This window comes from Aquarana catesbeiana, linkage group LG09 (assembly GCF_042186555.1).
Source record: "Aquarana catesbeiana isolate 2022-GZ linkage group LG09, ASM4218655v1, whole genome shotgun sequence".
Taxonomy (NCBI): Eukaryota; Metazoa; Chordata; class Amphibia; order Anura; family Ranidae; genus Aquarana; species Aquarana catesbeiana.
The window spans coordinates 225,105,935-225,162,886 of record NC_133332.1 but is presented as its reverse complement, the minus strand read 5'-3'; the positions used below and the strand labels follow the sequence as shown (position 1 = coordinate 225,162,886).

The window sequence follows — 56,952 nt, the reverse complement described above, 5'->3', positions numbered from 1 at the left end:
AGTCTTCAGAGACAGGGCAGTGCCAGTGGTTCTGGATCTAAAAAAGTACTCCACAGCTAACTTTTACCAGAGCAGTGTCTTGAAGGCACCCTGTGCAGAACCCAGTGTCCAAGGGTCACTTCCAAGACATCCCGGTAACTTTTCAGTCCAGTTGGGGCCTGAGCACTGTACTCCAAAAGCCAGGCTTAGTAAGACCGTATGGAGGAGCTGCAGTTGAAGAGATAAAGCTCCAGTAGCGTGATATAGAAGAGTCTTATTTGAAGAAATAATTTGAAGTACAAAAAAGGTGCTAGCAATAGTATACAATAATCCTAAAGCTGAACTCTTCCCATGCAGGGGGGATGAGCCTACACTGCACAGGATAACTGCTCTTTTTTTTCTGGAGAGAGGAGAGCGGAGATATACTCACCTAATTCTCCTATCCTCCCCGCAAAAGACTGGTCTGGTATCTCTGTGCTCCAGCCATAATGCACAGTGGACTGTTCCTGATGTCATCACGCACAGAGCAGGCTCCATAGGCAAGGAACTGTGGGGGAACGCCGTTTTCCAGAGGATTGAAGAATTTGGTGAGTATAAGCTTACTGCTCACCCCTAAACAAAATGGCCAGTTGACCCATGCAGTGCGGACATATCTCCATTGAATGGGAAATTTCTTTTTTGCCTTGAGTTGGACTTTTACACAACATAGCTGAAGAGAAGACGTCCATCTTATTAGATCAATAGCAAAAACTAAGCCATGCTGACATGGGCGTCCGCAGAACTTTTTTCAGGGGGGGCATCATTTCAAGATCACACATGCTCTGACTCTTTTTGACAAAGTCATTATTACATTATCATGGTCAGAGACTGCGGACATAGTACAGGAGATGGTCAGAAACTGCAGACATGGTACAGGAGATGGTCAGAGACTGCAGACATGGTACAGGAGTTGGTCAGAGACAGCATACATGGCCCAAGAGACTGTAGGAGACTGCGGACATGGCACAAGAGATGATCAGAGACTGCATACATGGCTTAAGAGACTTAAGAGACTGAGGACATGGCACAATAGACTGTAAGAGCGTACATACATGTGGGGGATGACAGAGAGAGACGTGACAGAGAGAAAGTGGGGGTGACAGAGAGAGACGGGGGGGGTGACAGAGAGAGACAGAGGGGGTGACAGAGAGAGAGGGAGTGATAGAGAGATAGAGGGAGTGACAGAGAGGAGTGATGGGGGGTGAAAGAGGGAGGGTCAGAGCAAGACCCCTAGCCCTGTCTGCATTCCCTTTAGTGCCCCTATGTCCCAGTGGTGTGTGTAATACTCAGTACATGATGGGCAGCAGCTGGCAAGACCCGTTTTCATTTTGGGTGCCTTCTTTTTCATTACCATTGGATCTATGATGTGACATGGAGTGGTCCCTGGCTGCTTGCATTTCCTGCCCGTCCTTGTTCTCTGAACCCCGGTCAGTCTGTCCTCCAAGCCTGGGAGTGGTGAGGTGGTTTAAGGAGTCCAGGGGTTCCAGGCTCTGGGAGACGCTGTGCCCGCTGTTTCTGGTGTCTTGCTGCTCTCCTTTCCTGCAGCCTCTATCTCCTGGGCCGCTTGCTTGCTCCATGTAGACCGGGTGATGTCATCCTGCCCACCCCTTGAGGCCTTCGCCGTCTCGCTCCTTGCACCAGCTGTCACTGGCCCTGTTAAACTGTGTACAGGTGTGAGCAGGGCTGGCCCCCGGCGCTAGGATAAGGACCGAGTGGGGAACCCCGATCCGATCCCTGATTCTGAGAGGTGGGGGCACTTCCCCCCCTTGCCCCTACCCGCGGACACCCATGCATATACTGAAAGTTTTAGGGGTTATCCTGGGCTGGCCAACAGTTTTTTCTTTTCTTTTTCCAATTGGGTAGCGCAGGAATATTCTTATTACATTTGTCTTGCATACACACAGTCACACAAATTTTGTCGGAAATTCCGAACGTCAAGAACGCGGTGACATACAACACGTACGACGAGCCGAGAAAAATTAAGTTCAATAGCCAATGCGGCTCTTCTGCTTGATTCTGAGCATGCGTGGAACTTTGTGCATCAGAATTGTGTACACACGATCGGAATTTACGTCAACGGATTTTGTTGTCGGAAAATTTGAGATCCAGATCTCAAATTTGGTTTGTCGGAAATTCCGACGGAAAATGTCCGAGGGAGCCTACACACGGTTGGAATTTCCGACAACAAGCTCCTATCGAACATTTCCCGTCAAAAAATCTGATCGTGTGTAAAACGTGGCATTCAGGCTCATTTACGCTTCGGCTTCAACGAGGCTTCAACAAGGCTTCGGACAGGCTTTGTTAAAGCTCTCTGAATGCTAGTCAAAGCTCCTGTCACTAAATAAAATGGTTAGCTTACTGTCCTGTTCACACCTGCTTTTGCTTTGCTTCAGCTTCGCTTCAAAAGTTATACCCCATGTAGCTTCAGTGGTGCTTCAAAGCGTCTTCAAAGTCTCCATAGAAGTCTATAACAAAGCTCGCTTGAAACCCCACCAAAGACTGATCGAAGCCCCACTAAAGCCCCACCGAAGCCTCATCGAAGCACCAAGCGAAAGCAGGTGTAAACAGGACCGTAAGCTAACCATTTTTTTAGGGACAGGCTTTGACTTGCGTTAAGAGAGCTTTTAACAAAGCATGTCCGAAGCCATGTTTTGAAGCAAGTGTAAACTAGCCCTAATTACGATCATGCGCACTACAAATCCCTTACTCCATAGTCCATCTTGGGAACGAGAAAGAGAGGATGGCTATGTTTTAGGGCTCATTTACACTTGGTTCGGCTTCAATTAGGCTTCAGACCGGCTTTGTTAAAGCTCTCTGAACACTAGTCAAAGCCCCTGTCACTAAATAAAATGGTTAGCTTACTGTCCTGTTCACACCTGCTGTCAGAGAGCTTACCTGATTGGGCGTCGTCGCGCGCCGGGGCGAGTTGGTGCGCGCTTTCCTGCGGGTGCTCGGGCGCCTGCTTCTGTGGGCACTGGTGTTGGCATGGCGGCTGGACGTGGGGGACACGGTGGTGCACGGGCACGTATGCCTATGGGCGCTGCTATGCGTTCGCCTGGTGGCGCTGGTGTGCATGCCGCTGTCCGGGGGCGCGCTCGGGCGCGTGCGGGTGCGCGGGTGCCTGTGCGTAACAGTGCGTGCACGAACGCGGCGTTTGGCGCTAATCAGCCTATTTAGGCTTGCTTCTCCCTCTGATCAGTGCTGCCTGATCAACAGCTCCGTGCCTAGTTCCTGTTTCCTGTTCCTAGTTCCTGTGATTCCTGTGTTCCTGATCTGTTGACGACCCGGCTTGCCTTTTGGACTCTCCTGACCTCCGCCTGCATTTGACCCCGGCCTGTTTGACTTCGCTTCTGCCCGCTCCTTCTGTACCTCTGCTGCCCGCCTGTTGCCAAAACCCAGCTTGTGCACTAACCTGTCTCCAGCTCCTGTTCAGCATCTGTTGTCTGTGCCGCTGACTATCATCTGCTGTTTGAAGACTGCTAACCTCCGGAACACGGACTCCTGCACAGGCTCTCATACCACTCCGCACTCGTTGGCCTCCTGTCTGCTCTACCAGGGGCCGCGAGTCGGATACGTAAGGGAGCCTACCCTCTGCCCAAGTGGACTCACTGGTCTGGTAAGTGAGAGACTTGACAGTATCAGGCAGCCATGACCGAGTCCGGGCAGGGGGCCTCCCCCATGGATGAACTTTGTAGGCACCTTGCGGGCCTTACCCAAGCAGTCAAGAGCCTACAAGAAGGCTACACCAGATTAGAGGGTCAGGTCCAAGCCCTCTCAGCTGCTCCTCCCCCCCAAGGGGCACCATCTGCCGGACTCTCCTCAGCACCCTCCGTAGCAATGCTTCCTCCGGAACCCAGGGTACCCACACCTGAGAAATTTACTGGAGATCGTCGCAAATACCGGGCCTTCCGTAACGCCTGCGAGCTTTACTTTGCGCTACAGCCTCGCACGTTCTCTCTGGACGCCACTAAGGTGGGATTTGTCATTGCACTGCTGTCCGGCGAGCCCCAGACTTGGGCTCATCATTTACTGGAGCAGAAGTCCAGATCCTTAGATACCCTGGACACTTTCTTTCTGGCAATGTCCCAATTGTACGAGGACCCTCAACTTACTACTACTGCTGAGGCAGCCCTGCATTCCCTGCAGCAAGGCCGCAGAGCGGCCGAAGACTACGCAGTTGAGTTTCGTCGTTGGAGCTCTGATACAGAGTGGAACGATGCTGCCTTGCGTCATCAATTTCAGGTGGGGTTATCTGATCCCCTTAAGGATGAACTGGCACGTGTTGGAATACCCCAGACTCTGGATGAACTTATTAACCTATCTATTCAAATTGACCGACGTCTGAGAGAAAGACGCTCTGAGAGGTCCTCTGTTCACCCTCGTCCTATTTGGATGCTCCCTAGAGTTCCCAGTTCCCCCAACCAATTGCCTCTCTCCTCTACTTCAACCACGGAAGCACCCGAACCCATGCAGCTTGGTCTGCTCCGGCCATCCCTTACCCCGGAAGAGAAGATGCGCAGACGTACGCACAACCTATGCCTGTATTGCGGGGAACAAGGACATTTTGTGAGGACCTGCCCTAACAAGATACGTAAGTGTCTGACGTCTTCTTCCGCTTGTGCATCTGTTTTGCCCAAACCTGGTAACCATTTGACTATCTCTGTTGTATTACAGCTCCCCGGAAAGAACATCCCGGTGTCGGTCATTATTGACTCTGGAGCATGCAGTGGCTTCATCGATCAAACCTTTGTCAATAATCATGGCATTCCTCTTCAACCTAAGACCCAGGATCTTGCAGTATTCCTAGCTGATGGCTCTACCCTTAGTTCAGGTCCAGTCACCTGTGAGACTGTTCCGCTACTGGCCACTATAGGCCCGGAACATCAGGAACTCTTACGTTTGGATGTCATCTCCTCCCCTCTCTTCCCAATCATTCTCGGAATGCCCTGGCTACAGGCACATAACCCCAGCATTGACTGGTCCACAGGAAGAATCCAATTCTCATCTGACTACTGCAGGCAACATTGCTTAGGTGGGACCCCCGTCTCACCGACTCAATGTCTTTGTTTGGATTCGGATACCAAACTTTGCCCATCTCTTCCCGAGGCCTATCGGGACTTCCAGGATGTCTTCAGTAAGAAGGGGGCAGAGACTCTTCCAGTTCACAGGCCTTATGACTGCCCAATAGAACTTTTACCTGGAACCAAAGTTCCCTTTGGAAGGATTTTTCCACTAACTGAGCAGGAGCTGGGCACCTTAAAAAACTACATTGACGAGAACTTAAAGAAAGGGTTTATCCGCCCTTCCACGTCTCCAGCCGGTGCAGGCATTTTCTTTGTGGAGAAGAAGGACCACACCTTACGTCCCTGTATCGACTACCGGGAATTAAACAAAATTACTGTAAAGAACAGATACCCGTTACCCTTAGTACCCGAGTTATTCCAGAGACTGGGAACCGCAAGAGTTTTCACCAAGCTGGATCTCCGCGGGGCATACAACTTAATTCGCATAAGAGAAGGGGATGAGTGGAAAACAGCTTTTCGTACTCGATTCGGGCACTATGAGTACCTTGTCATGCCCTTTGGCTTGTGCAACGCACCAGCCACCTTCCAGCACTTTGTCAACGATGTATTCCGTGACTTCCTAGACCTCTATGTCATAGTCTATCTGGACGATATTTTGATTTTCTCCGCCTCTCTGACCGACCACCGCAGGCATGTGCGAAATGTTCTCACCCGACTTAGGCAACATGGGCTCTATGCAAAACTTGAGAAATGTGAGTTTGAGCTTCAATGCATTCAGTTTCTGGGCCTGATCATCTCCCCTGAGGGCATCAAGATGGATCCCCAAAAGGTATCTGCTATCCTGGACTGGCCTGCACCTATTGATAAGAAAGGGGTACAACGTTTTATTGGCTTTGCCAACTTCTATAGAAAATTCATAAAAGGGTTCTCTTTGATAATCGCTCCTATTACTGAACTTACCAAACAAGGAAGTCGGTTTTGCTGGACTCCTAAGGCGCAGTCGGCCTTCGAGGAACTCAAGGCTCTATTTACCTCAGCCACTATTTTAAAACACCCCAACCCAGCTCTACCATTTGTGTTGGAAGTTGACGCTTCCGAAATTGCAGTAGGGGCCGTACTCTCACAACGACAAGGCACCAAAGCTCTTCTGTACCCTGTGGGGTTTTTCTCACGAAAACTCTCACCTTCCGAGAGAAACTACGATGTTGGTGACCGTGAACTCCTAGCTATTAAGGCGGCCTTGGAGGAATGGCGTTACCTTCTGGAGGGTGCTGCTTATCCCATACTGGTCTACACGGACCATAAAAACCTGGAATACCTGAGAACGGCTAAGAGGTTAAGACCCCGGCAGGCCAGATGGGCACTTTTTTTTTCTCGATTCCAGTTCCATGTCACCTTCAGACCCGGATCCAAAAATATTAAATCTGACGCACTCTCACGAATGTTCCATGATTCGGAAGAAACCGCACCTCCAGATACCATCCTTCCCCCTGAGAATTTCTTGCTTCTTCAGGAAGATCTAATCTCTCGAATCAGACGGGCTTCTATGGGGGCGACGCCGCCCGCTGGGACCTCTACCAAGGATGGCCTATTTTGGCATGAAGACAAGATTGTGGGGTACAGGTATTGGAACTGTGTCACGATCACAAATTAGCTGGACATTTCGGCTCACGAAAAACAAGTGATCTGGTACTACGTACCTTCTGGTGGCCTTATCTCATCAGGGATTGTAGAAGGTTCATTGATTCCTGCAATACTTGCGCTAGAAGCAAAACCAGCCGGGCCAGAGCTTGGGGACTGTTAAAACCTCTCCCAGTCCCAGAGAGACCATGGAGCATGATCTCAATGGATTTTGTCGTTGAACTCCCCCCATCAGAAGGCTTCTCCGCTATCTTTGTCGTGGTAGACAGATTGTCTAAAATGGCTCATTTTCTCCCAATGAAGGGTACCCCATCGGCCACGGAGACGGCTGATATGTTTATTAAAGAAATTGTCAGGCTGCATGGAGTTCCGAAGAATATAGTTTCTGACCGTGGTGTCCAATTCACCTCCAGATTCTGGAAGGCCCTCTGTGGCTCCTTGGAAATTGAGTTGGCATTCTCCTCGGCCTACCATCCCCAGTCCAATGGGCAAACTGAGAGGACGAATCAGACGCTGGAGCAGTATCTCCGCTGCTTCTCCGCATTCTCCCAGGAGGATTGGGCCCCCCTACTTCCTATTGCGGAGTTCTCTTATAATAATTCCTTGCATTCAGCCACCAACCAGACTCCATTCTATGCCAACTATGGCTTTCATCCGACCTTTTTACCTGGATCAATACCTGAATGTTCTGTTCCTGCAGTATCTGAGACCTTGAATTTCTTCTCGGTGAACAATAAGCTGTTACAAGATACCATGGCCAAGGCCCAAGAAGGTTATAAGAAGGTGTTTGACAAAAAGAGGCGTGGAGAACTCGTGTTGGAACCTGGTAACCCAGTATGGTTATCTACCGCCAATCTAAAACTGGCATGTCCATCCAAAAAACTAGGCCCTAAGTTCCTGGGTCCCTTCCTGGTAAGGAGGAAAATTAATGATGTTGCCTACGAGCTTGATCTGCCGAATTCCCTGAAGGTGCACCCGGTCTTCCATGTATCTCTCTTAAAGCCGGTTATCCCCAATTCTTTTGTTGGCCGTACTGTCGGTCCACCCAAACCCATCCTTGTAGACAACGAGGAGGAATTTGAAGTAGAGGCAATATTAGACTGCAGAAAAAGACGAAATCAAACCCAATACCTCATAAAGTGGAAAGGATATGGCCCTGAAGACAATTCATGGGAACCAGAAGATAATTTGCATGCCGGGGAACTCCTGCAAGCTTTCAAGGACTCACATGCCTCCAAGTTGGCCCAAGTGGGCATCCGGTGTCTGCCCTTGAGGAGGGGGCACTGTCAGAGAGCTTACCTGATTGGGCGTCGTCGCTCGCCGGGGCGCGTTGGTGCGCGCTTTCCTGCGGGTGCTCGGGCGCCTGCTTCTGTGGGCACTGGTGTTGGCATGCCGGCTGGCCGTGGGGGACGCGGTGGTGCACGGGCACGTATGCCTATGGGCGCTGCTATGCGTTCGCCTGGTGGCGCTGGTGTGCATGCCGCTGTCCGGGGGCGCGCTCGGGCGCGTGCAGGTGCGCGGGTGCCTGTGCGTAACAGTGCGTGCACGAACGCGGCGTTTGGCGCCAATCAGCCTATTTAGGCTTGCTTCTCCCTCTGATCAGTGCTGCCTGATCAACAGCTCCGTGCCTAGTTCCTGTTTCCCGTTTCCTGTTCCTAGTTCCTGTGATTCCTGTGTTCCTGATCTGTTGACGACCCGGCTTGCCTTTTGGACTCTCCTGACCTCCGCCCGCTCCTTCTGTACCTCTGCTGCCCGCCTGTTGCCAAAACCCAGCTTGTGCACTAACCTGTCTCCAGCTCCTGTTCAGCATCTGTTGTCTGTGCCGCTGACTATCATCTGCTGTTTGAAGACTGCTAACCTCCGGAACACGGACTCCTGCACAGGCTCTCATACCACTCCGCACCCGTGGGCCTCCTGTCTGCTCTACCAGGGGCCGCGAGTCGGATACGTAAGGGAGCCTACCCTCTGCCCAAGTGGACTCACCGGTCTGGTAAGTGAGAGACTTGACACCTGCTTTTGCTTTGCTTGGCTTCGCTTCAAAAATTATACCCCATGTAGCTTCATTGGTGCTTGAAAGCGTCTTCCAAGCCTCCATAGAAGTCTATGGCAAAGCTCGCTTGAAGCCCCACCGAAGCCTCATCGAAGCCTCACAGAAGCCTCATCGAAGCCCCACCAAAGCCTGATCGAAGCCCCACTGAAACCTCATCGAAGAACCAAGCAAAAGCAGGTAAACAGAACTGTAAGCTAACCATTTTATTTAGTGATGGGCTTTGACTGGCGTTCAGAGAGCTTTAACAAAGCGTGTCCAAAGCCATGTTTTGAAGCAAGTGTAAACTAGCCCTAAAGGAAAAGCCATTGGTCCCTGAATGGGATAAAAAGAACCTATAGGCAAAAATACAAACAGTGCCTAAAATTCGAAACCATCCCCACAGAACAAGCAAATGTCATACAGTTTTTGGCTGGAGCTGGGATTTAACTAAAAGCAGGAGTTAAGCACAGGAGGTGGCGGGGTAGCTATTGACTCAATATAGGGCATACTAGGTCAATAGACACTCTGCCGACTCCAGTGCCTAAGGGGGCAACACCTCGTATCTGGAAAGATGAGTAGTGTCACATGAAACAAAACTTCTTACGTCACAAGCACTGTTATTGCCCAACCTGTCAGTCTCGATTATGAAAGGAACTGGCTTTTTTTCTTAGGAAAACAGGTTTAACATGTTGTACTTGAATCAGGAAGAGTCACAATATTCAAATGACTCAATGCCACACGTGCTGACAATAGTCAGGTATAGCAGCAATGTAAATTATAGATGGAGGGATAATTATCTAACTAACCGCTAAATACACTAATGTAGAGGAACTGCAGCAGCTGCCATCAGATTTGTAAAGGGATGTACTCACTGGTGATTCATTCATTCTGGCTGAGCTAAAGAAAATTGGTACTAAAAATGTAGTGCATGGTTGTGATTTTACATATTCCAAAACTGGGCTGGTGGACGGAGTCAATTTCTGGCTTCCTATAGGTCTTGGATAGGTCTTGGATAGGTCTTGGATACCCCAACAGCCAACATTTTCAGGGGGTTTATACCTCTGGCATCTACAAAAAAAATGATTATATCTATTTTAGATAAACTGATCCTTAAAGGCATAGTTCGCCTTTAGCAATAAAACAAAACGGCCTGTGCAGATAAGGAACATCTGTAGATAAAAACTAGCTGTTCAGCTTTGACCAAAGTTGAATTATGCCCTTGCTATAGGTATAGGCCATTTACATACCTGGTGACTGGAAAACCTATAGGATGTTGCTAAGCGAAGCCAAGCTGTTCCTGCTCACCTCCACCATCACAGTAGCAAGCTCTTTCTCTGATTGAAACCCCCTCACATGCACTTTCTCTCCCCTGATCTAGTAGCTTTGAGCTCAGCAAGCTCAGCATTTGAAAGCTCGCTATGATGGTGAAGGTGAACAGTAACAGCAGGCATGTCTAAGAAACATCTTGGGAGTTTTTCAGTTAGGCGTTATGAGCTACGTAAATGGCCTACACCTATAGCAAGGGCATTACTTAACTTTGGTCAAAGTTGCACAGTTTGTTTTTATCTACAGATACCCCTTACCAGCACAGGCAGTTTATTGGTAAAAGTGAACTAAGCCTTTAAGGCCTCATTCACATGGGTGTATCTATCCATACACCTGTGCAAAGGGCCATTAGGACACTCCATCTGCCTGACTTTGTCATTGGTGCCAACGTGCACCATGACAGCCGGGTCTTCCCCAGCCCCTCCCAGTAATCTGTCCACCAGATCCGTGATGTGCCGAACCCGAGTGCCCGGTAGACAGCATACAGTTTGGCCCTTCAGGTCTTTGTTACAGATTGCTCTCTCTGTCCTTCTAAGAATTGAGTCCCCAACCACCAGAATCTGTCTATCCTTTCCCTTTGCTTCCCCGCCACTCTCACTGGAGGAGTTCTTCCCCTGGCAGCTAGGAGAGTCCCTCAGCTCCAACAGTGCTGGTCCCTGACTGGTTTCACCAATGTCACTCAATGGAGTGTACTTATTGGGATGCTCCAGCCCTGGATTGGCCTCCCTGGCACTTACCCCTCTACCCTTCCTAAATGTCACCCATCTACACTTTTCTGGTGCCTTCACCTCTTTGTCTCCACCCGCCTCTGTGCTGGCCCCTGCCGGCACCTGCCATGTACATTCCCGGTTCTCCTTTAGTATGGAGGGTCTTCTCAGTGCTGACAGTTGCTTCCCTAGATTCAGAACCTGGGCTTCCAGGGAAACAATGTGCTTACATTTTGCACAACAGTATTCGTCCTCGATCAGATAATCAAGGAACGCATAAATGCTGCAAGATGTACACAGAGTCGCATCTCCACATCCGCTGGGCATCGTACCTACCAATTTAATGAGGATTGGGGGTTATACCCTGTCCAAATTACCTAACAATTAGCTTCCTGACACTAATACTCAACAATACAATACACAGGTACTCAACAAGACAATACACAGGTACTTGAAGACCACATGCACTCGCAGACACGCATGCATTCGAGACCCACGTGCACCTGCAGACCCACGTGCACTCGCAGACCCACGTGCACTCACGACCCACGTGCACTCGCAGACCCACGTGCACTCGCCGACCCACGTGCACTCGCAGACCACGTGCACTCGCCGACCCACGTGCACTCGCCGACCCACGTGCACTCGCAGACCACGTGCACTCGCCGACCCACGTGCACTCGCAGACCCACGTGCACTCACAAACCACGTGCACTCGCCGACCCACGTGCACTCGCAGACCACGTGCACTCGCAGACCCACGTGCACTCGCAGACCCACGTGCACTCGCAGACCCACGTGCACTCGCAGACCACGTGCACTCGCAGACCCACGTGCACTTGCCAACCCACGTGCACTCGCAGAACCACGTTTCAGGTAAAAAAAAAACAAAACCCTTCAGCTCTTTACTACCGCTTTAAGAACAAAGCAGTTTGCCTTATGTCCTATGTTATGTCCTATGGCTTCCGTTTATACCAAAGCACTGTGTTGGTGTGCACTGAAAAAAATAAGATGTTCTATTTTTGCACAGAACATCATTGCAACAAACAACAAAGCAATAAATTACATAGTTGAAATAAAAATAAAAAAAACTGAAAAAAGCGAGCGCTGCAATGTGTTATAACTATGCATTTCAGAACATGGCAATGCATGTTCAGTTAATTTTTCTTCTCACTTCCGGCTTTGGCTATGGGACAGGAAGTGAAGAGAAATCTCCCCAATAGGACAGAGATGGCAAAAAAAATCTGCTAGGGGTTATTACCCCCCCCCCCCCCCCCAGGTCTCTGTTGAGGATAGTGGAAAATGGAGCCATTCCAAGTGAAGGTAAAATAACATTTCTGGATAAGAAAACATAACCAAGTAACTAATGTGGGAAAAGTACAATTCTTCATATTTGCAATAATTTTATGTAAGAATTGAACTTTATAATACAAAAATTATTGAAGGATAAAACGATAAATGAAGCAAAATAAATAAATAAATAAATGAACCCTTGTTTCCTGGTATGCTGGTATATATGGCACATAAATCGCCTATTGAGAGATACACATTGTCTAGTCTTTCTCTGCTGAGATATGTAGTTCTACAGTACCCGGAGAAGAAGTTAAACTTTTTTAGACTGGGCTGCTGAGATATGTAGTTCTACAGCAACAGAAAAGGGAAAGAATGCCAATGATAGATCTACATTGAGTAGCCTGGCTATGCTGGGATATGTACTTCTACAACAGTAGGGAATCCAGAAGCTGCAAAGTAAGAAATGTTTGTTGTCTATAAAGGTTGTTCTGGGATATGTAGTTCTTCAACAGATGGAAAGCTGGATGGAAAAAAAAGTTGCTTGTTCTGGACATGCTGGGATATGTAGTTCTACAGCACTTGGAGGCTAGACCTCTCCAGTGGGAGAAAAGTGAAACTTATTTAGACTGGGATGCTGGGATGCGTAGTTCTACGGCACCAGGAAAGGCAAAGATTGTTAATTAGACATGTATGTTGCTTAGTTGAAGACATACAGGGAGATGATACAAACTTTGCTTAGTTTCTACATTCTGGATATGTAGTTCTAGAACAACCCAATGCCTAATAAAAGGCATACATTGCCTGGATGTGCTGGGATATGTAGTTCTACTACAGCACCAGGAAAGGCATAGTCTGACTACTAAGAGAAATACGTGGCTTGTAAAGGCTGTTCTTCTGGGATATGTAGTTCTGGAACAGCATGCCTATTAAAAGATAGAAATATCCTAGCCTGTATGGGCTGATATATGTAGTTATACAGCAAAAGACAAGGAATAGGCTGACTACTATAAAATACATGGCTCATAAAGGCCGTTCTTCTGGGATATGTAGTTCTTTTAGAATCTGCAGAAGTTACGTTTTCCAAGGAGACCTATTTTTTGTTTGTTTGTTTTTTAAACCGCAGTGGGTGCACAAAAACTAAACACCAGTAAGTGAACCGAAAAAGTCTCTGGAAAGTTTCCTAGTCTGATCATGCTGGGCTATGCAGTTACATCGCTTGCCTGGTCTGGATGTGCTGGGATATGTAGTTCTGCAGTTCAAGCTTTGACAATAAAACCTAGAAGCTGATTGGCTACCATGCACAGCTGCACCAGATTTTGAACCCGCCAGTTTTAGTAAATCTCCTCCCCAGGGCAACTATTAAACCCATGGCTTGTATAGGCTGTTCTTTTAGAACCTAGAGAAGTTTAATTAATCTAGTGAGACCCAGTGGCATCACTGGGGTTGGTGTCACCCGGTGCGGAAAAAATTGGCGTCACCCCACCACCAACTAGAGTCCCCCCTCACTACAGACCCCCCCCGCCACTAACTATAGACCCCCCCATTAAGTATAGATCCCCCTCCCGCAGTATAAATCCCCCTCCCTTAGTACAGACCCCCCCACTAAGTACAGACTCCCCTCCCTCAGTATAGACCACCTCACTAAGTACAGACTCCCTTTCCTCAGTATAGATCCCCCACTAAGTACAGACCCCCTTTCCTCAATATAGACCCCCCCACTAAGTACTGACCCCCCTCCCTCAATGCAGACCCCCGCCATCAGTATAGACGCCCCCTCAGTATAGACACCTCTCCTCCCCCCAGTGCAGACCCCCCTCAGTGCAGACCACCCCATCAGTATAGACCCCCCCTCAGTGCAGACCCTCCCCCCCACAGTGCAGACCCCCATCAGTATAGACACCCCCTCAGTGCAGACACCCCCATCAGTATAGACACCCCCTCAGTGCAGACACCCCCATCAGTATAGACACCCCCTCATTTGCAGACCCCCCCACAGTATAGACACCCCCTCAGTGCAGACACCCCCATCAGTATAGATTCCCCCCCCCTTTCCTAGTCTATTCATGCTGGGTTATGCAGTTACATCGATTGTCTAGCCTGGATAAGCTGGGACATGTAGTTCTGCAGGACCAGGAAGGGCGTAGGCTGACTATTAAAAGAAACCCATGGCTTGTATAGGCTGTTCTTCTGGGATATGTAGTTTTTTTTTAGAACCTACATTTCCTAGTCTGATCATGTTGGGTTATTTAGTCACATAATTTGCCTAGCCTGGGTATGCTGGGATATGTAGTTCTACAGCATCAGGGAAGGCAAAGGCTGGCTAATAAGATAAATACATGGCTTGTATAGGCTGTTCTTCTGGGATATGTAGTTCTTTTAGAACCTGGAGAAGTTTGATGTATCTAGTGAGACCTCAGTTTCCTAGTCTGATCCTGCTGGGTTATGCAGGTACATCGATTGCCTAGCCTGGATGTGCTGGGATGTGTAGTTCTACAGAACCAGGAAGGGCATAGGCTGACTATTAAGATAAACCCATGGCTTGTAAAATTGTTCATCTGGAATATGTAGTTCTTTTAGATATCGGGGAGGTTTGCTTTCCCCAGAGACCTTCCTAGTCTGATCCTGCTGGGCTCTGTAGTCCCTCAATTCTGTGGGCTGGGCCATGCCTATCTCTATACAATGACTGGTTGCCTGGCTGCGATCTGCATTCATTATACAATCAGTCAATGGGCAGTGAGGACCTGTCCCCATCCTCAGGGAGGGACCGCCCCCTGCCATTCCTCTGCTAACTTTGAAGCGACCTCTGGCTGTGACAGCTCCTCGGGGCTCCTCCCAGGGGGCGGGCTCCTACCTGAGGACAGGTGCAGAGAGCAGACAGGAGGAAATCCCATCCAGATCTTCTTCTTCCAGCAGCTGCCTCCTCCTGCCATGTCCCAGCCGGACTCAGTGCCCCAACTCTGGGTGATAACAGGCTCACACTCCTGGACTGGCACAGGGCAGATGGGCAGCCTGTACCCTGCAGACAAGGACCCCAAGTCCCCCTTTGCTGAGGAGTGGATCCCTGATGAGCAGGTGGCAACCTTATCCTTGGACTCCTTTGGGACAGAAGAGACCATTGATCTAGGGGAGAACGCCTTTGGAGAGCCACCACCACCCTACAAGCTGCAGGTGCCAAGAGAAAAGTCCACCTGTGCCCAGTCCTCCATGCCAGGCACCTGCAGGGACCATGGGGACCAGCTGAGCCTCTTCTGCTACCAGGAACACAAGCTGATCTGCCAGGAGTGCAAGTCCCATGGCAGCTGCCAATCACACAAGACCAAGCCAGTGGAGGAGAGGGCAGCACAGCTCAGGGTGAGTGCAGATCTGCATTGCATAGGTGTCCATCAGCATAGTGGGGTTACCCTGGCCTTTAAAGGGTTAAAGCATGGCACCCCCCTGGACTGGAGGGAGGGTGCTGGAGCAGTGCAGCAAAGATCAGACTGCAGGGAAATCTCTCTGACTCACTGCAGCAGAGAGGGAGAAATACTGTAAATATATCTCCTATGCATCATCATTCAAGTGTGCCAGGTTTCATTTTATTCTAAGAGGCGAGGGGAGGGGTGCCAGGTGGGGAGGGGGTGTTGATGAACTGTGGGTGTGTTTTTTTACAAACACTTTTTACCTTGTTCCGCAGATAATTGCCTTACCAGAAATGTCACATGCCTGAATGCAAACCCTAAGCATGTCACTTCACCAGGAAATGGTGGCTTTGCTGTTGTCATTGGCAAATACCCGTGGTAACAGCACTTGCCAATTTCCCTGCGTTACTACTTGTCAATCGCTTTGAGCACCAAGGTGTTGGCACGGTGTGGGTAAGGATTTCGCACTGCGCTGAACCACAGGATAATGATAAGAGTACTACGAGAAGGGTTGATAAGTGTTTGTGGTTAAAAGCTAAAGTGGAACTCCAGCCAATTGTTTCTTTCTGGTCTGGGGTACACACTATGAGAAAATCGGAAGAAAAATTCTGTGCAAGGAGCGATTGTTCGATTCAGACTTTCCAAATGAAAATTTCCAAAGGGATAAACTCTCGTACGTAAACAGAACGAACAATTTTCGTTTAACCACTTGCCTACTGCGCACTTTCACCCCCTTCCTGCCCAGACCAATTTTCAGCTTTCAGCGCTGTCACACTTTGAATGACAATTGCGCGGTCATACAACACTGTACCCTAACAAAAATGTTATTTTTTTCACACAAATAGAGCTTTCTTTTGGTGGTATTTAATCACCACTGGGTTTTTTATTTTTTGCAAAATACATGAATAAACACTGAAATATATATAAAAAACAAAAAAAAAAAAAAACCCAGCAAACTTTTTGTTATAAAATTGTGCAAATGGGTAATTTTTCTTCTTCACTGATGAAGCTGCACTGATGGGCACTGATAGGCTGCACTGATGGGCATTGATGAGGTGGCAGTGGTGGGCACTGATGAGGAGGCACTTATAGGTGGTACTGATGGGCACTGATAGGCAGCACTGATGTGGCCTGATAGGCGGTACTGATGGGCACTGATAGGTGGCAATGGTAGGCAGCACTGACTGGCAGCACTGGTGGGCACTGTTGGGACTGCACTGATAATCAGTGCCGTGATTATGAGTGTACATGTCCCTTTTAGGGATGCCGGTTATCAGCTTTCTTCTCCTCTCCTCATGCTGTCAGCGTGAGGAAAGGTGTGCTGATAACTGGCTTCTGTTTAGACTTGCTCTGAAACGATCGTTCGTCCGATTTTCTTATAGTGTGTACTGGGCTTTGATCATCTGTTGGCTTTTGGGAGATTTGCCTCTGTCCGAGAGACACAGAAGGAAGTGAGACAAAGTCCCACCTTTGACGGCTGTCACAGGAACAAGTGCAACATCTCCCTCTAATCTCTACTCTAATGCCCCGTACACACGATCAAATTTTCCGACAACAAATGTTGGATGTGAGCTTGTTGGTGGAGAGTTCGACCGCGTGTATGCTCCATCGAACATTTGTTGTGAGACTTTCCGCCAACAAATGTTGGCTAGCAGGTTCTCAAATTTTCCGCCAACAAATGCTTCTTGTCTGACTTTTCGATCGTGTGTACACAAGTCTGTCGGACAAAAGTCCACGTATGCTCGGAATCAAGTACGAGCCAGAGATATAACTAGAATTCGTAATGGAGATATCACGTACGTCTTGTATGTCACTACGTTCGTAATTGTTGGCAAATATTTGTGTGACCGTGTGTATGCAAGACAAGTTGGAGCCAACAACCTTCGAACAAAAATGCACGGTTTTGTTGTCGAAAAGTCCGATCGTGTGTACGGGGCGTTACAGTGGCGACTCTAAGGCCCCTTTCACATGGGCAGACTGTTAAGGTCCGCCTGTCAGTTTTTTAGGTGGACCGGAAAAAGCGAACGGCGCTTTTCCGCTAACGCTCGGGCGGCCCCAGTGTGGAAGGGGTCTTAGTGATCACGCTAATGTACTGCCAACTGTAGAAATAATTATCTTTTCTTGAAAAACGTTTCAAAAGTTCCTCTGGGGTAAAATGATTAGAAAAGGCCTACTTTGGGGAACCATTTTAGGTTTGGGGAAAGGGGGAGGGCTCAGTGTTTTATGGGTTGCCTTAGTATTAGGGACATAATGACAGGTAGGGAAACTTTTTAACTTGTTTTCAACTCTAACCACTTGGCGTCCGCGCTATAGTCGAATGACGGCCACATCGTGGACCTGAATTTCCGGGAGGCCGTCATATGACGGCCTCCCCTTTGCACGCTCCCTGCGCGCGCCCTGTGATCACCGAGTAACTGAGACTCAGGTGATCACAGATCCGAGTAAGGGTCCGATCCCGGCCCCTTACCACGTGATCAGCCATCAGCCAATGACAGCTGATCACATGATGTAAACAAAAGCTCGGTAATCTTTTTTTTTTTCTCCTCACGCTGACAGCAAGGGACATCGGTCCAGAAGAGGAAGAGGCAATTCTGCCTCATCTGTGCCCACCAGTACCCCCTGCTAGTGCCACCTGTCATTGCCTCTGGCCAATGCCTGCAGTGCCACCCATCAATGCCCATGAGTGCCACCTATCAATGCCCACAAGTGCCACCTATCAATGCCCACCAGTGGTGCCAATCAGTGCTGCCTATCAGTGTAACCAACCAGTGCCGATCAGTGCCCATTATTGCCACCCATCAGTGCCCATCACTGCCACCCATCAGTGCCCATCAATGCCACCTATTGGTGCCCATCAGTGCCGCCTCATCAGCATACATCAATGAAGGAGAAAAATTACCTGTTTGCAAAATTTTATAACAAAATATAAAAATATATAAAAAATGATTTAAAAAATTTGGTCTTTTTAAACAAAAAATAAAAACCGCAGAGGTGATCATAACCCAATAACCCAAAAGAAAGCTCTATTTGTGGGAAAAAAATGATAAAAATTCCATTTGGGTACAGTGTTGTATGACCGCGCAATTGTCATTCAAAGTGCATCAGCGCTGAAAGCTGAAAATTGGTCTGGACAGGAGGGGGGTTTATGTGCCCTGTAAGAAAGTGGCTAAAAGCCTAAAAACTAACAGTAGCGGGTGTCACTTAATGTCTTAAAGTGTTGTTACCCCAACGCTTCATATTCCTGATATGTGCCTGCTGTACCATGTACTTGTATGAGAAAGTCTCCTGTTCTGTTGTATTGCTTCCTTTATGTGAAATGTCTGGTGTTCCTGACAGTCACTCCGTTTTCCTATGAAAAACTGACCGCACTAAGCGGGAGAACACAGCCACAGCTATGCTGGAAACTCAACCTGCTCTCCTCCAATGATCAAACTTGTTCTGACACGCCCATCCTTGCACTGGGAGGCTCAGTGTACTGCTGTTTCTCCTCCAGCTCTTATGCAGCTGAAATCAGAGGGAATGTGATCACATAAAAAAAAGAGAAAAAAAGAGTATAATGTTTTTTTATATCTATACAAAAAAGTTTTGCCTATCATTTCTATTTTAAATTGAATGGCTTGTTTTACAAGGTGATGGTTTACAATCACTTAAATGTTCACAGTCCCTTTTCCTCCAGTATATGACTCCAGTTTGTTCTTCCTCTCCCCGCTCTCACTATGTATGGAGGAATAGCGTGCTGGGAATAGATCACATCTGTCCACGTGTAGTAAAGCAGGTGTTGTGTTTTCTGGGTGTCCACGTGCAATGACATGCATGTAACTGACACATATTGATTTGTATTTCCTTTCTGTTCTTTGAAAAGTTCCTGCACATCTTCCTTCATCATGTAGTAATCACACTATAACATCATGTCATTACATTTATATGGATGTAATGTACTGAATGTAAATCTAGTCTGCAGAGCTGATCAGTGTATTCTGATAGCTGGGAAGTCTCCCCACTGTCAGAATACAAAGACACAGCAGGGAGGATTCCCCCATCCACATCGAATGTGGGGATAGGTGATTCGGGGTCAGTTTTTGTGTTAAACCGCTTGGTTGAATGAAAAAAAAAAAAGCTACTCATTTATTAGCTGCCTAAGCCCTGGTTCACACCAGTGCGATTTGTCATGCGATTTGACAGTTCAAAATCGCATGACAAGTTGCATCCCATTGCTGGCAATGGAACCATTTAAATTGCCATGACTCATGTTGCAGCGACTTCAGAAAAGGTTAAAATTTAGGTGCCGCTCAGGTACAAAGGTTAAGTCAAGGTAAAGGTAAAGCAGGAACATGGATCAATGCCTTCCCACACAGTACACAAACACAGGCTAGGCACGCAGTTAACCCTTTAATCGCCCCTGATGTTAGCCTCTTCCCAGCCAGTGTTATTAGTACAGTGACAGTGCATATTTTTTAGCACGGATCACTGTATTAGTGTCACTGGTCCCCAAAAAGTGTCAGTTAGTTTCCGAATGCCTGCCCAATATCGCAGTCCTGCTATAAGTTACTGATGGCCACCATTACTAGTGAAAAAAAAAAATTCCATAAATATATCTCATAGTTTGTAGACGCTATAACTTTTGCGCAATCCAATCAATAAACGCTTATTGCACTTTTTTTTTTTTTTTTACCAAAAATATGTAGCAGAATACATATTGGCCTAAATTGATTAAGAAATTCGATTTTTTACATTTTTTTTTTATTGGATATGTTTGATAGCAGAAAGTAAAAATTGTTTATTTCAAAATTGTTGGCCTTTTTTTTGTTTACAGCCAAAAAACCCCCCAAAAAACGCAGATGTGATTAAAAACCGCCAAAAGAAAGCTCTGTTTGTGGGAAAAAAGGACATACATTTTATTTGGGTACATCATCACATGATCGCGCAATTGTCAGTTAAATTAACGCAGTGCCATAGCGCAAAAAATGGCCTGTTTATGAAGAGGGGGGTAAATCCTCCAGAGGTTAAGTTGTTAAGGTACACACTACAAGGCCTCGTTCACAAACAGGCATACTATAGTGTACACCCATGCAAGGGCCATGTATACCCGCACGGGGATGCACAAGTGTCCTGTCCATCCCCGTGCAGGCAGTCCCATTAAGGTCTATTGGGACACAGTGAGTGCACGGACACAGTTGCTGCTCCCAATGTGACATCTGTGGAGGTGCAGGTGCACGACCCCAAATGCAGACAATGTACGTTCGGTTTCATTCACTTCCACCCACACCGATGTCACATTGGGAGCAGCGGCTGTGTCCATGCAGTCACTGTGTCCCAATAGACATCAGTGGGACTTTCTGCACAGGGATGCACAGAACAACCTGTACATACCCATGCAGGTAAACATGGCCCTCACATTGGGTGTATACTGCATACCTCCCAACATTTTGGGATGGGAACGAGGGACACCTACTAGCAAATGTATGTAGGCATAGGACACGCCTCCTGCCACACACCCTTAAAGGAGAATTAACCACTTGCCGACCAGCCGCTGCAGTTTTACTGCGGCAGAATGACACGGCTGGGTGAAAGGATGTTATGGTACGTTGCTTCGCCCTGTGGCCACTAGGGGCGCACTCGCGTGCCTACTGCTCGCTGCCGATGCGAGTGCCCCAGCAGGCGCGATAACCGACGGGCTCCCGCGATCGCTCGTGAAACACCGCCAAACAGGATCTGTGTGTGTAAACACACAGATCCCCGTTCTCTGAGGGGAGAAGAGACTGATCTGTCATCTCTCCTACACAGTCCCCTCCCCCTTCAGTTAGAACACAGAGAGAGAACCAAGTTAACCCTTGATCGCCCCCTAGTGTTAACCCCTTCCTGCCAGTGACATTTTTACAGTAATCCATTCATTTTATAGCGCTGATCGCTGTATAAATGCCAATGGTCCCAAAAATGTGTCAAAATTGTCCGACATGTCCGCCATAATGTTGCAGTCCCGATAAAAAAATCGCAGATTGCCGCCATTACTAGTAAAAAAAAAAAAAAATAATAAAAATGCTTTAAATCTATCCCCTATTTTGTAGATGCTATAAATTTTGCGCAAACCAATCAATATACGCTTATTTCGATTTTTATTACCAAAAATATGTAGAAGAATATATATCGGCCTAAACTGAGTAAAAATTAGCTTTTTTTAAAAAAAAATGGGGATATTTATTATAGCAAAAAGTACAAAATATTGTGTTTTTTTTTTCAAAATTGTTGCTCTTTTTTTGTTTATAGTGCAAAAAAAAACCAAAAAAACGCAGAGATGATCAAATACCACCAAAAGAAAGCTCTATTTGTGGGAAAAAAATGACGTCAATTTTGTTTGGGTACAGCGCCGCACGACCGCGCATTTGTCAGTTAAAGCAACGCAGTGCCGAATCGCAAAAAATGGCCTGGTCATTCAGCAGCCAAATCTTCCGGGGCTGAATTGGTTAACAAAAAAAAAACAAACAAACAAATTAATTAAATCCACCAGTACTATTCCTTTATATTGGCTTTTAAAAATGTACATATGCAGCAATTTAGAAATCAGATGAAAGGTTTAGCCTTGGGAAACACTTTTTGAAAGATAAAAAGTGCATTTTATATACAACTATATAGATCAGACCAAAATGAGGGACAAATGAGGAGGAGAAAGGGACAGAGGGACATTGCTCCAAATCAGGGACAGTCCCTCGAAATCGGGGTCATTTGGGATCTATGTACACTGTAGTACGCCTGTGTGAACAAGGCCTAATCAGAACACAGACTAGGTGTTTGGTGAGAATACACTCTAATTTCCCATTATTGCCTGTTGCATACATGGAGCAGCAGAGATTTTGGTTTCGCCCATGAATGGTGTGCATGTCTCAGATGAGACTTGATATTTCATTTTGGAATGTTGAAATGATCCTGTCCAACCCGATAAACACTCAGCATGGAGGGAAAAGATTCTGGATTGTAGAGGAAGATCACAATACAGCATTCTCTACCTCTGCACCGCGCACAATGCTCTCTTTATAACCTCCCGAAAATTCTTGGCTCCCATTGTCCATACCAAGGAGCACTTAGGGAGTTGGGTTACTGTAGACGTCTCCCCTTGGTGGTTTGGTTGGGTATCTATTTCATGTAATAAGCTACAAAAAAAAAAGAACATTTCTGTCATTTCAAAGTTCAAAGGTTGATGTTAATAAGAATCCAAAGTGATTATTTGGTTGACCAGTTCCACAAATAACGATTTACTGACAATCTTGTTATAACTTGTAAATATTCAACTGAGAGCAAATGAAAAGCTCATGATAAGGATGCAACAAAACATATATTGGTTGTTTCTATGTTTCTATGCCCAGCTTAAAGCGGTAGTGAACCACCGTTGTGTTTTTTTTTTTTAAACCTGCAAGGCAAAGTTGTAATGAGCTAGTATGCATCGCATATGTAAAACTTACCTTAAAACAAAGCCCTCCAGTGGCGTGCTGTTACTGCTGACAGGGCTTCCATCTTCACCTGGTCTCCCTTCCTGGTTAGTGGGCTCGGGTCCTTGGCATGTGCGCGGGAGCCACTGTTTACGGCACTGAAGGAATGGCACGGGCATGCAGTTCCTTCAGGGCACATGCGCCAGTGACGTCACAGGCAACTTCAGGGATAAGGCAATCCAAGTGGAAGTGGAAGCAAATGCCTGTCAAAACCAGGTAACCGATCCCCCCCCCCCCCAAAAAATGTGCCATTTGTTAAAGAGAAGCAGGGGAGGAGGCCTTAAATCGGGACTTCCCCTCCACTTTACCAAGGAGTTCCACCCCCCACCAAAAAATTAAAAGTCAGCAGCAAATACTGTAGCTGCTGATTTTTAATATTAGAGCACTTACCTGTCTATCAATCCCGCAATGTCAGCACCCCAGCTGATTTTCCAATTGGCTCTCGAGTGTTGCCGCCGCCATTCGTGGTAAGGGAAACTGGCCTTTCGGCTTCAGATCTGGTTCCCTACTGCGCATGCAAAGCGCGCTGAGCTTTCTAACTGGCCCGGTGGCGGAGGAAGGAAGAGGGGGGCCAAGGTCGCCCTGGCGCAGTCTCCCGGAAGTGGGTGATGGGTACCTGTCAAAAACGGGTACCCGCTCCCCCCGAATATTGCCAAATGTGGCACCGGAGTAGAGGAGGAGGCAGATAGGTAGAGTTTCCACTTTTGGGTGGAAATCCGCTTTAAGTCACTCCTGACAAAAAGGCTTCTGCCTTACCAGCAATTTACTTCTGAGTGTTCAATGAGTTGCACATGCCCAGCCCAGTGTACAGTCTTAGCAATGCTTTGAGTGCATGGATATAATACGTCATCCTGGGTCAGCCAATCAAGATACCCAAAGAAGTTGAAACCAGAGGAAGACTGGGCAAATATGCCAGCAGTGGCAATGCAGCAATGAGGGAGATCGCAAACGTCATATCCCTGCAAGAGGGCACTTTGGGGGGTAAATCTGTCATAATTTGCATGTATGCTGTGCATATGTGTACATTATCTCAAAAGGCCACCAGGCATAATGCTCCACTTTAACAGAGTAGTATGGGTTTCCTTTTTTTTGCTTACAACTATTCTATGTGAGCTGCTGATATCTATAAATCCTTCCAGCCCTCTCAGAAGTAAAATTGAGCTATATACCTGTGGGAGGATCTACAGACTTTCATACAGTGTAATACCGACAATTATCTGGCTCTGGAGTCTGGATCCACCCACTTTCATGTCATTTTGCTTGATTGATGTCGGCTCTCTGCTCCCCAGACTTCACAAAGTGTAGCTGCTCTCTCCTCCCCCCTCCCTTCTCCCTCCTCCCACCTCCCTTCTCTCTCCTCCCCCCTCCCTTCTCCCTCCTCCCACCTCCCTTCTCTCTCCTCCCCCCTCCCTTCTCTCTCCTCCCACCTCCCTTCTCCCTTCTCTCTCCTCCCACCTCCCACCTCCCTCCTCCCCCCTCCCTTCTCTCTCCTCCCCCCTCCCTTCTCTCTCCTCCCCCAACCTTCTCCCTCCTCCCACCTCCCTTCTCCCTCCTCCCCCCTCCCTTCTCTCTCCTCCCCCCTCCTCTGCAGCATGTTCTGATAGTCAGACAAATCCAACAGAGATAAGAGCACTTCAGTGACTAAGGTAGGAGAAGTCACTAATAGTAATATGTAGAGGAAATTTACATACACAGCACTAACAATATATTTGTAAAGCAGAATACATATGGATGTGACAGCACACAGGCATTCCATGCATTACTGGTATAATAAAATGAAATAAAATCAGAGCTAACATTGTGAATGAATCCTTTTATTGACTATCTGGATTTTTATATGAGACAATGAAACTTTCCATTCACATCTATTTGTATTTTCATACTGAAGCCCAGAGCTCCTCAGACATGGACAGAGCTTTGCTCCCCCATAATTGGTGTATTTCCTAGTACCCCTATACCAATAATGTTCCCTTCATTGTAAATAGAGTATTACAGGATCACATACCGTACAGTGCCATCGCATGTTGTACAGTGCCATCACATGCCTACAGAGTCATCACATGTACAGTGCCATCACATGCCTACAGTGCCATCACATGTTGTACAGTGCCATCACATGCCATACATAGTCATCACATGTTGTACAGTGTCATCACATGTTGTACAGTGTCATCACATGCCGTACAGTGTCATCACATGTTGTACAGTGTCATCACATGTTGTACAGTGTCATCACATGCCTACAGAGTCATCACATGCCGTACAGTGTCATCACATGTTGTACAGTGTCATCACATGCCGTACAGTGTCATCACATGTTGTACAGTGTCATCACATGCCGTACAGTGTCATCACATGCCGTACAGTGTCATCACATGTTGTACAGTGTCATCACATGCCGTACAGTGTCATCACATGTTGTACAGTGTCATCACATGCCGTATAGTGTCATCACATGTTGTACAGTGTCATCACATGCTGTATAGTGTCATCACATGCTGTATAGTGTCATCACATGTTGTACAGTGTCATCACATGCCTACAGAGTCATCACATGCTGTACAGTGTCATCACATGCTGTATAGTGTCATCACATGTTGTACAGTGTCATCACATGTTGTACAGTGTCATCACATGCCTACAGAGTCATCACATGCTGTACAGTGTCATCACATGCCTACAGTGCCATCACATGTTGTACAGTGTCATCACATGCCTACAGAGTCATCACATGCTGTACAGTGTCATCACATGTTGTACAGTGTCATCACATGTTGTACAGTGTCATCACATGCCTACAGAGTCATCACATGCTGTACAGTGTCATCACATGCCTACAGTGCCATCACATGTTGTACAGAGTCATCACATGCCTACAGAGTCATCACATGCTGTACAGTGTCATCACATGCCTACAGTGCCATCACATGTTGTACAGAGTCATCACATGCCTACAGAGTCATCACATGCTGTACAGTGTCATCACATGTTGTACAGTGTCATCACATGTTGTACAGTGTCATCACATGCCTACAGAGTCATCACATGCCTACAGAGTCATTTAGAGAGTCTTTATTTAGACATGTGACTGTAATTCTCATTGGATTCAGCTGGAAATAATTGTTGTGCTCTTTTGAAAATAAGATCCTTATTCACAGTATTGTTACATGCTGTGCAAACATACGATGTAAACAATTATACCTGTAGGTTTTAAAGCAGGGCTAAAGGGAGGATATCTACCTTCCCAACGCTCCAGTCTACAGTCCGAGGCAGGTAGGTATGTTTTTTTGCATGTCTCTTCTGCAATACAATGCCTACCTGCTCACAGTGTATCATAGAGGAACTTTAGTCCCGATTTAAGTTGGCCATACACGTTAAGATTTCTCTTGTTCAGCCCCCAGGCTAATCAGTGCGTATAACAGAATCTCCCCTGACAGCTGTAGTATTATGACAGCCAGTGCAATTGGCTCTCAGAATACCTGATTGGGTGCAAGTGCTATTTGGTTGACAATTTACCACCCAGCTCCTTCGGCAAAAGTTGATTGAAAAAGAGTAAAGAAAATGATCTGCACAAAGTTATATCTTGTTCCATTAATGGCAAACATGGATAACACGGTGGAATTATCACAATTTACAAATTGACCCCATCTAACACATCATACAAGTTTTGTATGAATAGAAAGGATTTCCAAAAAAACAAAGGAGAAAAAAGCAGAGTGGCCGGAATAACCAGCCTGGTGAGAATATAGAGAAGACCTGAGTTTATATGAACCAGAGGGATGAGATAAACCGGAGGCGAGGCAATGAGTGATAAGTTAACGGATAAGTTTATGTCAAAGAAATTCCTTTCCTCTTTCTTTCCATTTTATTTCCTTTCCTCTTTCCATTCCTCTTTACTTTCTGTTTTTCTTTCCTTTTCCCTTCCTCTTTCCATTCCTCTTTTTTTTTTTGTAAATTTCTTTTTATCGTTTTTTACCTTTCCTCTTTTTTTCCTTTTCTCCTTTCCTTTTAATTTCCTCTGTCCCTCATTTTGTTTCCCTCTTTCTCTTCCTTTCCTTTCCCTTTCTTGATTTCATCCTCTTTCCATCGTTCTTTACTTTCCTCTTTCCCCTCCTCCTTCCATTCCTCTTTACTTTCCTTTTTTCTTTACTTTTCTCTTCCTCTTTCCATTCCTCTATCTCTTCCTCTTTTCTTTCCTCTTTTTTTGTTCTCTATCTCTTCCTCTTTTCTTTCCACTTTCTTGTTCTCTATCCCTTCCTCTTTTCTTTCCTCTTTTTTGTTCTCTATCTCTTCCTCTTTTCTTTCCACTTTCTTGTTCTCTATCTCTTCCTCTTTTCTTTCCTCTTTTTTGTTCTCTATCTCTTCCTCTTTTCTTTCCACTTTCTTGTTCTCTATCTCTTCCTCTTTTCTTTCCTCTTTCTTGTTCTCTATCTCTTCCTCTTTTCTTTCCTCTTTCTTGTTCTCTATCTCTTCCTCTTTTCTTTCCTCTTTCTTGTTCTCTATCTCTTTATTTTTCCTTTCTCTTCCTTTCCTCTTTCCATTACTCTATCTCCTTCTCTTTTCTTTCCTCTTTCCTTTTCTCAATTTCATCCTCTTTGCTTTCCTCGTTCCTTTTTTTTCCTTGTTTTCTTTCCTCTTTACTTTATACTTTCCTTTTTTTTCCTCTTCCCTTTTTTTTCTTTCGGCCATTCCTTTCTTTTTCCATTGTTATTTCTGTTCCTTATTCCTCCTGCAATTAAAATTCAAGAATAATACCATCTTTGGTCTCTCAAACAGCTAAAGAATTCTATCCAACACATTTTCTGATATATTGAATGTCCTTCTCCCCTGCTGTTCCCTGGATATCTCTCGCCACGACTACTACAACTCCCTCCTCTTTGGATCACCTTAACATAGGCTATCTCCCTTCAGTCCATCATGAATGCTGCTGCCAGACCCATCCACCTTACCAACTGTTCAGTGTTTGCTACTCCTCTCTGCCAATCCCTTCACTGACTTCCGCTCACCAACTTACAAAGCCATCCACAACTCGGCCCCCAGCTACATCACTAACATGGTCTCATAGAACCAAACGGCTCTCTTTGGTCCTCCCAGGACCTCCTGCTCTTTAGCTACCTTGTCACCTCCTCCCATGCTCGCCTCCAGGACTTCTCCCGAGCTTCTCCCATCCTTTGGAACTCCCTACCTCTATCTCCTAATCTATCTTTTTCTGAAAACCCTTCTCTTTAAAGAAGCCTATCCTGCTTCTAACTAATACACTGTGTTTTTTCTTTCTCCATCAGCTCATCCCCCACAGTTATTACCTTTTGTATCACTTGACCCTCCCTCTTAGATTGCAAGCTCAAACGAGGCCCTCTGATTCCTTTTGTTTGTATTTTAATTGTAATGTCTGCCTACATTTTGCAAAGTGTTGTGTAAACTGTTGGCGGTATATAAATCCTGTATAATAATAATAATAATATTCATGTGGTTCATCTTGCACGTGTGCCATACAACATTGTACCCTTTTGATGGTAAAACCCCCCCCCCCGGAGATCTCAGTTGAAGGTTTTTTATTTATTTCATAAATTTATTTATAACACATGCATGTAATGTTGTACAGTGCATGCGTGAGATGAAGCACATGATGTCATGCTCTTCATCTTGCGCATGCATATGACAGAATTGTAAAGCAAATTTTCAAAACGTCAGTGCAGGAGCTGGGGCATGGGCAGCCGAGAGGAAGAACAAAAATTATTAAAAATGAAGAATAAGTTCACATGGACATAGAGGGGGTGTAATAAACAAGAATTCTTGTTCATTTACCCTCTTTACAAATGATTGGTAGTTTTATGGGATTGGTAAACTGCAATATATTACATTTTTATTTTTGTCCTTTGGTGTTTGATACCGCTCTAACTTTCTAATGCCCCGTACACACGATATTCCGACAACAAAATCCATGGATTTTTTCCGACGGATGTTGGCTCAAACTTGTCTTGCATACACACGATCACACAAATCTTGTTGGAAATTCCAAAACGTCAAGAACGCGGTGACGTACAACACGTACGACGAGCCGAGAAAAAGGAAGTTCAATAGCCAGTGCGGCTCTTCTGCTTGATTCCGAGCATGCGTGGAACTTTGTGCGTCAGAATTGTGTACACACGATCGGAATTTACGACAACGGATTTTGTTGTCGGAAAATATGAGATCCAGATCTCAAAATTGTGTGTGATGGAAATTCCGATGGAAAATGTCCGATGGAGCCTACACACGGCCGGAATTTCCGACAACAAGGTCCCATCGAACATTTTCCATCGGAAAATCCGACCGTGTGTACGGGGCATAAGAGTGAAAAAATGAATCACCTCTGAAAAGCTTAGTAGTCTTGATTTTTCGTTGCAGGGGGCATTTTAGAGAAGAAAAAATTGTAGTGACAGAGTGATTTTAAACCGTACAAATTGTGATAACTTTTGCCTTCTTTTTTTCTTTTTTTTTTACAGTTTTCTGGCAATCTCTGGATATTTTTGACTTAATTCAGAAAAAAAAAACTGTAGAGAGCAGAGGATGTTAGAATGCTGAGAAGAGTCAAGGCTCTTTACAGTTCAGAAAAAACATATCCATATACCATATATCCATAAACCATATATCTTTTTTTTTTTGGTTTAGTGGTCTGTATAGGCTGGCAATTAATTCTTCATAAAAAGCAGACCATACACTGCCTCCAGTAGATAGAAATTAATTACTAAAAAAAAAAAATTAAATCACAAAATAGGGGTGTGACTTGTACAAAAGGGTGTGTCTTTATTAAACTGGCTTTATTGACTAGGGAAGCATGATGACTAAATGTCATTAATAAAGACGTTTTTTCTTTTTAGAACAAGATTGTCGATCAGTGTGAGAAGCTGCAGCTGCAGACAGCTGGGATTGAGAAGTATCTTGCAGATGCCTTGCCATCAAAGATCCCACATGCGGCGGTAATAATGGATTATTTGCAGAATGAGTCCCTGTTTATATGTTTATATACAAAATTTAAATCCATTTTGACTGCTTGGATAGACTGGGGAAGGGTTAGACCTCTGTCAGGTTTTTATTGCTGTCTGGGTATCACTTTGGGAGATCTATCCTCCCTGTTTGTCCTGATGACCACTGAAATCGTAATACTGTCACCAGAATAGAGAGTAAAATCTCCCAATAGAGACACTCCAATAACACCAATCTAATGTGGAAAGTCTCACTTTGGCTGCATTCACACTTGAGTGTAATGTCTTTGAGCGTTCTTCCAGCATTTGTTTGCACGTTTTTATGCGTAAATTTGGCATGTTTTTATGCACGATTTGCGCAGTTTTCTACAGTATTTTTAGGCTTTGGTGTTTTTTAATTAACCAGTAGAAAAAACTATCATCTGTTGCATCATTTGTTGCTAGGTTTTTTAGCTTTTATTTCTTTTTTTATTATTAAAAATTCATTATTTGTATTTTTTTTGTTTTGTTAGGGTAAGGGGTTAGAGATAAGGTTAGGATTAGGGTTTGGGGTTGATTATTTATTTGTTAGGGTTAGGGTGGTAATACTACTACTACTACTAATAATAATAATAATAATAATAATAAATGAATACACAAATAAATGATGATTTTTAGTCATTTGTGTATTTATTTTACATTTATTTATTGATATATTATTACAATTTTTTTTTTACATTTTTCTTTTTACATTTTTGCATTTGAGCAGAAAAACACGCCAAAGCGCGTGAATGTGCACAAAAACATGCAGATGGCGCATTTCTATTTATTTAAATGGGTATAACAAAGTGCCAAAACCACGCAAATCTGACCAATTTGAGCTACAAAAAAAGCTCCAGAACTTTTTTGAGCTTCGGGCATTTGGCTTCAGGTGACTTGTAGTGGAGATGTGAACCATCTCCATATAGAATAATTGTTTTTTCCTCCTTCAGCATTTCAGGGCTTCAAGCTTCAAGCTACAAAACGCTGAGGTGTAAATGGGGCCTTTAGAATGGTTTCCTTTCACTTCCTGCTGTGTCTCTGGAACAGGAAGTGAGAAAAACAATCTCAGTGAGGACACTGGCAGAGAATCTAACCACCTCCCGCTCTTTCCTGAACTAGAGAAAAGTTTTAACTGGACTTCCATCTTCCTTGATACTGTACATGTACACATTTTCAAAGGAATTCTTCCATGCTTCTCTTTGCATTCTTTATAAAATAACATAAACGCTAAATCAAAATGGAGCATAGGAATCCTATGTAACGGTTTGGATCAAGTTTGCAAACCTGAGGCCTCAAAACCTAACTCCAGCCAAAACATTATTTTTTCAATTTTCAAATGAAATCAGGAAGGGTTAGAACCTCTGGCAAGTTTTTGTTGTTGTGTTCATTGAGATGTTTTGCCTGACTTCCTGTCCCAATGAAAATGTGTCACAGGTTCAGGACATATCAGAAAATCTTTCTAATACTGTAATTAAAAAGCGGCACAAAAACTTTCTTAGGCTGGAGAAAGATTAAAACCTCTGTTGGGTTTTTATTTCCATGTCTTCCTGTGAAACCCTATCCCTCAATGCATGTCCTTGTTTATTAGGGGCAGGAAGTAAGAGGAAATCTCTCCAATGGGGACCCAGACGGCAGTAAAAAGCCTTCAGAGGCTTTTTCCATTTGTACTGAAAAAGTTTTATGGGATATACGCTCGTCGGGGTCCTTGGGTGAAGGGAGCTACACAGCTAGACTCCCTCAAGAACTAGTTCTGTCCAGCTCAGTAGATTACTTTGAAAAAGGCCTGAATTCTTTCCTAAATGTACATAATATAACTGGATACTAACATTTATAAGTAAAGTTGATCCAGGGAATATCCGATTGGCTCTTGGGGAAGGAATTTTTTCCCTTGCTTGAGCACATAGGATCATGCTTTACTGTTTTTTTTGCCCAAACTGTGGGTATGGGATTGTGTATATAGGATTGTAAATGTTTTTTTTTTCCCCTTTTTTTGGTTGAACTAGATTGACTTGTGTCTATTTTCAACCAGACTAACTATGTAACCGCCCTAGCTTTATACCTCGTCCAATCATTCTTTGCATTTTTTGAAAAAGTGCAAGGCAAACTCTGAAGGGCTCCCATACCAAGAGGCCGACCTCCTGTGGTCAGAATGCAGCAGGGCAGGCAATAGGCATCGGACTCGGAAGCTAGTGGAGATTACTGGTGTAGAGGTGGCTAGTTTAGTTATTTACAGATTCCAGGGGGATCTCAAGGGTATGGTATATACAGTTATATCGGTCCAAGCTAGACCAATGTAATTATGTAAAAATATCCATACCGGGAATTCTTCTTTAAGTTCAGAATTCTCAGAGGCATAAAAGGCAATTTTTTTTTTAGATTTTGATAAAGTGGAGAGGGATTAGAACACCTGTCAGATTTTTATTGCTGGGCCTGTTGGGGAGAATCACCCTCTCTATCTGCCCGGTTGACCATTATCACTGAAAGTGAGAAAAACCCCAAAGTTTGGGTTGTCACCATAACAAGAATAGAGGAAGAATATTTCAATGGGGACCCTAGTCACAACCAAGGATTTCATCCTTTTATGCCGCGTACACACGATCGGACTTCTCGTTGGAAAAAGATATAACGGCTTTTCCGACGGATTCCGCTCAAGTTTGCCCTGCATACACACGGTCACGCAAAAGTTTGCTGAAATTACAACCGTCCAGAACGCGGTGACGTACAACACTACGACGAGCTGAGAAAATGAAGTTCAATGCTTCCGAGCATGCGTCGAATTGTTTCCGAGCACGCGTAGGAATTTTGCACGTCGGAATTGCCACAGACGAACGCATTTTCAGATAGAAACTTTCCCCGACCAAAAAATTTAGAGAATGCTCTCAATGTTTTGCTGGCTGGAATTCCGCCAGCAAAAGACCGATGGAGCATACACACGGTTGCATTATCTGACGAAAAACTCTCATCGGTCTTTTGCCGGCTGAAATTCCGATCGTGTGTACGCGGCATTAGGGGGATTTCCTCTCGAATTGTGTTTTGGTTATGGTTTAAGTGAAAGAAAATCTCCCAAATGGGGCACAGTTTGCAATAAAAAACAACCTGAAAGGGGTTATAACCCTCCCTTACTCTATCCAAAATGTTAAAAAAAAAATTTTTTTGCTGTTAGTTCTACTTTATGATAACTTACATTCTGTCTTCCTCTTCTATAGAGCAAAGCCCGGGCCTCCCGTGAAATGATCATCCAGCGTCTGATGTTCATCCGCACTGTGTGTGAGAACGAGGAGCAGCGCCTGCTGGAGGAGGTCCATGCGGAGGAGGAGCGAGTACAGCAGGGTATTCTCACCCAGAAAGCCCACTGGACCGAGTCTTCAAAAAAACTGTCCAGCATCAGGAACTATCTGGTGGATATTTTGACCAAGATGGATGACCTCAGCCTGATTGTGAGTGGAGGTGTTTTTTTACGGTGGGAAAGCCCCATGCCTTCTTTCTTATACTGAGAACTTAGGTTGGGTGTTAAAACGAGAAGCTCCTGGGAGCTTTCCCAACGCCTGCTCATGACTCGCAGAAGCCCCGGGCAGTGAGAATGTATCATGTTTGTAAGCGGGTTACAATTATGCCAGTTAGATGCTCTCTGGACCACCGTCCCTCTTTTATAACACATGATCAGTGGGTCGGACCCAGAGAAAACCCCTGAAAGCCACAAGAAGAACTAGTAAAGGCATCAACCCTTACCCTCCTGTTTCATTGCAGCACCTAACTGGCATCATTTCACCCACTTACATGTTGAATGGTTCAATTACATGAATCTATAGCCAAGTTTTTACTTTGTTGCTCTGCACTGAAGTGGATTGTTCTCCTCTCTCTAACTTTATAAGAAGGCTATACATTTCTTACTGATCAATAGAGGGCATGTTGGTTCCTTTAAAGTGTATGTATAGCCAAAACATATTTCTAAATTTTGAACAGGGTAGGAAAGGTTTTTTTTTTTGGGGGGGGGGGGGGGGGGGGGTCTGTGTACCATTAAGAAATTACTCTATACTTCCTGTCTCAGAGACACAACAGGAAGTTTTAGGAAATCTCCCAAATTAAGAGAAATTTCCCTTTTAGACATGTGTCCCCATTAGGCTTTCCCCTTACCACTCTTTCTAGGACAACTCGAAATGTTTGGCTTTCACCCCATTTTCTGTTTTGGTGACAATGGTTTTCAGTACAGAGTGGTGACTCTCCCCAATGAGGACTGAGGGTCTATCCTTTCCTCCGCCTATCCAAATCTAAAAAAAAAAAAAGAAAAAAAAAAGGTTTTACCTAGAGATATAGTTTAAGCCAGGTGCACACGTACCGAAAATTGGCGGGTTCAGCAGGAACCGGCCAACTTTTGGTCTGTGTGGTGTACTCCTCTGACGACCGGCTTATGTTGAACAATCATGCTGGCAAATCAGCCTTTGATCAGTGCTTGCAGCTGATGGCTGCAGAGCTGATCTGTGTATTCTGACAGGGAGAGAGCACCCGCTGTCAGAATGCAAAAGCATGGTGGGGGTGATCCCTGCATCCACATCACTTGTGTGGATGCAGGGATCTGAGAGCTTTTTTTTTTGTTTTTTTGTTCAGACCGCTTGTTGAACGAAAAAAAAAAAAAAAAGTCTGGGGGAATCTCTTCAGGAGAGCCCTCACCAAGTATTTGGAGGACCAGATTTTTTTATTCACCGGGGATCAATATAGCACCGCACCACAGACTTCCATATAAGAAGAAACAAAAAAATGAAGTCCACCTCACCATAACCTTTTCAAAGAGAAAAAAAAATGGTCACATTAAAGATCAGTTCAGCCAATCAAATGTGAGCTAATGATCAGATTGTTGATGTTAAAATGGGATTTCCGACTTATATCACCAGGACATGATTTACATACCAATGAGCCATTAATGTTATCCGAATGTTCTAAACTGCGATGTGATAAAGCTATGAAGGCACTTGTGACCAAAATATTGATTTATTGCTTGTGTATGAGAGATCAGCAGGTTGCTGCTACATTGCAACATGACAAGGCAATTGACCCACAATGCTAAATAATGAGGAGGTGTGATTTAAGTACATATTTTTGTGTATTTGCACAAACGTGTAAAACACTGACCGGTAATGCAGTTTTTTTTTTGTTTTTTTTTACTGATCCAAACATGGCACTAGTTGAACACAATGAGTTGCATTCAGATCAGTAAAAAAATAAATAAAATCTAGTCCCTGAACATCAAGAAATATAGAAATCCCCAGATCTAGCCATACAAGTATAAAGTCAATTTTGAATGATCTGGTTATCCAACGCTTTCTAGACCACAGATTGGTCACGGAAAAGACGTAATACCTATATAGACATAGTCAGATTATGGAGATAAGATTTCCCAGCTCATTTAAATATTATCCATAGTAAAAGAGCCAGTGGAGAAATCGTGAACTTTCCATACACGTGCTGATTATTAGCAACATGATTGTTAGAAAAAACAGCTTTCCTATGGTAGCCACACACGTATTGATATGATCATATGTTGTGCAATCAATTATTCATTACGCATACATTCATCTAATTGAATACAAACTGCAAACCAAAGATCATTCAGTCAATTTGATGGGCTCTTGATCAAGTTAGAATCTGCTTGGCTCATTGGCTATTATGTTGCTTGCCTCCGACTGATAAAACAAATATCTACGTGTAAAGCCCCGTACACACGGTCGGAATTTCCAACAGAAAAAGTCTGATGGGAGCTTTTCATCGTATAATCCGACCGTGTGTATGCCCCATCGGACTTTTTTACGTCGAAAATTCAGACGGACTTATAGAGATAGAGAACATGTTCTATATTTTTCCGACGGAACTAATTGCTATCGGGAAAAAACTGAAGCAAGTACGAGACGGAAGCGCTCGGTCTGGCAAAACTAGCATTCATAATGGAGATAGCACATTCGTCACGCTGCAAATTCCGTGATCTTTTAATGCAGCGCATTCTTTTGTTCTTTATAATGCTAGACTAATGAAGTTGTTTTGCTGCTGATATTCACACCCGGTTCTGACAAACTTCTTTCTTTATTATTTCTCGTGATCTCATGAATAATCTTTTTTTTTTAAAAGCCAGATCTCCATAATAATGTTTAGAATTATTTTTTATAGTCATCATTTTTTGTTATTTCATCAAGATCTCCTTTTTTTTTTAATTATTGAAAAATTATTTTCTAGTGATCTCCATATAGAATTGTTTTTTTTTTGTGTGTCAAGTTACCACAACAACATTATTATTTTGTATTTTTTAACCTCAAGGAGGCTGGTTGGTTTTCCTTGTTAATTTGACATTGTCTTCTTGAAATTTACCTGCCTACTCACAAACAAACTGTCCTTTTTGTAGAAAAACACATAGGCAAGTATTTTCAGAAAATAAAATATCTATTTATTCTGGGTAACAAAATAAAGAGGAAGGCAACGCTGGAGAAACTTTTGGAATTTGCGAAGCCTTTTGGCCCCCAGGCCAACAGATACGAACTGACAACGCCCACTGAAGAACAGATACGAACCCACAAGCACAAACTGAACAGCAGTTAAAACGATCTGATAAGCACGAGTCTGAAAAGCGCGAATCATCTCTCACCAAACTTTTACTAACACGAGACAAACACGAGATTAGCAGAAGGAGCCCAAAGACTGAGTACTGAACTTCCGTTTTTTAGTCCCATCGTACGTGTTGTACGTCACCGCGTTCTTGACGGTCGGAATTTTATGTGACCGTGTGTATGCAAGACAGCTTGAGCGAAATTCCGTTGGGAAAAACCTTCAGAGTTTATTCCGACGGCAAAACCGCTCATGTGTACAGGGCATTAGTAAACCAGTTGTTATTTAGGCTGAATAAATTATCGTTTTGAATAGGGCGTTTAAATTTATAATTGATCAATCATATTTCCGGGCATTAGCTAATGGTAAAGTGCAGCAATAAAACAGGCCCTTTCACATAGGCATCAATGCCTATTGCCCTCTGAAAAGTCATCCATGGTTTCACACTTTTCAGAGGGCAGTATAGCAGGGGTTGTCAGGCATTCAGGAAGCGATCCTGTCTCCTTCTGAATGTCTACTGTTTTATTTTCTTTGTTTATTTTTTTAATTAATGATGAATAGCTTGTTTGAGATTGCTGGCACCTAAATCTTTAGGCCATCTGGGTACTGGCACTTTGAGATGCATTGTCTTATGTCCCACATTCCCATCACTTTTATTTCGTCTGTATGCTGACTCTTCTCTTTCCTCTCTTTTCCCCAGAACTCTGAAACTGAGATGGATGAAAGGTGAGTTTTCTGTATAGTAGCTTATAATGCATCAGGAGTATGGATATAGATATAACCAGTTCCGGGACAAGGTCATCCAGCGCCCAGGGCAAAGATGCCAAACTGTGCCCTCCCGCCCCTTTACCCTTTAGGGTTAGGGTCAGGGTGCCCCCATCCCTGCAGTAAGCCATTGCGCCCAGGGCAGCCCTCCCTCCTGCCCACCCCTTGTCCCGGACCTGGGTATAACTAATACATTGTAAGACACACCATTTTAACTTGTATTTAGAGAATAGTGAAGTCACTTCTGTGAAGTACAACTTATATAGACAGCAATGATTTCACAACTGTGAAATTTGTTATATTTATAGAGTAATGATAGAATTAATTCTACTTACATGTACCAGTCATTCCAGGTATGAGGAGCACAGGGCTACAGCTGACCATAGATGGATCAAAATGTGGCCAGTTCAGCAGCATCCGGCTGATTTTTGATCCATCTGTGGTCATTCATGTTTGATCTAACCATTGACCTCTCACAAAAAAGCTTGTTAGAAAAGCTTTGTTTGATTAGAGCTGCAGCCGATTAACTTCAGCGCTGATCAGTGTATTCTGATAGTGGAGGATGGGAGGACGTGTGGATGGGGAAATCAATTCAGTTTTTTTTTTAAATCAGCCCACTGGGTGATTGAAATAAAACATAGCCATAATTCCCCAGCTTCACTCTCAAAGCTGTGGGGTAGTGAAGAAATAGTATTTATGGAGAGTGCAGCAATTAAGTGAACATGTTGTTGTGCCCTGCATGGGAAACATGTAAGGGAGAAAAAAGGCTGCCATTAGCACCCTTTACTTCTGAAAATGATAGTTCCCCGGCTTTCATTCAGATCCTTCTGAGCCAGAGGCAGCCAGGAAGTTAGCATTTTCAAGAAGAGGTCAACAATGGTATTCTAAATACCTCTTTCAGTACAGTTTCCCTTTAAGCAGATCCTGGGTCTGAATATAATATGAGGATGATAACACTGTTATTTTATTCCTTTTAGAACAGAAGAAGCTGAAGGCATTCTGGAGCCTGAAGAGTCAGAGAAGTTAAAGTTTAACATTGACCGTGTACAGAGTCCGCTACTGAACAAATTATGGGCTTCCTCGGTCCTCTGCTCCACCACTGGTTAGTACTGTTTAGATGGAGATCAGTAAATGCAGGACGATCTACCTTACAAGAAAAACACCCTAATCCAAAGGGTAGAGCCCCAGGATTGGGTGAAAAAAGCGGTTACTTAAATAATACGTGATTTACTGTTTTCACCCAATCCTGGGGCTCTTCCCATTGTATTAGGGTGTTTTTTTCTAATAGGATGTGTCTGTTTGGTTGCTATGGCAACACTTAACAAGTGAGTAGGCCTAGATATTAAATAACATTGCTGATACCCATTGTTTTTTTCTCATGGTTAAAGACTCCTGATCTGTGTATTTGTTCTGGGTTAACATCTCTGAAAGTACTGAACTAGGAAAGGGAAAAGCAAACCGCCACACACTGATGACGTGACATACTGTAAGCTCCTTCTGTAACTGTAAGCCTTGCCAGGTGAAACGCGTCAGTGGGAGGTCTCATGGGTGGGGACTGTTACAGTGGTTGACAGCTGCAATAAATCTGAATTTATTTGATGTATTCAGTGTGCGGTGGATGTTTTTTTCCTTTCCATGTGTTGAAGCACAGACGGCTCCATATATACTGTAATCTGCACCCAGCGCTGAAGGTAGAGAAGGGATTTGGGTTAAAGTGATACTAAAGGCTTACATAAAAAACAAAAAAAACAAAAAACAAACATGTCTTACTTACCTGCTCTGTGCAGCCCTGATCCTCCCCCTGCCGAGTTCCCTCATAGCAGGCTGCTTGCTATAGGGGCACTCTTGCGTGCTCACTCCTGAGCCCTGCTCTGTGTGTTCATAAGACACACAGAGCGGGACCCGGCTCTGCCCCTGCTCCCTCCTTACTGGCTGTGATTGACAGCAGTGAGAGCCAATGGAATGCTGTATCTGAACCAATGAGGAGGCAGATTCTTGGGAGAGCAGCAACTCTAGGGGACATTGCAGGATCTAGATCGGGCTAAGGTAAGTGTTAGGGAAGCTGCGGGGGGAGTTGCACACTGAAGTTTTGCAAAGAAAGCATGAAAGTAAAAAACCTTCAGTCATTACAACTACTTTAATAGCAGAGGAGGTTCCAGTATACTTATTTGTTATGTGAATCAGGAAACTAGATTTTAGAAGTCGAGGTCAGCAATTACAGTGCCTTGAAGAAGTATTCATACCCTTTGAAAAAATGTTTTTATTCTATTGGGATTTTTTTGTGATAGACCAACACAAAGGGGGAGATTTACTAAAGTTGGAGAGTGCAAAATCTGGTGCGGCTCTGCAAAGAAACCAATCAGCTTCCAGGTTTTATTGAAGTTAGAAGATGATTGGCTACCATGTACAGCTACACCAGATTCTGAGTGCTCCAGTTTTAGTAAATCTGCCCCAAAGTGGCACATAATTGTGAAGCGTAAGGAAAACGATAAATGGTTTTCAAAATCTGTTACAAAAAAATGTGTGAAAAGTGTGGTGTGCATTTGTATTCAGCCCCCTTTACTCTGATACCCCTAACTAAAATCTAGTAGAACGAATTGCCTTCAGAAGTCATCTAATTAGTAAATAGAGTCCACCTGTGTGTAATTTAATTTCAGTATTAATACAGCACTTTCTTTTGGGGGTATTTGATCACCTCTGTAGTTTTAATTGTTTGCACTATAAACAAAAAAAACCCAACAATTTTGAAAAAAAAAACGACATTTTTTACTTTATGCTTTAAATCACATCAAATAAAAAAATGTAAAAAAATCTAAATTTCTTCATCAGTTTAGGCCAATTTGTATTCTGCTACAAATTTTTTGGTAAAACAAATCTCAAAAAATGTATATTGATTGGTTTACGCAAGAGTTATAGTGTCTACAAACTATGGGATAGATTTATGGACTTTTTATTGTTTTTACTAGTAATGGCAGCGATTAGCTTTTGCACCGCCTTTCGGCTGCTAGTGGGGCGCTTTTAACCCCTAAAAAAAGGGTTAAAAACACCCGTTTTGCGGCACTTCCAAATCGCTTTTCAGGTGCTTTGAAAGCACTGCCCATTCATTCCAATGGGCAGGGTGTTTTGGGAGCGCTAAATACAGCGCTCTCAACCCACCCCAAACATGCTGCTTGCAGAACTTTTCATAACGTTCCGCAAGCACACTGCCCCAGTGTGAAAAGTCACACTGCAATGAATGGGAGGCAGTATTCAGATGCTTAGCAGAGGCTATTTCCAGCACTAAAGCGCCTGAAAAGCACCCCAGTGTGAAAGAGGTCTTAGTGAGACTGTGACATTGCGGCGGACAAATCTGACACTAAGTGACACTTTTTGGAGACCAGTGACACCAATACAGTGATCAGTGCTAAAAATATTCACTGTCACTGTATAAATGACACTGGCAGGAAAGGGGTTAACATCAGGGTCGATCAAAGAGTTAAGTGTGCTCCTAGGGAATGCTTTCTAACTGTGTGGGGTATGGACTGACTAGAGGAAGAGAGACATCTGTATTCCTGATTAGCAGAAACACAAGATCTCTCTCTTTCTCTCTGACAGAACGACGGTCTGCCTTCTTTACATTTTGCCTCTCCAAGGAACGACCGCAGGGCTCCGGCAGCGCGCCCGAGAGCCGAGAAGAGAAATCACGTATAGGTACGTGATTTTGCTCTTAAGGGCCGCCCTGCCGCAGTGTACATATGTATAGGTATATGTACAGTGTACATACGTGGGGCAGTCCTTAAGTGGTTCAAGTGTGTTTTTTCCCAAAAAGGCTGCACTTATACCATGTTCTATAAAAAAAATTGCAAACCCACCATTTTATTCTCTAGGGCCTCTGCAAAAAGAAATGTATAATGTGTGGGAGTTGTAAGTAATTTTCTAGCCAAAATAATGCTTTTTTAAAATGTAACCAAAAAGTGTCAGAAAAGGCCTGGGTCTTTAACCGGTTGCTGACCATCTGCCGTCATTATAATGCGGCAGGTTGGCATGGCTGCGCAAATCGCCCTAGGTGTACATCGGCCGCTTTAAGAGCAATAGAAGGTGCAACGCCGGAGTCGATGCGCGTGACCGGCGGCCGCGATGTCATCCGGCCACCCGCGATCGCTCCACAGAGAGCCAGAACGGGGTTCTGTCAATGTAAACAAATAGATCCCCGTTCTGGGGGAGTAGAGGGAGGTCGTCTATTCCTAGTGATCAGGAACATTGATCTCTCTCTACTCCCTGTCAGTCCCCTCCCCCCACAGTTAGAAACACCTCCCTAGGGAATACTTAACCCCTTGATTGCGTCTAATGTTAACCCTTTCCCTGCCAGTGTCATTTATACAGTAATCAGTGGCTATCTTTAGCACTGATCACTGTATACATGTCGGTGGTGTCAAAAGTGTCCGATCTGTCCACCGCAATGTCGCAGTCCAGCTTAAAAATCGCTGATCACCGCCATTACTAGTAAAAAAAAAAATAATATTAATAAAAATGCCATAAATCTATGCTCTATTTTGTAGATGCTATAACTTTTGCACAACCCAATCAATATATGCTTTTAATACTATTTATTTTTACCAAAAATATGTAGAAGAATACATATTGGCCTAAACTGATGAAGATTTTTTTTTTGGTATTTATTATAGCAAAAAGTAAAAAATATTGTTTTTTTTTTTTTCAAAATTGTCCCTACTTTTTTTTTATAGCACAAAAAATAGAAACTGCAGTGGTGATCAAATACCACCAAAAGTCAGCTCTATTAGTGGGGAAAAAAGGGCATAAATGTTGTTTGTGTACAACGTCGCACGACCGCGCAATTGTAGTTAAAGTGGCGCAGTGCCGTATCGCAAAAAATGGCCTGGGGGTAAATCCTTCCGGAGCTGAAATGGTTAAGTGGTAAGCTCTTCCCACACAACACATTGAATAATGAAGTCCACTCAGTATTAGTAATTCAATGATATCTTTTATTTTTAGCGTGTGAAGACCTGACTTTTGATGAGAAGTCCATAAGCCCCTTGTTGGCCTTATCAGAAAACAACACTCTGAAGTTCCTCCAGAAGAAAGCCAAGACCTATCCAGATGGGCCTGAGCGCTTTGACCACTGGCCTAACTGTCTGGCTAATGAGTCGTTCCAGAAGGGCATCCATTGTTGGAAGGTCAATGTGGAGAAGAGCTGTGCCTACAAGCTCGGCATTACCTACAGAAGCATTGCACGCAGGGGCTCAGGCAATGATGCCAGGCTAGGATTTAACCCCGTGTCTTGGATTTTTTCACGCTATGACAAAGACTTCCGCTTTTCCCATGACTCTCAGCATGAAGTTGTAGAACTGCTAAAAAGCCCCAAACATATTGGTGTTTTGGTGGATATCGATGGAGGAGAACTGGTCTTTTTTGACCCTGGTTCTTTCGTCATTCTTCACAGCCACCAGACCAAGTTCACGGCCCCCATCAGTCCCGTGTTTGCAGTCGCTGATGAGGGCATCAGCCTTGAGAAGTGAACTACTGAAGTAGAAATACAGATGTTTATATTTATAAAGACTCATTTATATATAAGAGGTTATATTTTTTCCTTGAATATAACAAAATATTAAGCTTGTGGCATGTTACAAGTGCATACTGTATCTGGATAAACAACTCAATGGAGTTAACAGAAAGAAAGAACTATTTTAAGAGGTTATTTAAAGAGGACCTGCTACCGAGGACCCTAGTTTTTTATATGAAGAAATGTTCTCAAAAATGTGGCTTTCGTTGACCTTCAGTAAATATGATACTGTTTTGGTTCATACCTGTCAATGGCAATCATTGCAATACTATAAATCTACATTTCAGGTTTGGGTCAAATTTGGCTGAGGAACACACAAAGGTGGGTGGGAACACCCAAAACTCCCAGGTAGGAGGTATACATCTGAGATTATGCCAGGGAGTTATTACTGTGTGTTAATGTGTCTCCAAGGGGTGTATTTATAAAAAAAATGCATAGTTTGTTCTAGGGAAGCTGCTGGTACATTCATTCTCTGCGAAAAGGGCAAAATTTTATGTTCTTCTATTTCCTCTACAAGTTGAATTTTATTCAGTCATAAAATCAAGCGTTTCATAAGAAACTGAATGTAGCTGAAGATCATAGGAAACAAATAATTATTTCCCATGATCTTTAGCTCCATCTAGTGGTCATAATGCTGTATTTTCCCAAACCACCTATTTTTTTTTATGAATGACTAACATTCAACCTGTAGAGGGAGAACATTAAACTTTGCCTCCTTCACACAGAATGAATGCACCAGCAGCTTCCCTGGATGAAGAGCTATGGATTTTTTTTTTTACGCAAGACACCCCCAAGTGTCATAGCACCAAGTTTCAGGGTGCTGTTGCTCTGGGACTCGCATAGTTAGTGTTCCATTGTACTGAGACCCAAGTTCCAGCTAGTCAAAAACAGGATTATTCAATAAAGAGCTCTTTATTTTTAAAGATGAATTGAAGCCTCGTGTTTTTCTTTTTTTTTTTTACTTGATATGCAATTAGACTACATAACAAGTAAAGGATATGGCATTTTTTTAATTAAAGTGGTTGACAAAGTCATATCTATTAAATGACGGGGACGCTGAATGACGGAGGGACGTAATATGACCACGCTATCGGGGATCAGCAAAAGCGTGGTCAGTACACACAGTCGAAGACAGCACCAGGCAAGATCTATCAGGTATTGTACAACATAGAAAGGGACAATTGACATGGCAAAAGCATGTGCTTGCACATGCATAGGATGCATTAAGGTGAAAAAACACGAAGGTTTACAACCCCTTTAATTATTATTACATTAAAAAAAACACCTAGTGGACTAACATCCTTCTTAAATACGTTGTAGCTGTTTGATGCGCTTGCATATGCACACTTGGGAGCTGGGAGAATGTATGCGTTATCAGCAAAACGCCATGTAGTTCATGGCCCAGCAGCCTCTCTGTACCGACTCTCAGCTCCAAAGTCCTTAAAAGGGTTGTAAACCCTTGTGTTTTTTCATAGGATGCATTAAGGTGAAAAAACACCTGGCAGTGACCGGCCCCCCAGTTTTACTTACCTGAGCCCTGGAACTTCACCCGGTGGGGACGCGCTGTCTCTCTGCCCGGGGTCCTCGGCTCTTGATTGGATAGATTGTTAGCAGCGCAGCCATTGGCTCCCGCTGCTGTCAATCAAATCCAATTACGTGGGCACCAGGGGAGGGGGGGGGGGCGGCGAGTCATACATTCGACGGCTAAGAACGCTGAATGCTGGACTCGGGAGTGCGCCCGCAAGGTTACCCCCTCAGGGAAGCACTTCTCCAAGGGGGTTATCTGATGCAGGGAGGAGCCGCGAGAGCCACCGGGGGACCCCAGAAGAGGATGATTGGGGCCACTCTGTGCACAACGAGCTGCACAGTGGAGGTAAGTATGACATGTTTGTTATTTTTTTCTTTAAATAATTGAAGCTTTACAATCACTTTAAAGCTGTATTAAATCCTAAACCAAACATGTAATATATTGCAGCTTACCAATCATTGGATGTGGTTGCTGCTTTATTTTTCTTTTCTGGGCTTTACCCCTCTGTTTTCACCTGCTGGTCTGGCCAGTAACATACCTCCTGTATTAGAGTGCCTCCACTGTGGATGAAGGCGCACAGGGGACACCTTTGGACACCAGAATTGTCAGTCTGGGGGGAGGGGAGTCTTAGGCTCCATTCACACTAGCGCGTTTTTTGATGCATTTTGCATTTTGCAGAAATGCACGGGAATTTTTTAACATGGGTTCCTATGGAACATGTTCACATCAATGCCTTTTTGTTTCTCTGCATTTTTGGAAAGGGTCGGGGACTTTTTTTCATGCAAAAAGCAGCGTTTTGCATGTAATGGATTTCAACGGACAAGCATCAAAAACGCAAGTGCACCGTTTTTGCAGCGTTTTTGCCGTTTTTTTTTTTTTTTTTTTTTTTTTTAGACTGTAAAAAAAAAACTGTAAAAAAAAAAAAACGCAAAACGCAAATCGCGGCAAAAACGCTGCAAAAACGCTGCTCAAAAACGTGGCAAGCATGAAAAAAAAAACCTCCAAAAACGCTCAAAAGCAACATGCATAGGTGTGAATCGAGCCTTAGATGGACTAGCAGATTTAGATACACTACCACATTGAAGCCAAACTCCAGCTAACACTTTATAAGTAGTTACAGCAAACTGTTGTGTTTCCTTTTGGGATAAAAAAAAAGTCAAAGAAATAAAAGCTGGTCTTTTTAATCATCCCTGTTGGTGTTAAATGGCTTGTCAGAACTCTCTAACTGCTACATCTGCAGGGCAGCTTCCCCTAAAAAAAAAAAAAAAAAATAGACTTGCTAGCTGACTCACCAGGTGAAAATAAAAGAAAGAAAGAACTTAAAAAAAGAAAACAAATACAGCCACCACATTTAAGAACACACATTGTAAGCTGGAATAAAATCAGTGTTTGTGTTTTGAATTTAATACTGCTTTAACCACTTCCGAACCGATCGCCGTCGTTTGTACGTCGGTACTTTGACGTTGAATACCATTGTTATGGCAGCAGATAGCTGCCATAACCCCGGTATTTTTAAAAATGGTGGGCAGTCGGTTTTCAGATAAAAGTGGTCTCTTTGCCGCAAGATGACTTTTATCAGCCGCGTGAGAGGTGCCCACCCCCCTCCCGCCACGTCCCGGTCATCTCCGCTGCTTACCGGAAGCCGTCAGTAGCGGCGGAGGCGATATGGTCCTGCCCCCACTCGACTCCATACCATTGAATGACGGAAGCAACGTCAAACGCCACTTCCGCCCAATGGTCTAGAAGGGGATTTTTTTTTTTAATTGAAAAAAAAACATTTTTTTTTATTTATTTTTTTGTTTTTTTATTGCATTTTAGTGTAAATGTGAGATCTGAGGTCTTTTTGACCCCAGATCTCACATTAAAGAGGTCTTGTCATGCTTTTTTGTATTACAAAGGATGTTTACATTCCTTGTAATAGGAATAAAAGTGATCCAATTTTTTTTTTTTAAAGGGACAGTGTAAAAAGAAAAAAGTAAAATAAGTTGTTTTTTTTTTTTTTAAAGCCTCCGAACTCGCACGCAGAAGCGAACACATATGTAAGTCGCGCCCGCATATGTAAACGGTGTTCAAACCACACATGTGAGGTATCGCTGCAATTATTAAAGCGAGAGCAATAATTCTAGCCCTAGACCTCCTCTGTAACTCAAAACTGGTAACCTGTACCAGTAACCTGTTAAACTTTGCCTATGGAGATTTTTAAGTGTCAAATCTTGTCGCCATTCCACGAGCGGGCGCAATTTTGAAGCTTGACATGTTGGGTATCAATTTACTCAGCGTAACATTATCTTTCACAAGATAAAAAAAAACAAACTGGGCTATCTTTACTGTTTTTTTATTTTTTAATTTAAAAAAGTGTATTGTTTCCAAAATTGCGTTTGTAAGGCCGCTGCGCAAATAAGGTGTGACATAAAGTATTGCAACGACCGCCATTTTATTCTCTAGGGTGTCTGAAAAAAATATATATAATGTTTGGGGGTGCTAAGTAATCTTCTAGCAAAAAAAAATGATTTTATTTTGTAAACACCAAGTGTAAAAAATAGGTCTTAAGTGGGTAAAGTGCTTAAAACTAAATACGTGGGCAAATATTAATTTCTCATAAGTTAGCCTGTACAGTTTTAATATTAACGCTGAATATTGAGTCCAGTCATGGCGGGTCCCCTTTAACATTCCTCAGAGTGTATGTAGGTGTGAAGAAAGGACACATATTTGGCACTGCCTGTTACGGTCATAAGCCAAATCTTTATTTACCTTTCCTGTGCGCTGAACAACAACCTCCTCCCAATGACTGCAATGCAGCATCATCTGTCAGCCGACGGCTGATAAGCAATCCACAGCCTTGATTTTTTTTTTTCTATTACTTATTATCTTGTACATAATTATGTTTCACACTGAGAATGCCGCTGCTGGACTTTGACCACAAGGAAACTGTCTCATTTTTTTTCCCCCCAAGGACGACTATGTTAAAGTTGGAACATGAAGTTTGCATATACAGGTCGGTTACAGCTTTGTAAAAGGATTCATTGTGAACCTCAGCCAAAGGCTAAATATACACTTGAAATTTACATTGATGGACCTTTAATCCCACATATTTCATCTGGGTTTTAGAATCTTTTTTCAGAGAAAAATATATATTTTTTAACAATAGTAAAAGAAAAATACTTTTTTGAACACGATCAAGGAGGCATAGTATAACCATTAACTGTTTTACAAATTACCTTAGAAAGAATGTAGTGGCCCCCCAACCTTTTTGGCACCAGGGATTAGTTTCATGGCAGCCAATTATCCCAGGGACTGGGGGGGGGGGTTGTGGGTGGGATTGTGGTGGACGGGTTTGGGGATGGGATATTCACAGAGTCTGCCCTCAGCCTCCTTCACACCACAACCCCCCTTTACAGCACAGTCCTCCCTTTATATCAGTGTCCACAGTTCCCCTTTAAAGCAGCCCAGCAGTGTCTTCAGTTCCCCTTTACATTACAGTGCCACTTTATATCACAGTGCCCCCTTTACATTACAGTGCCTCTTTATATCACAGTGCCCCCTTTACATTACAGTGCCACTTTATATTACAATCCCCCTTTTAAAGCAGTCCCGCAGTGTCCTCAGTTCCCCTTCACATCACAGTGCCCCCTTTACATTACAGTGCCTCTTTATATCACAGTGCCCCCTTACAGTGCAGTCCCCTTTATATCACAGTGCCCCCTTTACACTACAGTGCCCTTTTATATCACAGTGCCCCTTTTACATTACAGTGCCCCTTTATATCACAGTGCCCTTTTATATCACAGTGCCCCTTTATATAACAGTGCCCCCTTTACATCACAGTGCCCCCTTTACAGTGCAGTCCCCTTTATATCACAGTGCCCCCTTTACACTACAGTGCCCTTTTATATCACAGTGCCCCTTTTACATTACAGTGCCCCTTTATATCACAGTGCCCTTTTATATCACAGTGCCCCTTTATATAACAGTGCCCCCTTTACATTACAGTGCCCCTTTACAGTGCAGTCCCCTTTATATCACAGTGCCCCCTTTACATTAATGTAACAGGGACTGCTCTGTAAAGGGGGGCTGTGATGTAAACGGGGCACTGTGATATTAGATGGACTGCATTGTAAAGGGGGCACTGTAATGATTACAGTGCAGTCCCCTTTATATTACAGTGCCCCTGCAGTCTGCCTCCCCTCCTTTCCTCTCTAACATCACATTTCCCCATTCCAGGCTCTGCATTTCCTGCATAGGACTCCTACCTATTATCAGTCAGTGTGTCCTCTCCCAGCTCCTCTGTGCTCCCGCTGCCCGTCCAGCCGATGATGTCATCCAATCAGCAGGGTAGGGGGTGGGAGGAGCTCTCCCTTTCAATCTGCAGCTCCTCCCGCCCCCTGCCTTGCTGTTTGGATGACATCATCAGCTGGGCAGGTGGAGGAGCTGGGAGAAGACACACAGACATGGCCGCACAGCAGGAGGTGAGCAGCGGCCGCCGTCTATGATTGCCCTGTGCTGACCATAATCGCCTCCTGCTGTGCGGCTCAGTCATCAACAGGCTGCGGACCGGCCGGGGGGTTGGGGACCCCTTTCTTAAAGGATAACTCCTCTAATATGATATTAAATCTTTACTGATGAATTGGTCTCCTTTAAGACGGGCGGAATCCGTCTGCTCAGTGGGGAATGTGTCCACTGATCCCCACTGAGCAGGCGAGTGACAGGTCCGTGTCTGTCCTGCTTATGAAGAGCGAACACAGACACAGCCAGATTTCCTCTATGGGCAGTTGGATGGAAATGGACCGCCTGTCCGTTTCCATCCAACTGTCATTTGATCTGATCTGCCCGATGGATGGGGACTGGATCCAACATCCATCTGTTTTTAGCAGACAGGATTGGATCGGATGTCGGCAGGTGTCAACAAACACATGTCCATTGATATCCAGCGCTCTATAGAGGGCAATGGGAGGTCTGATCGGGTTCACCTAAAACACTGACAGGTGGACACGATCGGTCTGCCCGTGTGAAAGGGGTCTTAACAGTCAAACGGTTAAACACACAGATGAGATTCATAAGAGAGCCATTTTAACTGCCAAAAGATTTGTTATTCTGTCCATCCAGTCCTCAAATGTGCACAGCCCTAATTTTTCTCTGTTGCAACTTGAGCTGGGTATTTTTGGTGGTGAGTTTTTTTTTGTTAAACCAGCAGGTTTAGGCTGGGTTCACACCACTGCGAATTGGCAATAGCAGGAGCCGGTTCACATACCTCCGCAGCAGGTCCGGTGCGTTTTGCACAAAAACACTGTGGGTCTTTTGGTCCGTTTCAGGGCTGAAATTGGACCTGAAATGGTGAACGGGGACGCACCGGACCCCCTGCTGTGAGACAATGCGGTGATGGTGTGAACCCAGCCTTACCGTCAGAATACACTGATCAGCGCTGCAATGGCTGTTAGAATGCAGGTTTTCCAACAGAACCATTCTACAGAATTCATCCATCAAACAGATCATAGTTCATGCGGTTCCTGCTGATGTATACTCAGCTTTAGTTATACTTACAGGTCTTGTCCCTTCCAGCCTGTGATTAGACAGGGAAAGGAGGAGCAGCACATGACCAGCTCATCTCCCTGTTATTCTGCTCTCTCCTCCTATCAGCATGCACTGCAGCACAACTGATTGGCTTCCTGTGCCACTTCTCCCTCCCCCAATCTGAGCATGGCTGTTTAATTTATGATTAAAGTTTAAGAGGCTGATACCAAGTTAAATTCAGGTACTTGCACTGCGTGTATTTAAAAAAAAATAATAATTTAAAGCAAAACTCCAGCCAAACTTTCTTGTTAAAAAAAAAAAAAACTCCAGCCAAACAAAACAAGATAAATATGAATAGCTCATCAGCTTTCGCTGCAATATTCACCAGAGATTTCCCCCAAAGTACTTTTTTCTGCCACTAGGTGGCATCAATCTGATGGCCAGCATCACTTAAACCCATTTCCTATGAGCCAAGGCTGTCCTAGGCCTGCCCCAGTCTGTGCGTTGCTGGACAGTGAAAGTAGAAGCAACATAATGATGAGCTTGTGTTTCCGTCACTCTGTTTTCCAAGTGAACCATTCAACATAAGTAAGCCATCTAACAGATCATAGTTCATCCGGTTCCTGCTGATCCGGTTCTTCTTTTTTCTGTTTCTTTGTCAGGTGTTCTTCTTCCTCTGCCGACGACCCTCCTCCAATGCTGCGTCCCGCTGATCTGTCTGCGCCGCTGTCAAGCATTTCTTAGATAACGATGGGGGCGTGGCCATTGGATTACGTCATCCAGGGCCCCTGCCTCTTGCCCCGGGTGGTGACGTTGCAAGGGGCAGGGCCTCCGGATGACGTAATTCAATGGCCACACCCACATTGTCATCGAAGAAATGCTTGACATCGGCGCGTACAGATCCATCGGCTTGACATCGGCGCGTACAGGGCAGAGGAAGAAGAACACGGGACAAAGAAGACAGAAGAAAGAAGAAGAGCAGAAGAAGAAGCAGCAGGTGAAGGAGAAGCCCGGAGGAGGAAGATGCGGGAGAAGATGGAGGAAGAAGATGATATTTTTAATAAAAGACTTGTCAAAACTGTCTACTGTATTTTTTAACCACTTGCCGACCAGCCACCGCAGTTGTACTGCGGCAGAATGGCATGGCTGGGCAAAGCAACGTTATGTTACGTCGCTTCGCCCTGTGGCCACTAGGGGCGCGCGCCTGCTGCTCGCCCCCAGAACCAATGCGAGTGCGTGACCGCCGGGCTCCCGCGATCGCTACTGACACACGGAGATCTGTGTGTGTAAACACAGTTTCTGGTTCTCTGAGGGGAGAAGAGACAGATTGTCTGTTCATACAGAGTATGAACAGCGATCTCTCATCTCCCCTACACAAGTCCCCTCCCACCTTCAGTTAGAACACACACTAGGGAACACAATTAACCCCTTGATTGCCCCCTAGTGTTAACCCCTTCCCTGCCAGTGACATTTTTACAGTAATCAGTGCATTTTTATAGCACTGATCGCTGTATAAATGCCAATGGTCCCAAAAATGTGTCAAAATTGTCCGATGTGTCCGTCATATAGTCGCACTCCCGATAAAAATCACAGATCACCGCCATTACTAGTAAAAAAAAAAAAAATTAATAATAAAGATGCCATAAACCCCTATTTTGTAGACACTATAACTTTTGCGCAAACCAATCAATATACACTTATTGCGTTTTTTTTTACCAAAAATATGTAGAAGAATACATATTAAACTAAACTGAGGAAAAAAAAATTTTTATATATTTTTGGGGGATATTTATTATAGAAAAAAGTAAAAAATATTGTGTTTTTTTCAAAATTGTCGCTCTTTTTTTGTTTATAGCGCAAAAAATAAAAACCACAGAGGTGATCAAATACCACCAAAAAAAAGCTCTATTTGTGGGGAAAAAAGGACGTCAATTATGTTTGGGTGCAACGTCGCACGACCGTGCAATTGTCAGTAAAAACGACACAGTGCTGAATCGCAAAAAGTGCTCTGGTCAGGAAGGGGGTAAAATCTTCCAGGGCTGAAGCGGTTAACACTACACTACTTTTTTTTTGGTGAATGGGTAGGGGTACAATGTACCTTATACTCATTCACATGGCGGACCCCAGATCCCAGCCTCCCCCCCTATGTGAATGAGTATGGGGTACATTGTATCCCTACCCATTCACCAAAAAAAAGTAGTGTAGTGTTAAAAAATATCTTCTTCCTTGCTTCTTCCACCGGTCTTCTTCCATCTTCTCCGGCATCTTCCTCCTCTGGTCTTCTCCTTCTCCCGCTGCTTCTTCTTCCACTCTTCTTCTACAAAGTACCCCATACTCATTCACATAGGGGGGAGGCCGGGATCATGCAGCCTGGTATGGTTCAAGAGGGGGGCGGGGCTCGCTCGTCCCCTCCCTTTCCTGGCCTGCCAGGCTGCATGCTCGGATAAGGGTTTGGTATGGATTTTGGGGGGACACCCATGTCATTTTTGGGCGTGGGAGGGTTCCCTCCTAATCCATACTAGACCCAAAAGCCTGGTATGGACCTGGGGGGGGGGCCCACGCTGTTTTTTTTCACAATGTTTTTTTTAACCAGAAATTCTTTTTTTTTTACATTCAGCAGGGAAGCCCGCTGACAGCTGATGACTCATCAGTTGTTAAGGACGGGGCGGCCGGCTTCCCGGGCTCCTCCTTAGCAACCAGCTATATACAGTGTAAAAAAAAGAAACGCAAATCGCGGCAAAATCACATTTCCAAAAACGCAGCAAGCACCGCAAAAAGCACTGCAGAAACACTCAAAAGCAACATGCATAGATCGTAAATCGAGCCTTAGTCCTGATCTGATGCATGCCCCTCTACATTTTATGGTGCAGGCCATGTAGTCATATTTATACTGACCTTTGCATGTCATGTCAAAATTAAGAGCCTTAATATTTTGCTTTTCTGCCTTTAGCCCCCGTTCACATTGACTGTGGCTTTGAAAAACGCACAACTTCGGGTGCGACTTTCAAGGCATTTGTGCAGCTTCATGCACAGATATCTATTCAAGTTGCCCCCAAAATCGTCAAAAGTAGTGCATGTACTACTTTTACAAGTTGGTGCGGCGCCGCAAAGTCGGCATCACACCGATTTGAACAGTGCCATTGCCAGCAATAGGATGCGACTTGTCACTGGATGCTCCAATGTGAACGGAGGCTTATGCACTGTGTGAGGCATTTATGACATCATCCTCATCCACCAACTTCAACAGTTTCCAGAACAATGGCCTCACAGAAGCATGCAGAAATTAAAGTCAGAGAGAGGTAAGGAGCTCCTTTTCTGCATACTTGTTCTGGGTCAGAAGTGCAAAATACTAATAAATCCTGATGATCAATATGACAGCCAGGCAACTAGCATTTACAGTGAAAGGTTAACAATTGCAATACATGTTTTCTTTAAATATACACTTTTCCTCACTTTCAGTTTTGCATCTAAATAGACTTAGGAGGCACAGTCTACTTGATAAACAACTCCGCTTCTCACATCCATCTTGTACATCCATCTGCTTGCTAAATTCCTATTTTACCTATTTTTGCCAGTATTTCAGGATGGCCATAAATCTGAGAATGTAGAAAAGCTAAGGGGTCTATTTATAGGAAATGTGTGGGCTGAATGTCACAAGCATTACACACAAGAAATCATTTTCTTTTGGCAATGTTATATTTTCCCTAATATTATACGAGTGTGATTTTGAAACCCTTCATTTTTTATTTTATAAAAAAGTGACATCCATTAAGGTGTCACTTTGTATAGGTGTCAGTTACATAAACATTACACCCATGGCAGTATATGTATACCATTACAAATTCTACCTTTTTATATACAACCAAAAAGATTATTCTGCCAATGAGTACACAGTATATACAATTACAGTTGTGCTCAAAAGTTTTGCATACCCTGGCAGAAATCGTGAAATTTTGGTATTGATATTGAAAATATGACTGAGCATGCCAAAAAAATGTCTTTTATTTAAGGATCGTGATCATATGAAGCAATTTATTATCACAGTTGTTGGGCTCCCTTTTAAATCATAATGATAACAGAAATCACCCAAATGGTCCTGATCCAAAGTTTCCGTACCCTAGAATGTTTGGCCTTGGAACAGACACACAAGGTGAAAAACACAGGTTAAAATGGCAATTAAAGGTTAATTTCTCTTTTAAAAATTGCAATTAGTGTCTGTGTATAAATAGTCAATGAGTTTGTTAGCTTTCACGTAGATGCAGTGAGCAGGCTAGATTCTGAGCGGTGGGGAGCATAAAAGAACTGCCAAAAGACCTGTGTAACAAGGACCTTTTTAAAGATGGAAAAGAATATAAAAAGATATCCAAAGCCTTATATATGCCAGTCATTGCTGTTTAATCACTTATTAAAAAGTGAAAAATTCCAGGATTTCTTGATACCAAGCCAAGGTCAGGTTGATCAAGAAAGATTTCAGCCACAACTGCCAGAAGAATTGTTCAGGATACAAAGAAAAATGCACAGGTAAGCTCCAGAGAAATACAGGCTGCTCTGGAAAAAGATTGTGTGGTTGTTTCAAGGAGCACAATATGACAATACTTGAACAAAAATGAGCTGCATGATTGAGTTGCCAGAACGAAGCCTTTACTAAACCAACACCACAAAAAAGCCAGATGAAGCATGTCAAGGTGTTGTCGGGCATACTGTAAACAGGCTTTTTAGTGGCATAGGTGCAGCAAAAGCTTTTTTTCTGGCAACTCGACCATGTATGTTTTCTATGGGCTCAAATCGCACTGCAAAAGTATCGGTACTCAGTATTGGCAAGTACGTGAGCGAAAAATATTGGTACTCATACTCACCAAAAAACAAATGGTATCAGTGCAACCCTAGTTTTTTACTTTTTTCTGGAAGTCTTAATAAAAATGTGATGTTGGTATAAATAGGATTGTAAGATGTACTTCCCATTATCGGAATACTCTCCTTTTTTGGAATATACAATACAGTGTGTGTGTGTGTGTATATATATATATATATATATATACATACATATACACACACACACACACACACACACACTATATATATATATATATATATATATATACACAGTATATATATGATATTATTTCATAAGTCTATGAATCCTAGGAACAAGCTGATCTAGAGAATGTATAATATGATCCTCTGGAATCTGTTCTTTAAGCCGGCCAGTTTCTGGATGGAGTAGAAAGCTGAGCATGCCAACTTGCTGAGGCCCTTTATAGTCATTATTATAATCATCACCAATATGAGCAGAGTGTTGAGGTGACACACTGGCAAGGTGTAAAGCTTTGAGAAAGATCCCCAAATGGGGCTTGGCACAACCAGCGGTCTCAGAAGTCAGCACAAAATCAAAATGTCTGTCTAAGTCACAGTTCCTCAAGATGTCCTCCAATCGGCGGTCAAAGTTGGAGATGACTGCCATCTTGAGGCCTAAGTCGCTACAACCTTGAAGAGCTTTCCTGGCACCTGGTAACACCTCCCAGTATTTGTCAGTGCAGAAATCTTGATAGAGTTTTTCTGCCAATGGCTGTACAGTCCTCTCATCCTGGACACCAGAGAGGTGAAAGGTCTGAGAGACCACGTCCAACCACCACTGATGGGAAGTCATGCCTTGAGACAGGCCGTAGTTGGGGAAGAGACGCCAATGACTTCGATAAACCTGTCGAAAAGAAGCCTCCAGTACAGATGGATCTACCTGTAGCCCTCTCCTCTTGGCTTCGGCCTGATATTGCTGTCCAACGGGAAGACGTAAGCGAAGTAACGTGTCTTTCACATCCCAGGTGAGAAGCCGGAGTTTCATCTTGTGTTCTGCAGAGTGAGAGATTAGTTTATAGCCCAATAACAGCAGAAAGTTACTTTTTAAATTTTGTTAGCATGGAAAAGGGTTATGCTGCTGCCAAGTTTTTGCTTCTGTTAGTGACCCTACTGCTGACACAGGCAACAACAGAAGCCTGATTTTTACCCTTCCTATTCTGTTTAGAAAAAAAAAAAATTTTTTTTCTATCCATTCTAATAGTTAGAGATTTTGCTCATTGACCACACAATGTCAACACAGAAGTGATAGCATGGGCAGTAACAGGTACTCTGTATTGAAACATATGGGGTCTATTAGGCCCCAGATCTCTCCTCTGCCCTCCAAAGCATCTGATCAAACCAAGATCAGTTTTATCAGATGCTTGTTCAAGCTGGTAATGGCTTGTTTACATGAGACCGAAACTGGAAGTGATGAAATGCTCGTCGCTTCCGGTTTCTGATGTCACACAGTGGGAGGAAAAACATCAGTTCCTCCCAATGTGTCTCAGGAACTGGATGCAGCAATGACTGAGATCTCACCCTTCCAATCCAGCGACATACCTGTACGTCACTGGTCGGCAAATGGTTTACAGGATTTCTGGGGATTGAGAAACAGTAATTCTATTCTTTCACTAGATGTCATCAGTTTTACTACCTGAATGAAAATGGGCATAAACTGAGAACACCCTGTGAGGGTAGGGCATTATGGACCCATCCCATGAGAAGTTGTCACCACAGCATCTGAACATGAAGCGAAAAATACAACTGGAGAGGGGCATCCAGAGGAAACAGGAAGTACTGAGGGCTGGAAGGGTGAGCCCAGAATTGGGCTTTAACGGAAAACTGGGGTCAATTTCATTTTAGCTTTTTTTTACTTATTTAATTGTACTGTTTTTAGACATGTTTTAGCTTTGCTTTTTTTCTTTATTTTACAACTGAGCATTTGTCTGCACCTAACTGCACATCCATTGGTTACCTCTGGCTAGAGACAGATTACTAGCTCTGGATGCAGGATACAGCTTCGGCATCCGTCAGCCTGTCATTACTTTGTACGAGCAACAGGGTCATAGCTGTTGGCAATCACCTGTGATTGAACTCTTCCATTACCAAACATTAGAGAGCAAAGGGTAGTGCAGAGGCTGTAGGGGGTGTATATGTTGATTATGCTTCTACTTTAAAACATTTATGCTGTTGCACATTCTGCACAGCTCTGATAAATAGCCAGACTGTGGGTGCACACTGTGTACATTTAGTTATCATGTACATAA

General features: G+C 44.1%; 2 protein-coding genes across 2 annotated transcripts in view; one reads left to right on the top strand and one right to left on the bottom strand.

Moving 5' to 3' along the window:
- Positions 1-14,769: 14,769 nt before the first annotated feature.
- Positions 14,770-43,745, top strand: BSPRY (B-box and SPRY domain containing). Its single transcript, XM_073599835.1, has 6 exons — positions 14,770-15,389; positions 29,778-29,876; positions 33,110-33,340; positions 37,192-37,217; positions 38,234-38,358; positions 42,249-43,745. The coding sequence occupies exons 1-6, from the start codon at positions 14,967-14,969 to the stop codon at positions 42,770-42,772; spliced, it is 1,428 nt and encodes a 475-aa protein (XP_073455936.1). The 5' UTR covers positions 14,770-14,966; the 3' UTR covers positions 42,773-43,745.
- A 10,093-nt stretch (positions 43,746-53,838) lies between these two features.
- The window catches only part of HDHD3 (haloacid dehalogenase like hydrolase domain containing 3), an 8,799-nt gene continuing 5,685 nt past the window's right edge, over positions 53,839-56,952 (bottom strand). Inside the window, exon 2 of the mRNA XM_073597972.1 lies at positions 53,839-55,699. Within this exon, the coding sequence (XP_073454073.1) occupies positions 54,972-55,691 (720 nt within the window). The 5' untranslated portion in view covers positions 55,692-55,699 and the 3' untranslated portion in view covers positions 53,839-54,971. The remainder of the gene's footprint in view (positions 55,700-56,952) is intronic.

Excerpts from the sequence above, each read along its gene's own strand:
- BSPRY (XM_073599835.1), top strand. The coding sequence starts at position 14,967 with ATGTCCCAGCCGGACTCAGTGCCCCAACTCTGGGTGATAACAGGCTCA. Across the intron at positions 29,877-33,109 it reads CAAAGATCCCACATGCGGCG|AGCAAAGCCCGGGCCTCCCG; the intron begins GTAATAATGGAT and ends CCTCTTCTATAG. Across the intron at positions 33,341-37,191 it reads TGGATGACCTCAGCCTGATT|AACTCTGAAACTGAGATGGA; the intron begins GTGAGTGGAGGT and ends TCTTTTCCCCAG.